At 44.6% G+C, this 72089-nt stretch overlaps 1 protein-coding gene across 1 annotated transcript; it reads right to left on the reverse strand.

Moving 5' to 3' along the window:
* Positions 1–18467: 18467 nt before the first annotated feature.
* LOC311327427 (lysosomal cholesterol signaling protein-like) lies at positions 18468–30851 on the reverse strand (the record flags this gene model as incomplete). Its single annotated transcript, XM_084460464.1, has 4 exons — positions 30746–30851; positions 29655–30138; positions 19601–19716; positions 18468–18648 (listed from the first exon to the last, which is right to left on the reverse strand). The coding sequence occupies exons 2-4, from the start codon at positions 30084–30086 to the stop codon at positions 18468–18470; spliced, it is 729 nt and encodes a 242-aa protein (XP_084316590.1). The 5' UTR covers positions 30087–30138; positions 30746–30851.
* Between the last annotated feature and the right edge of the window lie 41238 nt (positions 30852–72089).

The following is a 72089-nucleotide window of genomic DNA, read 5'->3' on the forward strand; positions in this document are numbered from 1 at the left end:
GGCGTGACTGCGTGGACTTTACAGAAGCAAAAGGATGGGTTTGCTACAGTAACGTTAGTGAAATGAAATTATAGCGAACGAGCAGACAACTAAACTATCACTAATACTAAAATTAAAAAAACTGTAGACCCACTAACGTGCAGTCGGACATTTAACTAGCTAATGACATCAAACTTCTTTCAGAACACATCTCACCTTCTGTACTTGACGGTCAGAAAAAAAAAACATAGCTAATACCCAAGGAATCACATTTTTGGGGACGCTTAGCCTACTTCTTCTTCGTTATCTTTTTCTTCTTCTGTGGTTCTTTTACGGCAGTTTGCCTTCTTCTTCGTTATCACAAACGGCTTACCTCAAAGCCAATCGGGACAGCGCCAGAAGCTCATAGACACCCACTTTGTGGCCAAAAATAGACAAGTGGATGCTATCTAATCACAGTTTGCATTGCAATGTCATTGAACAATGAAAATTGAATGTGAAGTGTTTGAATCTCTCAACTCTCTTAAGTTCAATGAATGTGATTTATCATTACTGGTGCTTCTTTCTCATTTTCCTGGTCTCCCTCTGCTGTTGACTTCATGTGATGTGTCACTGCGATGCTCTCAGCCACCAACAGTAGGAGCCTGGACACGATGGGACCTCTGGAGCACCTGGAGCTCCACGGCCTGTATGAAGTGTCTCTCCTCCTTTCATCTTCCCAGATGGTGTTTCTCTGGAGGTGGTACAGTCTTTGCTGAGCTCCTCTGCTTGGACCTACAGCATTTTCATCCTCCCACCCTCTACCCTCTCCTCTGCGCCCTGATGGAGCAACGGAACCCAGTCCCCTGGGTTTGGCCAGCTGACATCTCATGATCCGCGACCTGGCCAGTCACCTAAGGTGAGTCACACCGATATCAAGCCTTTTTATCTGGTCATGTACTGAAGGTGTAAACAATCTGATTATAGGTGCTACTTATACTTGTATTGCAAATCACATTATGATCAGTTAATATATGAGACTAAATGAATGATCAAGCACCTCTTATCTCTCTCAGACATAATACTGTAGAAGAGAACCTGAAGCTCACAGAAGGACCTCAACTGTATGGCCCCTGAACTTGAAATACAGGTGCGTGCACACACACACACACACACACACACACACACACACACACACACACACACACACAGAGAGAGTTTAACATGGCAATTTTTATTTATTTAATAAACAACAAAAACAATAACAATAACATTAACATTAACAAATGATTCTGCACCTTAAACCTGTTGCAGGACAACAATTTCCCCATCCTCTATCTGCACCTTAACAGGGTAGGGTGCCTCTGGCAGCTCCAGCCCCCCCACCACGCCCTCCCAGAGATCCCTCCTTATTTTCCTCATGCTGTCATCCAACAGGAGGATGGTCAGCATTTTTTCCTCTTCCTCATCTTCCATCACTCCAGCCACCTGGATGGTTTCTATGTTGCCCTCAGTGCTCTTCTGCACCTAGAAGAGGGCAATCAAACATAGGGCTCAGCGTACAGATTAAATTCATACTGTTTCATTTCAAGCACTTTTTCTCCATATTTATTTTTGTGTGCTATTTTCAAGGACAAATGAGCATATGTGACGGACTTCATTCTGCTCCGTTGTTTTTGTCACTAGTTCCTTTGACCCATGTCAAGGGTTTGTCCAGGGTGGGAACATGTGACATTGCGCTCGCAAGTCATATGTGCTAATAACTATACCAAGAGAGATATCTGACTCGGCAGGGTCGTTAGCATATCCTTTATAGTAGGGGAGTGAGTTTCACCAGCTGCTCGCTACCACCACCTCGGAGGACTACTCACTCCACGAGGGTTTACGAGGACTCACCTTTCACTCGGTTACACAGAAGCATTGGTTAGTCAAAGGTGTACAGTTAACTTCAGACTAAGATGTCCCTTGTGGACCAAGCTGATGGGTAATGTGAAATTTGTGCACATATCCCAAGACATTTTTGAAATCTCCATTTCACCACATTTACAATATAATAATTTACCTCAATTTCTGTCCAGGTTGTGCTCTGGGCCACATATCCATATGGCCCATTGCTCCCCTTCAGGTGGGACACCCTCACAATGGCGTTGAGGGGTGCCTCAAGGAGGATGGCCTCCCTCCAAAGGGAGACGACCACCCTTTCTCCGTCCTGAAAAAAGTTTTTTTTTTTTAAGTGTTGAGAAATTACTTAAGATTTTATGACAACATCACCAATGAGTAGGAAATTGGTCAAGGGTAAAAATAAAATCTAAAATATCTCAAACTCACCCTTTCACATGGTATTAATACATTTCAAAAAGGTTAAAAAATAAATGGCAAGATGCTTTGTTATTAAAAGAGTCAGATAAAATTGAAGTCAGATTTCTTTCTAAAAACATATATTTACCTTATGGAGAGTCAGCTTTCGTAGCGGGTATTCCTCCTGGCTCCCCCTGATTTTTAGAACCGAAGAGAGCTACAACAAACAGCAAGAAAATACATAAAGCATTAAGATTACATGTACTCAAGGCCTGTACTCAGCACACTGTTAAAACTATATAAAATGTATCTTTTTAGCATATACAGTACCATCTCCCTACACCTACAGGCCTATTACATATCTCAAATACATATGGAAATACTTCCAATTTAATAAAAAAAACGGCACTTTGGATCTTTTGGTTCTACTGAATTTTGCTGATAGGCACTGTGCGTCGCACATCGGGGGTCGCACGTCTCCAACCATTTGTTGATTGTCGTCTCACAGGCCCTCCAGCTCAGCTCAGAGTTCGTAACATACAGCCGCTCTATCCGTGAAGTTGTACACACATAGCAATGGGACCAGTTGGCCTGGCGCCCAGTGTACTTCACCCATTCGTACCAGCTGTTTGTCGTGGGAGCTCGTAGCTCTTCTCCAGGGAGGAGGAGGAGGCGGCGGTGGCCATCTCGTTCTCGAAGTCCAGAGCCACATAGCACAGCTTCTCCTTGATGTCACGCACGATCTCACGCTCAGCAGTTGTGACGAAAGAGTAGCCACGCTCAGTCAGGATCTTCATCAGGTAGTCAGTCAGGTCGCGACCGGCCAGATCCAGACGCATGATGGCGTGGGGCAGAGCATAACCCTCATAGATGGGAACGTTGTGGGTCACACCATCACCGGAGTCCAGCACAATACCAGTGGTACGACCAGAGGCGTACAGGGACAGTACAGCCTGGATGGCCACATACATAGCGGGGACGTCTGAGTCGGGGTCAGTTTTTTCTGGGGTCTGTGCGTTCCATTCACACCCGTCGTTATCTTGGTAGAAGGAGATGGAGACGGGGTGATCAGAGAGCTGTTTTGCGCGTGCTCTCGTTTGGGGGCCTTTATAGGTGCCTTGGTCTGACCGTCCCTGTCTTTGCTCAGCCTGGGGTCTGGGGTGGGTGTCGAGGGTGGCAGTGTCAGGGTCTCGGGCGGGTCTGGTGGCGTTGTCAGAGTCCCTGGCGGGTTCGTTGACATTGTCAGGGTCTCTGGAGCGTTTGTTGACATTGTCAGGGTCTCTGGCGCGTTTGTTGACGTTGTCAGGGTCTCTGGCGGGTTGGTTGGGCAGTTCGTCAGCCCCCGGCAGCAGTCTGATGGAGGATTTGGGGCCGACCTGACCGGAACTGTCTCGGTCTCGGCCCGATTCAGCAGCCACAGAAAGACCGCCATCAGATACAGTGCCTTCACAGGGAGGGGCGGAGTCATTTTTTGCTTGACTTTCAGGAGCCAGGCAGCAGTGATTGACATGGTACCAGGCCGGCGATCCCGCGACCTGGAGGGCATGGTCTGTGGATCGAACCACCGTATAGGGGCCTTCTCGTCTCGGGGTGTTCCACTTTCGCTTGAACACCTTGACGTAGACCTGGTCCCCCGGCTTGACCCTTGGCTCTGGCTCCGCCCTCTCGGCTCCCCTCTCCTCCTCTCTCCTTTTCTCCTGCAGAAAGATGACCTTGTGGATTTTAGACAATTGCTGAACATACTGTTTAAGGTCTTGTTCCAAAATGTCTAAGAGAGGACCCTTCTGCAGGAGCCGATGGGGAGGGGTTGGGAAAGCCCTGCCTGTCATCATTTCATGTGGGGTCAAATGGGTTATACGATTAGTTTGAGTTCTAGCCGCCATTAGGGCGAGTGGCAACGCGTCGACCCAATTTAATCCTGTTGTAGCACAAATCTTTTGTATTTTTGTTTTTAAAATCAAATTATAGTGTTCTGTTAAGCCCTGTCCTTTGGGATTGTAAAGACATCCCATTCTTTGTCGTATTCCCAATTTCTGGAACACCCCTCTGGCTACTTTGTCAATAAACGCCCGTCCGTTATCTGATCCAATTAGTGAGGGTATACCAAATCTAGGAATCACTTCTCTGCACAGGAATTTAATTACTATATCCGCAGTCTGCCTCCGGGCTGGAATTGCTTCCACCCAGCGGCTAAATTTGTCAGTTATGACTAACAGGTATCGTTTCCCATCTACTAGTTTTATCATGTCAGCATAATCCATCTCAAGGACTTTAAAAGGGCCCTGAGGAGTTGGCGCGAACCCAGCCGGTGTAGCTATGCCACGCCTCACATTGTTAGTTAAGCAGATAGCACACTGACTCAATAGAGCATCAATCTGTATTCTTAAGTTAGGAGCCCAAAAGCCCTCTTTTCTAATTTTTCTCTGGACTTCTTCTCGACTACAATGGTCTAGCCCATGGCTTTCCGATATTAGGAGGGAAAGGAAATTTGTGGAAGCGACTGCTAAACCCTCGTGATTTCTCCAAATTCCTTCTGCATCTCTGCAGGCTCCTCTCTGGGTCCACAATTCCTGCTCAGAGTACGCTGCAGCTGCCTGGAGTTCGGCCAAGTCCCTATCAGGAATAGAGGGTGTTAGATTAGGTGCAGTTATTAACACAGCTTGATTAGTTATTGCAGTGGCCGCTTTGGCGGCCTCATCAGCCGCGTTATTACCAACAGTTTCAAAAGAGTCGTCTTTGTTATGTGCTTTACATTTTACAATGGCAATCTGGCTAGGTAACATCATAGCTTTTATGAGAGCAATTACTTCAGTGTGATGTAATATAGGGGACCCATCGGTTTTCTTAAACCCTCTAGCTTTCCAAATTGATCCAAAAAGATGGCACACTCCCAAAGAATAAGCGCTATCTGTATAAATAGTGACTCTCTCCTTTTCTCCCAACATACATGCCCGTGTAAGCGCTATTAGTTCCGCCTTTTGGGCAGAGCAAGGTTGTTTACAGGCAGAAGATTCAAGTACTGTGAACTTGTCATTTTCCCACATTACAACCGCATACCCAGCGCGTAGCACCTCCCCCTCACGATAGCATGAGCCATCTACAAAGAGTATTTTGTCTGGTCTTTCTAACGGATTAGCTTGTAAATCGGTTCTTAGTTTTACAAATTGAGAAACCTGGAGTTCACAGTCATGGGGTTCCCCTTCCCATGGTAACGGAATGCTTTCCGCAGGATTATTCACCTGACACACACGGATGGTAACATCAGGATATTGCAACATATTATAATAGTTTTTTAACCGCGGGGCTGTTAACACAAACTTCCCTCTTTCTATTAAATTAGCAATCTTATGATGTGTGTGTATCTCAATATTGTATCCCATCGTAATTGCACTCGCTTTCTCATACATTAGGTAAACGGCTGCAAGCCCTTTATAACACGGGGGAAATCCCTGTTCGACAGAAGATAACATTACTGAATAATAAGCAATGGGTTGTTTAGGTTTTCCCACTCCCGAGCTCTGTGCAAGCACAGCTGTTGCGTGATCTGATCTGTTTGAGACAAATAAGTAAAATGGAAGCGTGTAATCAGGAAGGGCTAACGCCGGTGCCTGGCTCAGTTTCTGCTTGATTGTCTCGAATGCAAGTTCAGCTTCCGTTGTCCATTTTAGTGGCGCGCGGAGAAGAGTGGTGCCCGCTTCCTTGATCATTGTTCTTAAGGGAGTAACAATAGCAGTGAAGTCAGGGATCCAGTCTGCACTATAGCCTGCCATTCCTAAAAACGTCATCATATGTTTGACAGATTGGGGTTTTGGCGCCTTTAACACGGCCTCCACCTGAGAGGGAGAAATGCTTTTTGTTCCTTTTGCTAGTATTCTAGCCAAGTATTCGACCTGTGGGAGGCAGTACTGTAGTTTTTTCTGCGAGGCTTTGTGTCCCATCTGAGCCAATTCTCTCAACACCCTCACAGAGTCTTGATGGCATTGTTCCAAGGTTTCTGAACAAATCAGAATGTCATCCACATACATAATAATAGTACTGGTTACTTGATCTTTGACATTAGCCAGGCTCTCCTTTAATATTTGATTAAACAAATGGGGAGAATGCTTAAAACCTTGGGGGCAACGCTGATACGTTAATTAATCTTCCACCACATCATTAACTGCTCGAAGGTCATGTACCAAACGGTATCTCAAACGATCTGACTTTAATAGGGGACAGATGGGAGTATTTGCCGGTGACCTAGTTTCTTTTAACACCCCTGCAGCCAGTAAGCCGTCTATGGTTTTCTCAATCCATTTCTCTGCCTCCGGTTTTAGTGGATATTGTGCCAAACGAGGAGGCCTGCAACCCCTTTTTAATTTAATGTCTATCGGGGGAACATTTTTTATGAGGCCTACATCCGTATCGTGTTTTGACCACAGCTGGTCAGGCACCTGTTTCAACATTTCAAGTTTCAGGGCCTCTGAGTCCAGAGCACAGTTTGGTTGCATTGTAGCGGAGTCCAGTTTAATCACTTGAGGCTTGGCATCGACATTTAATGACACCATAATTTTGATGAAATTCTTGTCTTTGCTGTGCCATATCAGAGGATTGATGGTTGGCTCCCAGATAGCCGTTTGGGCTTCTTTGGTCATATATCCAACGTCTTTTGACTCATAGTCCCGGCCTATCATTAATGTGATGTGGGGGGCAGAATGTGGAACAAGAAATTGTTTAGTTAAAAAGTCACTGTTTTCCACCTTCAAGGCAGCTCCCTGTCTACCGATGAGGATTGAAGCAGCTACAAGATTAACTCGAGTCGGCTGAGCCGCCAGCCATTCTCAATCTTTTTCTTCCACACTGTGTTTTTGATATTGCAGAGTACAGTGATAATCCAGTTCTGGTTCTCTGGCATCCGGCAACTGTGCTTTTATAAACGGCGCCCAGGATGTTATTTCTTTATTGACTTCACAATTTATGTCTCCGAGCCAATATACTACTGGTTTAATATGTGAATACAATACTGGGCATTGTGTAGTTCCTTCATCTAAAAACACCCCGTCCGGAGTGCACCAGAGTCTACAGTTTAACTGACAGAGCGCGTCTCTCCCTAATAAGTTTACAGGGGACTCTTCGGAGATCAAAACAGGCAACTGTATCTTATTTTCATCAATTTTTAGGGATACGGGAATAGTAGATGGTATGAGCTGCGTTTTTCCAGATAATCCAATGGTCTTGACATATTGGCCCGACCTTGGGAGGTGAGAGGCATCTTTAAACCTTACGCATGTGAATGTTGCTCCGGAATCCACTAACATAGGTATATTTTTGCCTTCCAACTGAACCTGCAGCCTGGGTTCTTCGCCAGCTCCCTGTGAGACTAGGGGCAGCTGGCTTTGTCCCTCTGGACTCTCTGGACTCCTTCAGTATCCTCTTTGGGGGCCGCGCCACGGATTTGCGGGCCCGGATGTGTTTTTGTATTGCAGTGGTGGCATGTTGTCAGTTTCTCCTTCCTGCGGACAGTCTCGTTTAAAATGGGGGCCTCCACAGTTCCAGCAGGTCCAGGAGCCGGAAGGCTGTGTCCTTCTTTGGAATCCACTCTGTGTTCCAAGTCCTCTTTGCATTCCCCCCCTCCACCCCCCTCTCCGGGCCCAATCGGGCCGAGCTTGCAACCGGAGAGGTTGAGGGGGAGGGGGCTCGTGCGCGATGTTCTGAACGGGTGTCACAACTCCCTGCATATGTTTTTTGCTGGCAATTAATTGCTGTTGTGTCAGTTTTCTCATCTCATTTTTGTCCTGGTCTAACACCCGTTTTGTCTCTGTGCGATATTTTTCCACGGCATGGACCACGTGATCGCAGAATTGGGGAAAAGGCATTGAGCTTAATCCCACCACGTCTTGTAGGCGGGACTTTGCTGGGCTTGGCATTCCTTTACATACAGCATCTCTGAACAAGGCTTGTTTGAGCGGGTCGCAGTCTGGGTCCTGACCTAACTCACGTTTCCATTGTCTGAGCATTTTGTAAACGTATGTGGTTGGATTTTCAAGGTCTCCAATTGTCTCTCCGGCCAGCACCCCTGGCCGAATTCGAACCGGATATTCTTCCCTCAGTCGTGCCCACACCGACGGACGATGCGCACTAAATAAATCGCCATCGTGAGCCTGCGTGAGTGTGAAGTTTTGCAGTGTAGTATCTTGGAGCAGATTTTGCATTGAAGGAACTCCGAGTATTTTTCCCAGAATCGCTTTTATGTCTCCTACGGCCAAAAGGTGTCCTACTGTCTCTTCTTCAAACGCGAGAACCCAATTATTTGCACCCTCTTGAACTGCTGGCATACGATTAATTAAACCTTCAAGATCTAAGGTGGACCAGGGAATATAGTTCAGGTTCTGACCTCGCACCAGGACAGGGTACATACGGGCTTCTTGTTCGCCCCCGTGTGCCCCGCCCTGGTACTCGTCGGGGGGGTGAGGATGGAGTGAGTCTGGAGGTATCTCTCTAGTGACTGTTTTTCGTCTCGCTCCCCCCCCCCATCAGATCATAAGTCCGGGTTTTCGCGTAGCCTGGGTGAGCCTCAGGATACGGAGTAAATCTCATTTGGCCGGTCATTATTCCCTCAACACAGGAGCTTGTTATTAAGTTTACAGAGTCGTCTAAGACCATTTTTTGCATTTCGTAATCCATGTCACGGTCCAAGGAGTCGGTGTCAATTTCATTAGCCTGCCTTCGTCTTTCTCGGGGAGCCGTGCGTCCTCCGAGGGGCGTCCGATATTGGGCCTCGATTGAAGCCCTGGCCTCGATTTTGCGCAGCTGCTCTCTCACCCCTGCGTAAGCTCACGCCTCCGCCTCCTCTTCTCTGATGCTTCCCGGGCGGCTCGCCTCCTCCGCTCCTACAATGTTAGTTTCGGAAGATTCGCTTGCACGCCCTGTGAATGAGAATTGTTCAGTATCCAGATTTTTCATGGGCATTTGATACGGAGAGGGAACCGTTATTTTATGTGTAGGCGCCTTGGGAGCTATCTTTTTTGCAGCACTTCTACTTTCTACGGCTTCATGAAACTCGAGTCTGCGCCGTGCCTCTTTTTTATAAAGATTAATCACCGCTATCTCTTCGTCTCGTTTAGCCTGTCGGGCTGCAGACTTCTGTCCTAATTTATGAAGTTTTAATGCAGTTTCCATATTTATACATGTGGTTATATCGAACGTTCCTTTTATTGGCCACTCGTTTGGGGTCCCTTTCGTCCTTCGATTCCATCTCTGGTTCACTCGTTCGATTATTGGTTTCAAGAGCGGGTGGCGCAGAGCCAGGATTTTATCAGCTGAGGCTTGCATCCTTGAACCTGGACGGTGTTAGGCTTGAATTGGGTGTAGGGTCAGTAACACAGTGTAACAGATTCATAGGCGTAGCATTTCGATATCTTGATAAAAGACAGAAAAAAGGAAAAAGAGGGAGAGGGAGAGAGAGAACTTACAGAGTAGTTTTTGCCCTCTGGGTAGGCTTATCTGAGGCCGGGCGGCTGGGGAGACAAAAACCCATTGCTTATTGTTTAATCAGGTTTACAGTGATTTCCTTATTCTGGTATTGTCATGCCATTATTTCTTGTAATTGTTTTTCAGATAATAAATGGCAGATTATTTTTCCAGTCCGATTATGTCTTTTATTATTATTTTTTAAGTCTATTACTGTTTTAAGGGCAGATTTCTTGTAGAGACATTGCCCTTTTGTATTTATTATTTATTTTTTAACAGGTACCTTTTTATTATTATTATATAAATACTTTTTTATTATTACTTAATTTAATTATACATATTAAAACATACATGCGTCGTTATTATGCAATTTTTCCATTTATTTTTAGTCATCACACGGTCACTCAGCATGCGATATTAGGGTTGTATTTACAATGTTTTTTCCTGGAATGTCTGGGCTCTAGTGAATATGTTTGTTCATGCGTAGACGCCCGTATGTGTGTGCGTTACATCTAGGTGTGTGTGCGTGCGTGTGTGTGTGACATTTAGGTGTGTGTGCGTGCGTGTATGTGTGTGTGTGTGTGCTCCATTGAGGGTAACATTCTTTTGCCATGCAACTTGTCACTTCTTCTTTTTTCTGACTTTTTTTCCTGACACTTTTCAACTACAACCATTCTCTGGAATCTGTCATAACCACAATTTCACTGTTGTTCTCGAATTCCGTGTCCTGGTGTTTTTATCCGTGAGATTGTGGTTAAATACTGTCAATTAGGTACGGTACCGGTACATTATTTACGACCGAATGACTGCTCATTGTTTTTCCCTGAAATCAGGTCCTCCTTCATACATTCCATTTACCCCGGAAATCGTATTGCCGCCTATTCTGCCAAGGAGATACGCATCGACCCTGCAGTTTGGTCGTTATCCGCTCATCCAACGAGTTAACAGTCACTCATCCTGAAACCTTTTAGAATTTTAACTTTGGCGCAGGGAACGAAACCGCCAATCATCACTAACTCCTGGGTCATCAATTCATTCCCTAATTCTCATCTGGCGCCTGTTATCACATTTACTCCTGAGGAACTAAGCTACATCCACACATTTCCAAATCTATCGAATTTCTGGGAAATAGCACTGACTGGCGGTGTGATGCTCAATCATACAACTTTAAGCATCATTTTCCTGTTAGGTTACAGTGACAAATTTTACACATTTAAAACTCATGCACATTTTCACACAGCTTAAATCTGGCATTTTTCTCGTTCAACATTCATTGACCCTTCAATTAATCAGTTCCATATATCAGGTTCTTTTGACTGAATAAGCATTCTTATACTTGACTCTTGATTCAGCACATTAAAGCAGATGGCCTATACATTGTTATTTGCGCGCTGTTTGCATAGGTAAAATACTTCTTCTGCGCCTCTATCAGAGTTTTCAGTTGTAATAATAGCTTATAATATTAACAATCCTTGTCGACAACGCCATTTTGATGTTGGAACATTCTTTACACAATTTACTTGATCAAATAGTTATTCAAAGAAAGGTTATCTTACTGTAATGTTTTTAGGGTCCTTAAATAACGAGGATGTCAGACGAGAAAAACGTTAATCCAGGTTTATTGCCTTTCATGCAAGGTGATACAGCAAGGTTTAGTTCACACAAAGCTGAAGCTTTATCACATAGATGTTTGGCTTATAAGCCCTGATTTACATTCTTTCAGTCTAAACAAGGTATGTCCAAACGGCCTGCAGTTGTCATTGGTCAGCCTTATCAGTACAGATTTCAATTGGCCATTCTACTTGTTGCCATTTACGGAAGACAGGAAATGATAAATGGTGTCCTCTGAAGCAATGAACAAGCTTGCCCAAACTGTTAACCACACTGTTAACCTAACCCGAATGACACCACCAAAATAGATCTTGACCTTTGGAGTCACGGCCTGTCCTGGAGGGGGCAAAACCCACCTCAATATGTTTTGAGTATATCTGTGGTGGTGATAGGATAACATTAATATACAGAGAGAGGACGAGTAGTTGTTTTGTTGTATATTATTTCAATCATCATTCTCTACAAAATAGATTACATCCTAATTCGTAGCATCATCATTCATTCATTCATTGATTCATTCATGTCCTAGTGATTTTGACGTTAGCTGGTTGGCTGGAGTAAGGGCCGACTGCTTCATGTTGAAACGCAAAATGTCGCAGCCCAGCAAACACCCCAAGGAGGTTGGTTTGGTGCAACCAGTAGCGCCAGTTGGGTGGAGTGCGCGGTTCACTGCACCCTGGTTACGCACCGTTCCTGTGGGTGGGTGTCTCTCTCAGTGGCACGGCGGCGGACCAGTATCCAGTGCGCATATTGAGAGATACGGGAGCCGCCCAGTCTTTTATACTCTCTGATATTCTGCCTTTCTCTGAAAAGTCTTCCACTGGTTCTAGTGTATTGGTGCAGGACATCGAAATGAGATATGTGTCGGTGCCTCTCCATCTGGTGCACTTCAGTTGTGATAGCCAGTGGAGTGTAAGGTGGCCGTGCGTCCGTCTTTTCCAATAGGTGTAAATGTTCTAGCTCGGTAACGATATTGCTGGTGGCAGGGTTATGCCTATGCTGGAGGTTTTGGAACATATCCCTCTGTTCTACAGCCTGATGTGTTGGCCCAGAGCTAGGTTTCCTGAAGTGTTCCCTGTGTGCGCATGTAGCCTACCCGTGCGCAGGACTGAGTGAGGTAGTTGACTTGGTTGATACCATGTTCGCGACTGAGTTGTCCGACTCGTCAACTCCCCCAGTTCCATCTATGCCCACTTCCATCTATGCCCACTTCGCCTACCGCTGACACAAGCATGCTCCACAGTAAAAACCTTGTGTCCGAGCCTACCCAGCTACCTATGACACGCAGTAACCTGATTTCCTTACAGAGGACAGATGTTGAGTTGGCCAAGTGTTGGCTGCTCGGGATTTAGACATGGATGATGCTACGAATTAGGATGTAATCTATTTTGTAGATGATCTCTGTTGTATATTGAAATAATATGTGACCGCCGCTGGTAATTTGGTCCTCAACTAGGCATTTTAATTTTTCAGTTTTTTACAGATTATGAAAGTGCAGATTGTAAGCTTTCAAATGAGGTCTCATACATTGAAATCTGAACATATTTGAAGAAGATATGCTTATTTGAATGCTAGTACTGCCAAATCAACTTAGCTGAGAAATCTCCCTCCAAAGTTCTCCAACATTTTCACACCTCTGACTGCCAGGTAATGGGCGTGAACAATGGCCTGGTAACCCCTCCCCCAGCCACTCCCCCACTGGATGATCTGTCATTATCTGTCAGAGTGGCTGTCAACTTGGGGTATTAACTGAGAGTGGCTGCCAAGTGAGGTGCTCTCTCACTGATGACCCCACACTCTGAGTCAGTATTAATCTTGTGTTGTGAATGCAGTTAAGAACAATATAAGATGAAGTTCAAATTTAACGTTCTTTATTGTCACATACATGATATAAAGTACAAGCATAAGTAGTTAAGTGTACAAAAAAAGGCAACTGTCTAAGTGTTAAAGTGTACAGTCAGTTGTCTGTTTTATAGACAAGGTGCATAGTGTTCATTGTGATCAAGTGTACAACAAAGTAATAACAGTCCCCAGCTCAATACTCAAGGTAATAACAACAGTACTCAGCTCAGTATTCAATATTCTAACAATGCAGTCTGTGCAAGTGTGGGCAAGTCTGTGCAAGAGAACAAGCAACGCTTCAGTATACAAACAGGAAAACAGGAAAGGCTGTGGCCTTTCTCCTGCAGTGCTGTCCGTCCTGATGATCTGCAGTGAATCTACAAGCGGACAGTCTTGTTCTGAGCTGCTGTGGAGTTTGGCGGGGGACATGTGACGTCTCGTCCCTCATCAGAACAGAACTCTCTGATCTTGTCAAAGAGATACGTCTGTCTGGCCATGTCCAGTCCGGGTGGGGCTTGCACAAGAAGACCTTCTCTGGGGGGCAGGACATCAGGCTTGCGCAGCAGCTGAAACTCGACTGCCGGTGCATCACGCTGTTCTCTGGCCACAACCATGCCAAGTCTCTCAGTATCAAAACTGCAATAGAATAGAAGGAAGAAAGTACATTAAACTATTGCCCACAGTACTGGCACTCCATATAGATAAAATAGTACCAGAATGTGTTGATTAAATAGACTAGCTAATGCATGATAGGATGAACGTATTCTCACCTGTTGTGCAAAATCAAAGCTGTAGTGCATAGTGATCTTCTTGCTGGCTGGTATGGAGGGGCCCATGGAGAGCTGCAAATCCTCACCTTTTTGCTCATCCTGTAACCAAAACAAAAAACAAAGGTGTCAGACTACCATAGCTCTCATATTCTGTTTCTCTCTATAATATAGCTACCTAGCTCGATATTAGCTGCCACGCTGGCTAGTTTAGGAACAAAGGGCTAGCTCAGCTAACTAGCATGTTAGCTAACGTTAGCTAGCTAGCCTTTGTTAGTTTGTTATGCTAGCTAGACTTAGTCACTTGTTTAGAAAGGAGCTACTGCTAAACGACTAACGTTAATGTAATGTAAACAGCACAGATAGTATAAAGATCAGCTTACCCCAAAGCAAAGCAGAATGCTTGGCGGTGGTGTGAATCTGGTACGTCGTTCGCGTTCGCTTGGTAGCAACTTGCTTTGCTGAAACAGTCATCTCTGTATCACAGGTCATCAAGAATAAACTCCGTGTACGAACGAGTCCTGCTCTGCTGGAGTTTTAGCTGCTCTTAAAACTCTTTCCATGTCCTGGATGCCATCCCCGTCTTCTCTTTAGCAAAAGCTGTAGCATCCTTGGTAAACTTGGAACTGAATGTAAACAAAGCTGGCGTGTTGTTGGAGAAGGGTGGGGGGCGGAGAACCCGGAAGCAATAGCCAATGAAACCAAATCATGCTAATCGATCTGCCCGCCCCCAAACCCGGCTCAAAATCAGCTAAAAACGAGCTTAGTTTGCAGACTAATTAAACGTATTTCGTGAACCTAAAACTGTTGTCTGTTATAGTAAGTGGGTTCTTCACAACTTCAACTTTGGTAATACAAAATAAAACAAAAAACGAAAAAAAACGTTTTTTTATGTATTTTGCCCTCTAGCGCATTTCGGGGTTTGCCGAGTTGCGGACCAAATCACCAGCCGCTGTTACATTTGTTTGGTGCGGTATAGGACTTATAGTTGTGGGCTATCGACATACGGAATCATTACTATGATAAGCTATAGGCTCGTGTCGTGTTGTGTTATCAACGTAATGTGGCTTTTATTCATTGGCTACTGCCCGTGATGCTTCTCGGGATAGCCTATAAATGAATAGGCCTACAACATAACATTATATTATGACACAAATGGGTCAATTCACAGACACATCCAAAGCAATGCCAACATTATTTCGTGATTAGGCTACGGTGGCGATTGATTCCGTTTAAACTGTGTGACACATTGGAGGGTTTCTTGCAGCGACCGATGTATTTATTATTCAATATGTCATGTGTTTCGCAGACTTTCCCGAGTTTCATCCCCCTTTCTCCAGAAACGTGCTTATCGTAGTTAAAGGAGGGTCGAAGTGTGCGTAGAGTTACGCACACCTTCCGCCAACTTATCGCTCAGCTCGTTTTTTATGAATACCGAAAGTTGCGTAGAAAGTTGCTCAGCATGGGTTACGCACGCTTTTGTACTTACGCAACGTTTATAAATGAGGCCCCTGGTCTCTGTGTGCTGCTGCCAGGGGTCGGCTCACCATTCCGAAATACCGCCATTCCGAAGATTGACTTCATTCGGAGTGGCGGACCTTTTCACTGCTCAAAAAGGTGTCGCCATTCCGAAAGGATATGATGTCGCCATTCCGAAAGATTATGATGTAGGCCATTCCGAACGTCCCTTTCCAAAAGTATTTTTTTCAAGTCCATTATCTCTGCGATGCCTGCACCAAATTCCAACTTCCTATATAGCCTACCAAATTAACGGCAAGAACATGCTCTAAAACATGGGATAATCCATTATTTTCTAAAGTAAAACCTTGGAAGTGGTCTCATACAAATCCTGTGTTGAACTGAATGTTCATTCTAACTTGCTGATTGTTAGTTGCAGAATCACTAACCATTTTCAACTCCATATCAGTAATAATAATAATAATAATAATAGTAATAATAATAATATTACTGATACAGGCAAATAATATTAGTATCAGATTAACGCTTCCCTTTTTTTTTTTTTTTTACAGATTTTACTTAAGAAAATAATGGATGATTCCAAGTTGTAGAGCATGTTCTTGCATGTTAATTTGGTATAGGATGTTGAGATTTCGGAATGGCGACTTTTGGAGCTTTTCGGAATAGCGAACCGTCGGAATGGCCAGGTGTCCCTGCTGCCAAGCTAAGGTCCTAGCTGGACTCCACTCCCCTGAGGGATGTCACAACTATTAGAAACATTTTATTTTAAAGAAGTACAGTACTTGATCTCCGAAGCCGGGGTTCAGCCTGGCAGTTCGGGGGTGGAGTGGTTGCCTGTAGGGTCACCAATGAGTGGTACAAGTCTGCCTGAAAGCACAGCAGGGCCGGGAGGCCTGTCAGAAGGGAATTCAGGGAGACATTTTTGGCGTCCCTGGGTGGGTTTGTGGTGGAAGAGAGAGAAAGTAGCCTGCGATCACTTTGATTATAAGTTTTTATTAGTTTAATATCTTCCCTACAACCACAGGATTGATACAAACATAAATAATGTTTGTGTTTAACGTCGTAAAGTATTCCCGCTGACATCCGAGCTTGGGTGAATGTGTAACTGTCGCACAAATGGAAATGGTGCCCAGCGAAGAGAACCAGCTCGTACCCAAAGAGATAGAGAATGCAGCGGAGGAGCCCCGGGTGCTGTGTATAGTCCAGGACACCACCAACGCTAAGACGGTCAACGAGAGGCTCACCCTCAACCTGCCGGCCTCCACCTCCCTCTCCAAACTGTTCCAGGACGTGGCCCACAAGGCGGGCTACGTGAGCGGCACCTTCCACCTGGCATGGGGCGACGCAGCAAACCTGGCACCGCTGGACCACACCAGTGAGATGTCCCTCTCTGACTCCGGGTTCGAGGCTGGGAAGAGGAACTTTCTCCAGCTCACAGACAAGGATGGAGAGCAGCCTCAGATCGCATCGGATGAGTCCGGTACAGCAGATAGCAGCGGGCTGGATGACAGCTCCCAGGAGCGTCTGATCGGCCCCCTGCCCAGAGACGGTGCGGTGGGCTACAGCAGTGACTACAGCAGCCCCTCCTACTCCTACTCCTCCATACTCAACAAGTCTGAGACAGGATATGTGGGTTTGGTTAACCAGGCCATGACCTGCTATCTGAACAGCCTTCTGCAAACACTGTACATGACCCCGGAGTTCAGGAACGCGCTCTACAACTGGGAGTTCGAGGAGCCCGAGGAGGACCCGGTCACCAGCATCCCCTACCAGCTGCAGAGGCTGTTTGTGCTGCTGCAGACCAGTAAGAAGAGGGCCATCGAGACCACCGACGTGACGCGCAGCTTGCTTTTTGGATCGGAGCCGGTCATTCCAGCTGTTGTTGGGAGAAAGAAAGCCATCGAAGGCAAGCCACCAAAAAGATCAAGATCATAAGGCATTCAGGAGAGGGGAAACTTCCTGGAGTTAATTGTGGTCAGCGTGCAGCAGCTAATTTTGGTCTTTGTCATGCCGACAAACTGTCTAATGAAGATGTGGCCTTCAACTTCGCCACACTCTACAAAAGCGAGACAAAAGTGGAGCAGGACAAAATACTCCTTCGTCTGACTACTGTAAATAAGGTCAGTAGGCAACGAGTCTCCGACGAGGACAGGCAGAAGCCCAGGGATGTCTTAGATTTATTTAGTCTCTATAGCCTGTAGACTCAGTTAACATCCGTGCGCAACTTTACGCACAGGCAGCTGGCGAATTCACCGAGTCTGAGGAGATTCTCTGGGACAAATAACGTCTTTGAAACAAAATAGTATACATTGTTATCTATTTAGTTTTTTTTATTCTGAATTAATTATTTTTGCTGTCAAAAGTGTGTCCTTGGCTAGAGTGTAGACAAAATCCTACAATAGAATATTTTATAGGGGCAGAGGGGGCCGGTTGACCGCTGTCAATGTAGGCCTAGGCCCAGGATAGACGTATAGCCTAGAATGCCGATTTTCAGATAACAGAAAAAAAAACAACAACACAGAAACACTCATAAATATAGGAATAATAAAAAAAAAGTGTGTTTAAAATCATGCCAATCAGCTGTCAGTCTTTTCCCAGCTGCACAACACACTGTCCCACAATTTAGGCATATGCCAAATGGCATTATTGGTGCTGCGTAAAAACTTCACTCAGACAAAAGACAAAGCCTACAATGATTTTCATATGCTAATTTGGTTATGTTGGTTCTTTATTTAGAATGTAGCGTTTGGGTTATCAGATGGTTACCACAGTGTGTAGCCCTGTACCAATATGATAAACTGGTAGAGAATACCAGACTGAATACTGACTACTAGCTTGTAGTGACTACTAGCTTGCTATTGACAGATTGTTAACTGAATAAACCACCTTTTTCTTAAATACTGCATAGGTGTTAGTAAAGACAGAGTTGACGCCATGGGGGTGGAAAAGGCGCTAGTGGGGCTATCTGCTCTACTGGTCCTTCTCATGGAGAGTGGTGTTCTGACAGATGGACAGCTGACAGACAGGTCTGTGTCAGATGGACTGCTGACAGACGGTGGTGTGTCAGATTCGCCATTTGAACTTCGTGTGTCGGGAAGGGCTCGGCGACGCCGCCAGGTGGCACGGGGGCGGAGCCTCTACTCGTCTCAGACGCCGGGTCTTGTCCACAGCCCCCCGGATCATAGGAGTCAGAATGTGAATCCTCTTGTCCTGAACAGTCACAATGGCTCGCATGTGCATGTATCTTCATCAGTGCTTCCAAACGGGAAAGGAAGCTTTCGCACTGGGCTATCAGCTTGGCCCTTTGGAGGTACAATAAAATACAAAAAACTAAAATGACTTTTGATGATTTCAGTACACTTGTACAATCAAAATGCATCATACCACACATTTTACACATAAACACACACATCTCACACAAACACACACACACACACACTGTTGGATACACTGAAAAAACATTCTGAACTTACCGATGAATGTCTTTACGGTTTCCATCCTAATTCATAAAGGAAATACAAGATGGATGTTGAGGTCATTAAGGTTTCACAAAGACAGAGCAGCTTCTGTATTTGTTTGAATTGTAAATGGTTAAAGTTTATGACACGCAGGTCGCAGTACTTCAGAGTGTGTGTGTATAGGTGTGTGTGTGTGTATGTGTAGGTGTGTGTGTGTGTGTGTGTGTGTGTAGGTGTGTGTGTTTGTGTGTTAGGGCTGCACGATTATGACAAAAGATAATAATTGCGATTATTTGCTTCAAAATGCTAATTGCAATTAATAATTGCGATTAATAATTGTGATTAATATTTCATATATAATATTAATATATAATAACCAAAATGCTCCCAAATCACGGACGTTGATCCCTTTCTTGCTACTAACTCACTGACCTCGTTTTCGCTCATTTTCTCACTACTCACGGCTGCAGGTACTCTTGTGACACTTGTCTTGACCTACTGCTATCTGTCTTCTCAGTGAAATTGCTGCGCACAGCGCACTCAGCGGGAACGCATGTGATTGGTCAGACAGCATAAGCGCCTGTGATTCGTCCGTGTAGTCCTAGCACGCTCAATTCAAAGCAAAATTATTAATCACATTAATTGCGGCCTTTTGCGATTAGTTAATCATGGACGTCGATTTCGATTAATTGTGCAGCCCTAGTGTGTGTGTGTGTAGGTGTGTGTGTGTGTGTGTACCTGGGCAGGGACTCTCCCAGGGGGTCGGGTCCAGAGAGGATGAGGATGCAGGGAAGGGCCTCCAGCTCCAGGTAGGTACGAGGAACCCAGTCTACATCCTGGACCTTCAGCCACCCCTGGACACACACACACACACACACACACACACACACACACACACACACACACACACACACACACACACACACACACACACAACACAGTAGGGATGTTAATAGTTATTCGACTATTGATTAATTGCCTATAAGAATTTACTCGAGTAAGATTTACTCGATTAATTGCTTGTTAATGGACCAGAACTTTTTTGGGGGGAAGTAAACGTTATCAACGGGAGTTGAGTGAAATGTAATCCTGATTTAAGGTCTGACTGCACATGAGGGCCACGCCATGTAGTGAAGGATAATTGGGATGCTGGGAAATTCAACGACACAGCGGAGGAAGACACAAAAACGAAGCGAGCAAAGTGCAGTCCGGCGCGGGACGTTCTTATAAATTAATCCACTATCGTTCGTTAAGGTTAACAGTTATCAATTATTGAAATCCCTTGAAATTTGCAACCCTACAACACAACATATGACTCATTGTCTACATATACAACAAGCGTGTTCCGAATCGCATACTTCTACTTCTTACTACCAGTACCTACTACAGCTGCCCTTAGAAAGTACGTACTTTGCAAGCAGTAGGCATCCAATCGGGACATACTACCTTATCATAACATTGCGCCAACAAATTTGCCCATCCGTCGCTGTCCATAACGCGACATTCGTCTACAAGCCGTCACGACTCGCACATGTGACGCACGAGGAAGAGGGAATTTAACGCCTTTAAATACAACTGTTTACTTCAACTCGCCGGTCACTGGCTCCCTGGAGGAATTTAGCCTGGCTGCAATAACGTTATCGCGAACGGAATGAATACCATCTACTAGCAAACAAAACATGTTCAGTTATATTTACCTGTTAAAACTAAGATGCCAGGATCAAAAAATAATTTCTCCAATGGATATATTTGACAAAAACAGGTTAATATGCACGCCGGCTTTCATTGCTAAATCAAAGCGGGGAGAGCCGAGAGAGCCGGGAACGTGCGTCTACATTTCACATAAAGGTGAACTTTTTCGTGGACGCGCGTCGGACAGAGAAGCTCAACTGCGCAAGTACAAAAGTCACCGGAAGTCCAGAAAAGCACAACTGCGCAAGTACAAAAGTCAACGGAAATAGTCAAATGACTACAAATTTGCCAAGATGGCGCGGTTCAATAGGGCTTCATTTTTGATTGCGGTCAGTGAATGGAGTGACTGTATCCAGTTCTATTAATACATCCATGAGCTACACACATGACGATTGGGCAAATTAATAATCTAACTTGCTCCCTTGTGTTCTTACAACTTGGAGACGCATCACCTCCATGCGCTGTTTTGCGCACAGCTAATTCTACCAAAGCGGCATGTGAGCATTGGGATGACATGCGTTTTTAGGCCCACATTCCTCGCATGCCTGCTACATGACAATCATAAGACAATATGAGGATATATGATGATGTACAATATAGCCTAATGTAGCCTACAGTTGCCTCAAGTAGGACATTCCCATTCACCGCTCAACATCATTGTAATTGCGGCTTGCCTCAGTGGTCATTCGGGTTTACATAAAAGCCTAATCAAATATAGGCTATAAATACATAAATACATTAACGAATGAATAGGTGGATAATTAAACATACGAATAACTAAATAAATGATTAACTGAATAAATATACTTCAACGCCGTATCAACAATTTGTTTGGTGCGGTATAGGCCTTATAGTTGTGGGCTATCGACATACGGAATCATTACTATGATAAGCTATAGGCTTGTGTCGTATTGTGTTATCAACGTAATGTGGCTTTTATTCATTGGCTACTGCCCGTGATGCTCCTCGGGATAGCCTATAAATGAATAGGCCTACAACATAACATTATATTATGACACAAATGGGTCAATTCACAGACACATCCAAAGCAATGCCAACATTATTTCGTGATTAGGCTACGGTGGCGATTGATTCCGTTTAAACTGTGTGACACATTGGAGGGTTTCTTGCAGCGACCGATGTATTTATTATTCAATATGTCATGTGTTTCGCAGACTTTCCCGAGTTTCATCCCTCTGCCATCGGAGTCGCGTTTTCCCCTTTCTCCAGTTATCGTAGTTAAAGGAGGGTCGAAGTGTGCGTAGAGTAACGCACACCTTCCGCCAACTTATCGCTCAGCTCGTTTTTTATGAATACCGAAAGTTGCGTAGAAAGTTGCTCAGCATGGGTTACGCACGCTTTTGTACTTGCGCAACGTTTATAAATGAGGCCCCTGGTCTCTGTGTGCTGCTGCCAGGGGTCGGCTCACCATTCCGAAATACCGCCATTCCGAAGATTGACTTCATTCGGAGTGGCGGACCTTTTCACTGCTCAAAAAGGTGTCGCCATTCCGAAAGGATATGATGTCGCCATTCCGAAAGATTATGATGTAGGCCATTCCGAACGTCCCTTTCCAAAAGTATTTTTTTTTTCAAGTCCATTATCTCTGCGATGCCTGCACCAAATTCCAACTTCCTATATAGCCTACCAAATTAACGGCAAGAACATGCTCTAAAACATGGGATAATCCATTATTTTCTAAAGTAAAACCTGGGAAGTGGTCTCATACAAATCCTGTGTTGAACTGAATGTTCATTCTAACTTGCTGATTGTTAGTTGCAGAATCACTAACCATTTTCAACTCCATATCAGTAATAATAATAATAATAGTAATAATAATAATAATATTACTGATACAGGCAAATAATATTAGTATCAGATTACCGCTTCCCTTTTTTTTTTTTTTTTACAGATTTTTCTTAAGAAAATAATGGGTGATTCCAAGTTGTAGAGCATGTTCTTGCATGTTAATTTGGTATAGGATGTTGAGATTTCGGAATGGCGACTTTTGGAGCTTTTCGGAATAGCGAACCGTCGGAATGGCCAGGTGTCCCTGCTGCCAAGCTAAGGTCCTAGCTGGACTCCACTCCCCTGAGGGATGTCACAACTATTAGAAACATTTTATTTTAAAGAAGTAGTAAAGGGAAAATGCATGTTTAGCCCTGTTTCAAGGTTAGTTATGATCATACTTTATACAATGGTTCAGATCAAAACGTTGAGAAAGCTAGCATTTTCGAGGAAGTTAATATTCCTCTACCACCGTTTTGGTCAAACAATGGGCTGGGCATCTTGAAAAATCATTCAAAAACATGTTAAACTCTCGATTTCAAAGACAAGAAGCTAACCGAGGGGGTAATTGGTGTCCGTTGGTGTTCTGACATCAAATTCGCCGCAAAGTATGAATCCTGTAGGGTTTTATTGATCATTTTATGAAATCCATTGACTTGTATTGAAGCGACTGTTGTAGATGTGTAGATCAGTCCGCAGAGGGGATTCAGGAAGCGGAACTACTTCAAGGCATTGCGGAATCAGTTCAAGCGGAAGTTTACACACGTATGTGCTGCGACTAAATAGTTCTATGCTATTTTTTTATTTTTTTTTTTAAATAGCCTTTCCAGATTAACTAGAATCTTACTTTATGGCGAATTATATGTCATAACGCCAAATAACACTTAGGTGAGTTTCTTGTCTTTGAAATCTAGAGTTTTCAAACTCCATGTATCACAGGTTTGCCTGTATCAGTAATAATAATAATAACATCATTATTATTAACCATACAGGCAAACAATATTCCTATCATTATTATAAACATAATAAGGGCAATGTCCAAAATGCCCCCCAAAAAGCCTGAAAGAGAGCTCTGGGGGTCTCTCTGGATGTGCTGAATAGAGCTGGTGACACTATGGTGGGTGTGATTCCGGTCAGAGAATCAGCGGAGAGGAGTTTCAGGTTACAGGGTTTATTTTCCAGTAGAACAGGACATTGTTGCGTTGTGTCTTTGTGTGTGTGTGGTCTAAAGAGAGAAAAGGAAATAACAGAAATAATATGAATAATAATTACTAAATAATATGGCTAGGCCTAACATAGGTTACTAATACACCTACACTCACTCAAAGGATTCAAAGTAGGCTAATATCAGTGCAGTACAATATCATTCCACAGAATGGCACTCTCACCAAGTTGAACTATAGGCCAGCATTACGGCACAACAGGACAGATGCTATTATGGTAGCTAAAGATAGCATACATGAAACTGGCATTCTCTGCGCTACGATCGTTGTTGGTGCCGAGAATATTGTCGTCGTCGTCATTCGTCAGCAACAATCCGATCGTAGCGCAGAGAATGTGAGCCAGAGAATAGCCAGTCTGCGCGCTGGCCTGTGCGCATGCGTGCTGGAGCAAGTGGGGAAAGGCGTGTAAAGATCATATTACAGAGGCTAAAGACCCCGTATTTGAAAACCGAAACAATGCCTCGCGTTGAGGAATCTCAACTGTCGATTCATCCAATCTGATTGATGAAAACAACCGTTTAGCGGCCGAAAATAGATTTTGAGAAACTGCATTCCCGTTGCCCCGATCACCGTCATTACATGGATATACTGGCTCGCGCTGGATTTTAAATTTCTTCTACAGGCCTCCGAACTACACAAAAGTGATCTCGGTGAGTCAAACTTCTCATAATATGTCGTAAATAAGGTCCAGGTTGTCAAAAACGAGCATTGCCCTTTAACACTATGCAAAACCACGGTGTAGTTTGATCCGAAAATGCTTAACAGTATGGAAAACCGAACCATGGACAGCTAGCATTAGCAAGCCCATGGGCTAATTATTGCTAGTTTTCGTGACCACTTAACTTTGCACCCAAGAACTGTGTCCAAGTAAATAAATATAGCTTTTAAAACGTAACCAGTTAGCTGGCTAGACAGTAATCAACTAGTAATCAGTCATCACTGCCCCTGACAGCTGGCTGCATTTATTATTTTTACGATCGGTGCACTTTCAGATATTCAGTTTAATAGCCAGGCAGGGGTTCCCCCAGGATCCCCAGACAACTGACGAGTCATGCCCTATCTAATATCTGACGAGTCATGCGCTATCTAATATCTGATGAGTCATGCCCTATCTAATATCTGACGAGTCATGCCCTATCTAATATCTGACGAGTCATGCCCTATCTAATATCTGATCATCGGTTGCCTGAAAGAGCCGCAGTGATGTTGGCAGCGCCTTTCTGAAAAGTTGAGATGGCAATGTTTTCAAAACGCCGGAGAGCTCGAAAAAAAGACTCCATATACAGCGCTTTTCTCCAGGCGCGCTTTCACGGCCAAACATGCCATATTATATAGCCTTTAGATTAACCGAGTAGTGTTTATTTTCCGACTAGCAGATTGCCTACTCGAGTACTCGGTTAACCGTGCACATCCCTAGTAATAACAGAATGCAACGGTACTTCCCTTTGTCTGGCTGTCAAGAATGTGGAGCACGAGCTCCGCCCAGCGGCCAGACCCGCGAACTGCAGTTCATAGCAGGAAGTTAGAACGTGCTTCGTCATAAAGCGGGAGAAGGGATTTTTTTGGGCAGTTGACCATCTGTTTGAGTTGAATTAACTAAAGTGTTTTCCTCCCTTTTTAGTTTAACCATCGATGATGAAATCACCGCACTCGTTGTCGATAACGGCTCCGGCATGTGCAAAGTGTTTACATAGCTAGCTAAATATTTACTAATTCTAGCAGTATTTGGATGCTTTTAAAAATGCTAATTTAACAGAACAATCAAAAGCATACGTTATCATAAGCTAGCTGCTATATTGAACCGAGGGGGTGAACACCATGCTGTTTTTATTTGCCCTTATGTGACCCTAACCAATGTTGACCTACCGTTCTGTTGCCTGTCTCTCCAGGGATGGATGGTGGGTATGGGCCAGAAGGACAGCTACATAGGTGATGAGGCTCAAAGCAAGAGGGGTATCCTGACCCTGAAGTACCCTGAAGTAAAGATAGCATACATGAAACTGGCTTAACTAAATATCAAGCTACACATTCAAGGAATAATAAACAGCGATGTCTAATCTAAAGCAGCAAACAACCATGCAAGGCTACATTTCTGAGGAACTACGTTAGCATGAGACTGATAACTAGCATTAGCTTTAGGCTACATCGTCATATTAGGTTAGTAGTTAACATAGGTCTAACGTCTAGCATACAGACAGTAAAGTAAATAAACAATAGATTAACTTACGTTCTGGCAATAACGCACACTGGTTATTAAAGGCAATTGTGAGACTTTAACTCCTCAAACTCCGAAGTGTAACTGTCATCAGCTACAATAGTAGAACTATTATAACTACTATAGCAACAGAACAACAATGACGAAAACGGTAAATCACTGTCAGTAGGCTACAGCTACCAATAACGGAGAATGCTAGAAGCAAATAATAATAATCTGTCCAAATGATAATGATAATAAGGGCTTTCCTACAAAGCCCATTGACTTCCATTTAAAATGTGTATAATTTTATTTTAATCATAGCCTTCTATTTCAGGTAATTTGCTTATTGGTAGGAAATCCACTCGAACAATTGCATCACTGCATGTTGCAAATACATGTTGTTGCACGCCAGTTTGGCAAAACACAATTAATGTATTTTTTATTCACATAAGATTTTATTTGAGATTTTGCTGAGATTTGTTATTTTAATGTAAATTGGTTCTGATATGTGTCATTAAAATGTGTATCTTTTTGTATGTGTCATTAAAATGTGCATCTTTGTGTTTGACTGAGTTGTGATTTCATAGATGCTTTGTATGAAGGGAGACTGGTTGGCGATACAGTAAATATCTAGTCATCATTACTAATTAAACTAAGTAAAAACTAAAAAGGTATCTGCCCCTTGAGATCAGCACTACTGAAGCGGACCGCTCCAACCACCAACTGTAGCCTCAATACTGTTAGCTCTATAAGATTATTATCTTTGTGTTATTATTATTATTATCATCATTAATATTACTGATACAGGCAAACCTGTGATACATGATGTGTACACATTTGTATACTGTATACAAATGTGGTTAGTGATTCTGCAACTAACATTCAGTATGTTAGAATGAGGTAAAACATTCAGTTCAACACAGGATTTGTATGAGATTATACAACCGCTTCCCATGTGAACAGGTTTTACTTTAGAAAAGAATGGATGATTCCATAGAGCATGTTCTTGTTGTTAATTTGGTATAGGATGTTGAGATTTCGGAAAGGCGACGTTTGGAGCTTTTTCGGAATGGCGAACCTTCGGAATAACGACCTTTCAGAGCTTTTCAGAATAGCGAACCTTCGGAATGGCAAGGTATATCCAGTCCGACGATTTTGTCGGAATGGCAGTATTTCATACTGGAGACAATCTGTACTGCTAATATTAGCTAACTTGCGAGTTAATAGAGATAAGTTAACATATATATAAATAAAATCTAAAATAGTAATATACCAGTAAGTAACCAAATAATCAACAAGTTCTTTTTTAATCTTCAATTCAGACTGGTCACATCAACTGACTTTACTTTACTAAATATCATTAAACAATAAGCACAAACATAACACGGCTCCTGTAGAACATGGACATACAACATGTAAAGGCGTGTGTGCACATGTGTTACGACCCAGCTCGCTTTAGAGTCATAACAATAAGGGACACACCCAAAGCAAGTTTTAGAGAATTTATTAATAATTTAACTATGAATGGAAAAAATGAACAAAAATAAAGATGAAGTGTGGTAGTCAGTATTTCAGAGGTATAGTGTAGTGCATGGATGAAATGAGAGCAGTGAGTGTGGGCCTGTCTTGTCAAGAAAAGCAGTGGAATTCATACCAGAACACAGAACCCCACAAGGAGGATCTGGGAGTCATCACAAGGGACTGCAGACTGTATGACCAACCAGAAAAGGATGTCCATCCAAAAGAGGGCCAGATTCTGTAAAAGAAAACGGACAAAGAGATTAGATTGCAATGTGTTGTAACTTACAAAGCCGGCACGGCACTAAGAACATTCACAACATATTTCAAATTACTTACAGTCGAATTCTGCTTCATATATGATCTGATGGATTTTCAGCTTGGTCATGGCCCTCTTCTGGATGGATATCCTTTTTAGAGCAGGAAGCATCCAGGAAGGCCATGAGTGGGTGCGTTAAGTAGCTGAGCGCTCACTCTAAGAATGCTCACTTTGAGCGCTTTTTAAAACCACGGAGCGCTGAGTTGCTAGGAGACAAGAACTTTTCACCTGTTGTCAATCATGTGTGATTAGCGAGCAGCGTCGTACAGATTCCCAAGCCAAAACGCGCCCCTAGTTAGTGTGAATGCTTTAGATCATTCACACTATAGTTATCCAGTTCTTTATAGTTTTTTATTATTATTATTACTTCTTCTTCCGTACGTTTTTTGGCTCTGTAGCTCCTTCATACTTTGAGCTATTTAAACCATTCAAGTATCAACATGTTCAGCTTGTTAAGGACATTATCGGAATCTTTTCAGATTTTTTATACCTTTTATACTTTTTAAAATATTTAACTTTTTCAACAGTTTTTTTTAATGGAAGTCAATGGGGGAGTTTTGAAACCTTCTTCAGCCTTCAACTCCTTCATACTTTGAGCTACAGAAACCATTCAACTATCAAAATGTTCAGCTTGTTAAGGTCTTTATGGGATATCTTTCAGATTTTTAATAACTTTCATACTTTTTAAAATATTCAGCTTTTTTCAACAATTTTTTACAATGGAAGTCTATGGGCAGACCTTGAAACCCCTCATCAGCTTTGAAACCTATCTCCTCCTTCATTTTTTGTGCTAGAAACCTCCTTCAAAGTTTAAAATGTTCAGGAACTTTAGCACATTTAACACATTCAACAGATTTGTAAAATTCCTTATAGTTTTTATGTAATTTAAGTTTGTTTTGGACCTTTTTTAACATTGAAGCGGACTAGAGGATGCTCAGTGTCAGTTGAGATTTGAATTTGATGCTCAGTGTCAGTTGAGATTTGAATTTGGGGACACGCGCAGGCTCTCTGTACAGGCATCCTTTTATGACTACTGTGGTAGCATTCATATTCCTTCCATCCTTCCTTCCTTCCTTCCTTCCATCCTTCCTTCCTTCCTTCCTTTCATCCATCCTTCCTTCTTTCCTTCCTTCCTTATATTCAAAGAAATATTCAGAATGACACTTTTTCAGGCTGTAAACTCATATTAATATATTTTCTCCTCTTTCAGATATTGAACTCAATAAAACTATGAGTTATGATGAGTGGTCTAATTTATTTTTGAGTGTAGTACTAGCAGTACTTATAACAAACACGTACTGCTTTTCCCTGCTACTGCTTCTAACCTCAACTTCCATACAACACCTCCACAGCTACTGCTCGGCCCCGGAGTGGGCTATAGACACATGGTCTCCAATGAGGGGTGCATGGGGATGGCCTGGCAATCACTGACCTGCCCCCCACAACCTCTGACCTGAGGGGGCGGAGTCTCGCCACTATCCACGCCACCGTCCCCACATCTCAGACCCTGACTTGACTAAAGATGCAGTTTTCACGGTTGGGTGCATGTGGGTGGCCCGGGGAGCAGTACACTGTCCTCGACCGGCTCTGACCCGAGGGGGCGGACTCTCGTCACCACGCCACTATCCACGCCACTGTTCCCACATCTCAGCCCCTGAGTGAGCTACAGACACACGGTCTTCACTGTTGGGTGCATGAAGACTGCCCGGATGTCAGTGCACTGCCCTCGACCTGCTCTGACTGGAGGGGGCGGAGTCTCGCCATCACGCCACTATCCACGCCACTAACCTCACAACACAGCCTCTGAGGTGGCTAGAGACACACGGTCTTCACTGGTGAAGGCAGGTGGGTAGCCCGGTGCGGCCTACACTGTCCACAACCGGCTCTGACCCGAGGGGGCGGAGTCTCGCCTCCACGCCACTATCCACGCCACAGACACCACAATTAAGACCCTGAGTGAGATACACCTATGGGGGTGTCTAGGGGTATTGACCTCACCTATGGGGGTATCTAGGGGTATTCACCTCACCTATGGGGGTATCTAGGGGTATTGACCTCACCTATGGGGTACCCCAGGGCAAAATCGTTGCTCTGCGTGGCGAAGATGGCGTAGAGCCCCGCCTTGCTGTAGCGTCTCTCCGGCCCGGCCGCCACGAGGGTGAGGACGCACACCAGCGCGAACACCGCCACCTTGGCCACCAGCACGCTCCAGAGGAACGGCCATATCACGTCCCCGAAGTCCAGCAGCACCATGTTCTTGAAGAGCATCGCGGGCAGCGCGAAACGGGACACGAAGCCGCCCAGTCCCATGGCCTGTCCCTCGGTGATGATGTCAGCGCGCCCGGCCACGTAGCCGCACAGGACGATGCCAAAGCACTCGAGCAGCGCCGGGAAGAGCTTGTCGATGGACATGGCGGGCGGCGCAGAGGAGAGGGCGGCGTGGGAGATGTTCCGGTCGTGGATGAGGACGAAGCCGCTGTCCTCCATGGTGGGTCAGGCCAGGAGCAGCGCTAGCTAGCAAGCAAGCCCGGGTCAGATACTGTTGGACAGTACTAGGGTCAAGTTTCACACACTTGGGGTGCACGTGATTTATATTACCCGCTGCCTTTTAGACAAATAGGCCGGTCCCATAAGTGCCGACCTGTGAGTCAAATCAAAGACACCTTGAGCAGCTGATTGGCAGCTGAGTGAAGGAGGAGGGTACTAGACGTTATGGGGGCGGAGTCTAGAGCACAGGTGACAGCAGAACGGGCTAACGTCACCACATCTGTACCTGTGTGTGTGTGTGTACCTGTGTGTGTGTGTGTGTGTGTGTGTACCTGTGTGTGTGTGTGTGTGTGTGTGTGTGTGTGTGTGTGTGTGTGTGTGTGGTAAAATCACTACAGTTTAGCTGGTTGGCGGGTCTGACATGAAGAAATGTCTCCCTCCCTCACAAGCGACCTGCCAAGTATTCACTATGACATTCCCATGATATGATCTGACTCCGTGTGACATGAAAATAGTTACTGCAATGTACAGCTGGCAATTACTGTGACCACGGCAACAGTAAAGACAGTTTAACTAGATAGCATCGATAGCTAACGGTTGCATAGTCAAATGGTATTTGGGCTGTTATGCCAATATGGTGATGAAATATAGACATTCACCTGCAACTGTGTCGCTTCAAGTCAAGATGTATACGCAAAATTATTATTTAAGTCCTGTATTTTAGTAGCCAGACGACTCACCTCCGCCTAATATAACGGTGTTTTTGTGCGCCAGCTGTTTCGCTACGTTAAGATATCTCATCTGTGATTGGTGAGATGGAGATGGAGGACGCTTTCTGATTGGCGTGTGACGCTCACGTGGTGTCCTGGGGTGAGCAGAGAGCATGGAATGCCAAGAGGGGACCCGCCTTTGAGCTGCCGCCATTTTGGACTGTCACGTTGATTGCGCAAACCTGTGCTGCACTGTTAGCTGTCAGGTTCATGCACTGACTTTTTCATGTTGACACTTGTGTTTACTAAATAATAAATCACCAGGAACTCCGACTATCAAGATCTCAGTCTTTTTATGTTATCTTTATGACGATTAAATCTGCACAAACACTATAGAAGTTACTCATTCAATAGGCCTATAGACTGATACAGCTCCATCCACACAGGTTTACAAAAGGTAGCCTACAATTGGACACCAGATTTTCAATTTTTCAATGAATTTAATTTCCACAGGAATTCTTGTTTCATATTCAAGTCTATGCTCATACACATATCTACATACATTCACTTCTATTTGATCAATGTTTATACCATATTTACATCCCAGTTACACTTCTACCTACCAACCCATCTACCTACCTACCTAGTCATCTACCTACCTACCTACCCATCTAAAGTATCTACCTACCTACCTACCTACCTATCCATCTACCTACCTACCTAGTCACCTATCTACCTACCTACCCATCTTCAGTACCTATCTACCTACCTAACCATCTACCTACCTACCCACCCCCCTACTTAGCTACCCACCCTCCTACCTACCCAACTATCTACCTAGCTACCTTTCTACCCACCTACCTACCTACCCATCTACCTACCTATTTTCCTACCCACCTACCTACCTACCCACCTAGCTACCCACCTAGCTACCTACCTACCCATCTACCTATCTACCTCTTTACCGACCTACCTATCCACCTAACTACCTCTCTAACTACCTACCAACCTATCCACCTAACTACCTCTCTAACTACCTACCTACCAACCTATCCACCTAACTACCTCTCTAACTACCTACCTACCTACCAACCTATCCACCTAACTACCTCTCTAACTACCTACCTACCTATCCACCTAACTACCTCTCTAACTACCTACCTACCAACCTATCCACCTAACTACCTCTCTAACTACCTACCTACCTATCCACCTAACTACCTCTCTAACTACCTACCAACCTATCCACCTAACTACCTACCAACCTATCCACCTAACTACCTCTCTAACTACCTACCTACCTATCCACCTAACTACCTCTCTAACTACCTACCTACCTATCCACCTAACTACCTACCTACCTATCCACCTAACTACCTCTCTAACTACCTACCTACCTACCTACCAACCTATCCACCTAACTACCTCTCTAACTACCTACCAACCTATTCACCTAACTACCTCTCTAACTACCTACCTACCTAGCCACCTAACTACCTACGGCGGCTTTAATTTGATTTTTATTACACATTTTATTCCACAAAGTCTCTTAGTCCAGGCAGCTCACTGAGCATAGCCGTGGGATGGGCACTGATTAACATGCATCAGTATACAGTGGAGATAGAACCCAAACACAGGCAGAAAATGTTCAGAGACTTTATTCACGAATGAAATCAATACAAGCACAAGACATAACAAGTAACCCCAATCGGGGTTGGTCGGGGTTCATCGTGGGGTTATTTGTTGTGTATTGTGTCTTGAACGTCATCATTCGATCCGATGTACTTTTTCCAACAACTCACGACAGAGTTGCTCACCCAGAGAGAGCTCCGGACCTTGCCTCAAATGGGGCTTGGGCGATCGTCCTTTTAGCGCCACACCACTAGATGCCACGGGGATGGATGGGCTAGTGGGGCTGTCTCTCAGAGAGTGCGAAGTGGAAGTGGTCGCCCCTTGAGTGACTTCTTCCCAACTCTTCCGAATGAGCCTCTTATAGCTCTTGGGTGGTGGTGGAGGTGGTGGAGGTGGTGTTGGTGGTCGTCGTGGTGGAGGTGGTGGTGGTGGTGGAGGTGGTGGTGGTGGTGGTGATTGTGGAACGTCCGGCTCGGATTGTCCCTTTACCAGCACATCACTAGACGCCATGGGGGTGGAAAAGGCGCTAGTGGGGCTATCTGCTCTACTGGTCCTGGTCACGGAGAGTGGTGTTCTGACAGATGGGAAAGTGGAAGTCGCCCCTTGAGTGACTTCTTCCCAACTCTTACGAATGAGCCTCCGACGCTGAGAGAGCTCCAGATCTCGTCTCCAGTGGGGCTCGGGTGATCGTGGAACGTCCGGGTGAGATTGTCCCTTAACCACCACACAACTTGACGCCATTGGGGTGGAAAAGGCGCTAGTGGGGCTATCTGCTCTACTGGTCCTTCTCATGGAGAGTGGTGTTCTGACAGATGGACAGCTGACAGACAGGTCTGTGTCAGATGGACTGGTGACAGACGGTGGTGTGTCAGATTCGCCATTTGAACTTTCGCCCTCGTGTGTCGGGAAGGGCTCGGCGACGCGGCCAGGTGGCACGGGGGCGGAGCCTCTACTCGTCTCAGACGCCGGGTCTTGTCCACAGCCCCCCGGATCATAGGAGTCAGAATGTGAATCGTCTTGTCCTGAACAGTCACAATGGCTCGCATGTGCACGTATCTTCATATGTGCATCCAAACGAGAAAGGAAGCTTTCGCACTGGGCTATCAGCTTGGCCCTTTTGAGGTACAATAAAATACAAAAAACTAAAATGACTTTTGATGATTTCAGTACACTTGTACAATTAAAATGCATCATACCACACATTTTACACATAAACACACACATCTCACACAAACAAACACACACACACACTGTTGGATACACTGAAAAAACATTCTGAACTTACAGATGAATGTCTTTACGGTTTCCATCCTAATTCATAAAGGAAATACAAGATGGATGTTGAGGTCATTAAGGTTTCACAAAGACAGAGCAGCTTCTGTAATTGTTTGAATTGTAAATGATTAAAGTACAATGAAACTTTGATTACCAACCTTAATGTTTCCACGGCGATCTCTCCATTGATCGAATAGCCAAGGCACGATCACGCTCGAGAGAGCGATTAAAAGTCCACAGCAGAGGAGTGTGTTGTCAATCAACAGGAACGGGATCTGATCGGGCGTGGGCTCAGGACGTGGGTATCCATATCCACCACATGGCACTATGACTCTAAACACTTCGTTTACTCCACTAACAAACATATTGTCAAAGCCACATTTTTAACAACATGCTCTTCTCATCGCAAACATCGCACTGAGGCTTGTCCACTCGTTACAGCAAGATATATACCTTGCCGCTGTGACGTGTGCGTGATGTGACGCAGTAGTGCCCGTGATGTCACGGATAGAACACTGTGACGTGACGGCTATAGTCCAGGCGGCCAGCTAATTGAAATAAATGCAGGGCTAGATTTAAATAGATTTAAGCTTCTTTTTGCTTAAGACCCAACGATACCCCTTATAATTAATACACTCCCACATTCAGAATTAAATAGGAGCGCTTAAAAGGCTGATCGGATAATCAGTCCGTTAAATCCAGTCGTGTATTGTCCACGTTTTCGATAGAGATGGATAGGCATTATTGGTGATATTAAATAAGGGTCATCGCTCTCTATGAATCATTCATATTCAAGGGCGTTTTGTTATTTTGAAGGCTACTCGTAGGCAGGGCTGGACTGGGACAAAAAATAGGCCCTGGCATTTTTGGCCCAGACCGGCCCACCACAATCGGCCGGACACCACCCACCAGTACGAAATCCTTGCGGCCCTTTTAAATATGCAATACCACCGTACTATTTCCCCAAACCACTACAAAGATGAGTAAGTTCCGTGGACAAGTGTACCAGTGCAAATGGACGAGTGCACTCACTCACTCTTGACTCCCTGGTGGTCAGACGTGGCCGTGGAGTACACAATCTCCATACTCAAGTAACAGTTACAGTACAAGTACAAGAAATTGTCAAAGAAAAAGCTCTGATAGAAGTCAAAGTATAATTTCAAATTATTTATTAAATTATTATTATTATTATTCAAATGTAAGTATAGAAATATATGTACAAAGTATACAAGTAACTCAAAATGTTGCCTGTGAACTCCACTGGGCTGAAAAGATCTCCTCAAACAAGGCAACCTTTAAAAGAGTGAGAGGGAGAGACAAAGAGAGAAAGGTGAGAATGATAATTGATGGAGTTAAATTATCACAGTACTGGTCCAGTATCTTCAATTGAGAACAATGTAGAGAGATAGTTGCATGTATTTGATACTTACTTAGTAATAAAGGCTGCATGGCCCTCTGGATACCCTCAACAATAATGGCATCTCCTGAGAGAGAGAGAGAGAGAGAGAGAAAGAGAGAGATAGAGAGAGAGGGGGGGGGGGGGGGAGAGAGAGAGAGGGGAGATGAGACATGATCAATGATAAGTCATACATGATTAAATGACAGATTCAGATGATCAGAGTTGCATGAATTGTATACTTATTTACTGGAAAAAGGCTGCATGGACCTCTGAATACCCTCATCAACAATTGCATCCTGAGTGAGAAAGAGGGAGGAAGAGAGATGAGGCACGATAAGTGAGATAAACTATAGATTCAGATAGTAACAATATCTTCTAGAAAATGTAAGCAGTTGCTTAGATTGTAAACTCACTACTTACATAAAAAAGGATGCCTGTGAAGTCCACTCCAGTTAAAAGCAAAGTGCTTCTTTTCAAACAAATGAGGGCAACCTTTGATAGAGAGAGAGGGAGAAAAGGGGAGACAGAGAGAAAGGTGAGACTGAGACATTATAATTGATTGAGTTGATCACAGTACTGGTAATTACATGATCATAATACCTTTATCTTTACTGGAAAAGGCTGCATGACCCTCTAGATACCCTCAACAATAATATCCTGACAGAGAGAGAGAGGGGGGGGGGAGTGAGAGAGAGATGAGACATGATCAATGATCATTTTTAAATTATAAATGATTAAATGACAGATTCTAGAAAATATAAAAACATAGTTGCATGTATTGTATACTTACTTAGTGGAAAAGGCTGCATGGCCCTCTGAATACCCTCATCAACAATGGACAATGAACCACACAAGTTAGGGCCGGGCATCGTTTGAGAGACAGGGGAGGGGGGGTAATAATGAGTCACATGATCACACCATCTTCAGTCTAAAAAGCTGCTACATTATTATGAATAATTTTATAATAATAACAACAATTTCATATCAACTTACTATGAGTTTCCTCAGTAGCTCACTCTTCTCTGACACTTTGTCAATGACAGTGTCTGTGTCCAAAGCAACAAGAACGTCTTTTTCAGTGGCCATCAACATGAAGGCTTCCAATTTGCTGGCAGACAGCTGCTCCTCAGTCTGCTTTTGATATATTTCAGTGTTGAGAATGACTTTTTTAACCTAGCCCCTTAGTAACAGTCCTGAAAGGAGCTAGGCTTACCAGTCAACTGGCTGGTAAATTATCCATTACCAATAGATTTTTAGCAGCTAGCCATTGGCTAGTAAATGGCTAGGGTTAATTGTGGACCATGGCCACACACAGCGTTAGCCTGCTCCTCTTTTTCTTCGAAGATATAACGTGAAGTAGCCCAGCAGCAGCAACACTGCTAGGCTAGGCCAGAATAGATAACGTTAGTAATAGCGCTAGTGCTAATTGCCAAGCTTACGTGCTAACGTTAGCACTACTAGTACTGACGTTATCTGGCTGGCCTAGACAAACAGTGTTAACGCTAGCTAGCTCAAACGTAGCTAGCTACGACCCGATTTGCTTGGCAGGGAGGTGGGTAGCTAGATAATGCTAGCTAGCTGTACCTAGCTAATGCTAGCTGGCGCTAGCCAGCAGATAGCCGTCACCCATATTCATATTTAGCTATAGCTTTTTTAGCTTTCAGCTATATTTCCTTACCGTTTCAACTGCACACTCCTCCTGCTCACTCTGTCCCTCCTCGGCCCTGTCATGTCTCTGTCCCTCCTTGGCCCTGTCATGTCTCTGTCCCTCCAGGGCCCTGTCATGTCTCTGTCCCTCCTCGGCCCTGTCATGTCTCTGTCCCTCCTCGGCTTCCCTGTCCTGCTCTCGGCCACCATGGCCACCAGCCACCTCTCCTTCAAGTTCGTGTTCAACATGGTGTTGCTGCACAACGTCGGCTGAGGCTGTAGACGTTGAAGCAGCCCCTGGCGCAAACATATCAGTAATTTTTGCACATGTTGCAGCATCCGCCTCAATACTTTTAATCTTTTTAGCTCGTAATTTCTCTGCGCCCCCCTTGCGCTTTGGTTTACTATACTTGTCCTTATCCATCTTTCTCCATCCACTGACTTTTGGCTCTCTAACGGCCCACGCAAATGACACCTGAAACTAACAGAGGGAGGGGTGGGGCCTACATATGATTGGGCCAGCCCAGTGTCAGTATAGAAAATGGACCAATGGGCCGCTGTCCCTGCTCTATGGGCCGTTCGTTAGCCCCCAAAGAAAAAACTTTTTTTTTGTTTTTTGTTTTTTAGATCGGCCCACAAGTAGGTCCCGCCCACCGGGCATTTGCCCGGTACGCCACATGGCCAGTCCAGCCTTGGTCGAGGATGACGTTCTTCGTCGTGGTCAGAGCAAGAGCGCTCGACCAATGATGGCTCTCTCCACACCTAAGATCAGCCAGGCCCACCTTGACACTACAACAAAGGAGGTCATCAGGGAGATAATTGTGTTACACAGGGAAATGCAGGTGTCACAAGAGGAGGGGTTGCCTGTTGTTGGAGACGGACCCAGTTTTGTGGAGAACATCATGGGATGCTTAGACAACATCTCATCCGCTCGATCATCAACATTACCACTTAGCGCTTCCCCTGAGGAGATTATCCAGCACCTGTCCTGTGGGAACTTTCAGGCCAAAGCCACCCAACAGTTGAAGGGTGTTCTCCTGAGATCTATTTGTGGCTTGACCCCAGCCAGCTCTAAGTCGTTTAGCCAAACGGGGTCATATCTGTTAAGAAGCTCCACCACAAAGTCCGACAGCAGTCTGGATTCTGCTGTGGTGGAGATCTATGGGACCGTTGTGGACGGTGTAAAGGCCCTGCTGCATACCAGCGAGTCGATCAGGGCGACTGAAATCCCATGGCCCACGGACTCCCTGGATGGGATCACGCTTGATGATCAGCCACAGAGAACCACCTCTGCTACATCCTCCTCCTCCAAAAAGAAGACCCCGGAAGACATGTCCCTATCCCTCCCTGGCACCCCCATCCCCAGTGAGGTTCCAGTCGTTACACCAGTCATCAGGAGCACCACTGTTGACACGGCTGAGGACAGAGAGCTAGAAGTGACACCTAAAGATATGGTCAGCATGATCCTGGAGCACGTGGATCCAGCGGCTCTTCGGCAAGCCACATCTCCAGGAGAGAATGCCGCGGCCCACAGGAGGCTGGAGCAGCTGATCCCACGGGGGGTGATCAAGAACCTCTCACGAGACCTGGTTGATAGGCTTCAAGTTCTGATGTTGCGCGAGAGAGACATCTACCTCAAGGAGACAGTGGGGGCGGGGAGGAGTGTCTCTGACACCCTGCTGTCCAGATGTTGGAAGATAGGATGCAGACACAGAGGTGGTTCCCCTCCGAGCTGATCTACAGCTTCGCCGAGATGTCGGTGAAACGTCTGCTACTCCCGCTCCTCCTCCCGGCGACGACCTCCCAGAATGTCGCACCGCCATTCCAAGTGTCCAGCCACAGATTCCTGCGCCCCTCCTCCTCCGGGAGCTCCGCGGAGTCAAACTGCTCACATCTGTACAGCGACACTGAGTCTTTTCACCCGAGTTGTACAAAAGGCCCCTAAGTTTGTAGCCTTTATTTGTTTATTTCAATACTCTTAGTTTGAAAGATGGGTTTCGTTATCTGGCCGCTGATTGGCTACAGCCTGGGCACCTGTATGATGAGCGGTAGCGGTCCCGCTTCTACGATGAGTGACCTAGTTTCGCCGACCAAACAGATCTTTTCTGCCTTTTTTCCTTATACTTTCCCCTTGTATGTACATGAAGAAACGTGAGTATGCTGCCGTATGTTACTAGATTATATTTCTGTTTAGTTCGTTGCTCTGTGATAGAGATAACGTACTGAGATTTATGAATGATGTTGACTAGCGTTTATGCTAGTTAGCTACAGTTAGCCGGTGTGTTTGGATTAGCCTCCGGTTTCTCTACATGTCTAGCTAAGTGCATCTCATGTGATTGTGTAACTTAACCATGTAATTGTTACTTATGTCGTGTGTGTTTGCAGTCGGCAAGCTGAGTTATGCTAGCTATCGTGGTTAGCCTATGTAGGTATATTCAGTTAGTCTAGTTACCCGGAGACGTGCAGGAGACGTTCATGTGTACAGCCAGTAGATGGCGACATGCGCCATAATTGTGTTGTCACCAGTGTGATTTAATTTGTCATGAGACTGTATTGTTTAGTCATTGTATTGCTGATACTGCAATGTTTGATTGTTTATTTTAGAACATACAACATCTGGATTAAAGACAACTAAAAAGAAAAGAGCCAAGTGCCAACAATAAAACCAGGGATCTTGGACCCAAATCGTCATCATTGGATACCCCTGTTCTAATAGACAGCCAAGGGCGAATGCAACCATCCACATCCTGAACTAGCCTACACACAAATTCCCATTCTACACCTGTCTCAGGACTCGGAGCCCAAGAGGGAGCTGGACCTGGCCACTGTGTTGGACACTGATACTACGGACTTGGTAAAAAGTCCACTCGGTGTGGAGGACACGACGCAGAAGAAGGCGAAGCGGAGATTCAGATTTTGGCGCACGTTTTGCTTCAGCTTCAAGGTATGGCCCATATATTGTAGTTCAAATGTTCAAATAATTTTATACACATTGCGCAACTTGCCATATATGAAAAGTAGCGCTTAGTCCATCTGCTAATTTCAATGTTATTCCAAAATTCTTCACTAACTAGCGCTCCAAGACTGGCCTGACAGCAGAGCATCAAACCAAAGAGTCAGGGTCTTTTGAGGAGAGACACTGCGTCCGTAAGTCAATAAACCATGATGTGGCCCCACTAACAAGTGGCACAAAAGTGTTCATATGAAACTAAATATATATATTTGTTCTTCCTGTTCTTTCTCTCTTTGGTGGCCTCCAGCGGCCCGTTTAGGTGCAACCACCGTGATGACATCCTGCCATGCATGGTCCGCTGCCTGGTGAACCGCTACTGCCAAGTCCACCGTGGGCCAGTGCCCTTTTAACTACTACTACGATCAACATCAAATAAAGAGCTGTATTTAACTTGTATAAAGTGGGTGTTTTGTACTCGTTATGCCGACGGACACTGAATACTAGGACCAAATCCACGTAGCTTTGCCAAGACATATTTGATGGACAATAAAGCTCCCTATGAACTGAGAAATGTAGGTTCAGTGATTAGCCAGGAACAGCCAATGTTAAATTGCTGACAGGTCAATTTAGTGTCTCCAATTTTACCCACACTTCGACGTTCGCTAACGTCTCAAGATTTCTTCTTCCAGATTGATCAGTCATTCTGTAGCAACAGACTTAACTAGATAATTAATTTTTTTCATCTGCATTATTGTAAATATGTAGTTTTGGAAGGAATTTAGATACTTTTTAAATGTATTCAGTTCCCATGGTAACATTGTAGACAAGACTGAAGACGGGCTGAGATCAGAGCGAGATGACAGACAACACAGTGTGTGAGTGACATGTTGCTGTGTTTCAGGTGGTGGGTCGCTGTCTGTGGCCCATGTTAGCGGAGGCAGCGTGGAGCTTGTGCCGCCGCTCAGGGTGACCGACTCTCACGTGGTGGTGGACGTTACTGGCCTGTCCCAGTGTGGCCTGGTGAGATGTTTCACCCCCTCCCTCACCATTCATGATTCTATACTTTACTTACATCAGTGATAACTAATACAACATGAAGCTCTATTCAGCTCCTGATGGGTTTATGATCTATGATCTAGATATGTGATCTATATGGATGGAAAACATATGTCTGTCTGCCGGCCAGGTCCACTCTCCGACTTTGTGAAAGGGGGATTTTAACAACACACACACGTTTGTTAAATCGACTGACATCTCGTGAGATGAGATTAGGAGTGTTGGGGTTTCATTAGATGAGCACCACACTACCCCCCACCTTAGACTCCCCCGTTTAGTTGCTACCTTTTGTTTGTTCCCTGTAGTTTTAATAAATAGCCTTTGGTCCTAGTATTCAGTGTCCGTCGGCATAACGAGTACAAAACACCCACTTTATACAAGTTAAATACAGCGAGAAATAGAAATAGAAATAAAGAGCTGTATTTAACTTGTATAAAGTGGGTGTTTTGTACTCGTTATGCCGACGGACACTGAATACTAGGACCAAAGGCTGAGGTGCCCACCCACATCCATTGTATGACCAAAACGGTGGTAAAGCAATTATCAGACTTTCTCAAAAGTGCTAGTTTTGTCAACGTTTTGATCTGAACCATTGTATATGATCATAAGTAACCTTAAAACAGGGCTAAACATGCATTTTCCCTTTACTACTCCTTTAACATTTGTGATATTTGAATGTTCCTGACGAAGCTTGTAACCTACCGTGCGTTTCACGTTTTAACATTTTTTTACTTTTGTGATATTTGAATGAATTGAAGAATATTTTTGACTTGACCACTTGGAAATATTGTAATAAAAGCTTTGTTCAGTTTTCATTTGTCTGAACTGTATTGTGTAGCCTACATTTTAAATAGACTTTTAACTACCTGCGGTTTTCTCATCATTTGGGGTGACCATCTGTCATGTGGGGTAACCAGCGTTTGGCAATATCTGTACTAAATTCAAAATAGAATATCCATCAGTTTAAACTCAAATATTAATCAATGGTATACTATGCTTAAAGGACAATGCTCGTATTTGACAACCTGGACCTTATTTACGACATATTATAAGACGTTTGACTCACCGAGATCACTTTGGTGTAGTTCGGAGGCCGGTAGAAGAAATTTAAAATCCAGCGCGAGCCAGTATATCCATGTAACGGCGGTGGTCTGGGCAACGAGAATGCAGCTTCTAAAATTCTATTTTCTGCCGCGAAACGGTTGTTTTCATCAATCCGTCTTGATGAATCGCTAGTTCATCAAGTGGCCTGCCATTTTCCAGACAGTTTCCAACAGATATCGCGAAGCGATCTGCCGTGTCAGGTTAAAAGTATACACACCCAGGGATAGATTTGATTATCACATGCATCATGTCAAAATCAAAACTATTGAGCCTCCATGGATGGCTGTCTTAATATAGTTTTGCGTTTTTTACCTCCAGGCAGAAGCAGTTGATGCTTGCGGCTGATCTGACAGATGAGCATGACGAACTCTAGCGAGTCAGAGCTGAGCAGGACATAACTATCAGCCAGCAGAGCAACAGGATCAGACAGCTGGTGGGAAACTAGGTGTTACAGCCAGTGGTCTGGCTGTGGCTTGTGTGTCGTATGTGTCTGTTTTGTCTCCCCCTGCTGTCTCCCACTCCCCTTTCAATCATCCAGGTGCTGTGGGCGTGGCCCGGTTGCCTGGTCATCAGTCACTAACTCCCTGCAGCTGCGGCCGTCCAATCAACCCACTATATAAACCCTACTCAAACTCATTCATTTGCCTTTGTGCCACTTTGCTGTGTGTGCTACTGGTTTGTATGTTCAGTTGACTTTGTGTTACATGTTTTGTTAACCTTAGTTATGTTGCCTCTTTGTTGTCCTCGGTTGTAGCCATACTAGTTTTGTTTATTGTATTTTCTTAGTTGTCTTTATACACTGTATAGCTTTTGTTTGTTTAGCACAATGTTTGTAGCTGTTATGGCCACAGGGGTGACCATAGTAATGTTCTGTGTTTGTGGCATTGTGTGTGTTGCTGTCCCTTTTGTGTTGTGTTTTGGTTGTCCCTTCTGTTCTCCCATTCATTCATTCAGGTGTCCTGCTTGCAGATTCCCTCCTTCCATTCGTCCCGCCTCCTTGCTGGTTCCCTCCTCCCCTTCGTCATCTCTCCATTCTGTGCAGCTGTGTCCAATTACCTGGTGTCCCTGGCGTCCAATCATCTGTGTCCTCTCTGTTATATATACCCCAACCTGTCCTTTGTTCTGGAGCTGACTCCTTTTCGCTATGTTGTGAAGTGTGGTTTTGTTTGTCAGCTGTGTTTGTTTGCTTAGTCTTGTGTTTGTTTTGGCCTGGTCAGTTAGTGTTGTGTTAAGTATCCTATGTTGTTCAGTATCGCATTTTGTTGTAGTTCTATTACGTTATCATTTGACATACTTTATTGTACGTTGTTCATTCATATGTTATTTCAGTTATCAACGCACAGGGGAAAGGGGACAGGTAAGCCGCCCATGGGCATATATCTCATCACGCAGGCGGTCCTATTGTTATGCACACTAGGTTAGGGGCAGGTGCCACCCATGTACTTTTTGTTAGATAGTTTAGTTGTCATGGGATAGGTAGACTAGTAAGGAGTTTTACTGAGTTCTTTCCTTTGGCACTGCTCATTGTTCCCTTGTCTCCTGTGTTGTTGCATTATAGGAATAAATCCTGAATTCCTATTTTATCCTTGGTTTCAGTGTCACTTTGTGTTCCTCCTTCACCACTGCCAACACACCTAGTTATAGGTCCCGTTGCCTAGACCAACGGGGTCATAACAGTAGCATAGCCAAAGTTTCAGTTAATGACCCAGGTGAGTGGGGAGGAATAGGCTAGCCACCCCGGGGTTTACACTTCTCAGCCCGTAGGTGACTCCCCTGTTTAATACACCAGTTTAGGAGTGTGTGTCAACACCTTGTCCTTTTATAGTCATGCTGGTCTTCACTCAGCTGGCTATTAGGTAGGGAAGGTATAGGGAAGTATTTTTGTTTGGGTCAGGTAGGTAAGCTAGTTAGGTTTAGGTAGGGATGTTTTCTTTTTATTTGACACCGCTCTTAGTTCCCTCTGCTCCCTGTGGTCTATTTTGGCTTTGTTAAATAAATACCTATTTTTGTTATTCCTTAAACTGGTCTCCTCCTCCACTTTGTGCCCACTCCACCTCCACTGGTACACCACGCCCTCCAGGGGGCGTAACAAATGGGGGCTCGTCCGGGATCCTAAGCTATTGGCCTGCTGTGGTCTCTAGCTGGGTTCCCAAGCCGGTGTCCCATCTGGTTGGTGGGTGACACTTTGTGGTAGAGAGTGGTAGTTGCTCCTATTCGGTAGTGCGATATGGCCACCTTTAATTTGTCTGTGTTTTTGGAGGCTCCCACCCCGGAGGGGTTGGGCAACTGTAAGGTGGCAGACCTCAAAGAAATCGCACAGTGTTTTGGTTTCACATTTCCCAAGACTTTGGTTAAGGAGCAACTTCGTCAGTTTGTGTTTGATCAGTTAACAGAGGCAAGTGTTTGAGTCGGTAAATCCTGGGCCATCACTACCAGAGACTGATATTGCTGATCGTCCAGATTTGGTGCTTGACGAGCACAAGGTAGATGATGATGTGGATATGGATCAGGACGATGATGAGGTGTTGGCTGGCGCAGATAGCAAGGGTGCGGTTATGCCGCCATTTGTCCCGTTCTCCCCTACCCGTCTCAATGAGTCTCAGATGAGTGAGGATCACAGTCTTAAACTGTGCCAGACTCTTTCCCGTAACCTCGCTTAGATGACTGTGTGGACACTGTTGGGTCTGCACGTTACGTCACTAAGCTAGATTTATTGAAGGGGTACTGGCAGGTCCCGCTCACTTCCCGTGCCTCTGAATTGTCTGCGTTCGTTACGCCTGATATGTTTCTGCAATACACCGTCATGGCATTCGGCATGCGTAACGCGCCGGCTACCTTTCAGAGACTGGTGAATGCCCTGGTGGGGGATATTCCCAAGTGCACCGCCTATTTAGATGACCTGGTGGTCTACTCGTCATCCTGGGAGGAACATCTATGTACCCTCCGATCTGTGTTCCAACGTTTAGCGGCTGCATCTCTAACGCTAAACCTAGCAAAATGTGAGTTTGGCAAAGCCACTGTGACATACCTGGGTAAGCAGGTTGGCGGCGGACAGGTGCGTCCCGTGGAGGAGAAAGTAACTGCGGTGGCTGCTTTTCCTGTTCCCACCACCCGCCGTCAGCTGAGAAGATTCCTGGGTATGGCCGGTTACTATCGTGGGTTCTGCAGGAACTTCTCCTCAGTGGTTGCGCCCCTCACATCTCTCGTTAGCCCGTCGGTCCGCTTTGTGTGGTCCGCTGACTGTCAGCTGGCTTTTGATTCAGTAAAAGCCATGCTTTGCAGTTCACCTGTGCTTGCTGCCCCTGACTTTTCAAAGGCTTTTAAGTTGGAGGTTGATGCTTGCGCTGTGGGGGCCGGTGCCGTCCTGCTCCAGGAGGATGCGTCTGGTTTTGACCATCCAGTGTGCTACTTCTCTAAGAAGTTTAGCCCGGCGCAGACTCGATACTCCACTATTGAACAGGAGGCACTTGCCCTTTTATTAGCCCTGCAGTTTTTTGAGGTTTATCTTGGTTCTAGTTCGTCCCCTGTGATTGTGTATACAGATCACAATCCTCTTGTGTTTTTGGGGAGAATGTACAACCATAACCAACGTTTAATGAGATGGTCTCTTATTCTGCAGGATCATAATCTGGAAATCCGCCACAAGAAGGGCGCGGATAATGTCCTGGCTGATGCGCTCTCCCGCGTACATTGCGGTTTGTGAGTGGATGGTGGTGTTAGCTGTGTAAGCTGTTGTTTTTTTGGGGGGTTAGGCCTGTGTGTGGGGGTTGGTGGAAGGGAGGTTTGCTTCCAGCGGTCACAAGCTTGTGGGCTTGTGCCTTTATGGGTGGGGGTGTTACAGCCAGTGGTCTGGCTGTGGCTTGTGTGTCGTATGTGTCTGTTTTGTCTCCCCCTGCTGTCTCCCACTCCCCTTTCAATCATCCAGGTGCTGTGGGCGTGGCCCGGTTGCCTGGTCATCAGTCACTAACTCCCTGCAGCTGCGGCCGTCCAATCAACCCACTATATAAACCCTACTCAAACTCATTCATTTGCCTTTGTGCCACTTTGCTGTGTGTGCTACTGGTTTGTATGTTCAGTTGACTTTGTGTTACATGTTTTGTTAACCTTAGTTATGTTGCCTCTTTGTTGTCCTCGGTTGTAGCCATACTAGTTTTGTTTATTGTATTTTCTTAGTTGTCTTTATACACTGTATAGCTTTTGTTTGTTTAGCACAATGTTTGTAGCATAGCCAAAGTTTCAGTTAATGACCCAGGTGAGTGGGGAGGAATAGGCTAGCCACCCCGGGGTTTACACTTCTCAGCCCGTAGGTGACTCCCCTGTTTAATACACCAGTTTAGGAGTGTGTGTCAACACCTTGTCCTTTTATAGTCATGCTGGTCTTCACTCAGCTGGCTATTAGGTAGGGAAGGTATAGGGAAGTCTTTTTGTTTGGGTCAGGTAGGTAAGCTAGGTAGGTTTAGGTAGGGATGTTTTCTTTTTATTTGACACCGCTCTTAGTTCCCTCTGCTCCCTGGTCTATTTTGGCTTTGTTAAATAAATACCTATTTTTGTTATTCCTTAAACTGGTCTCCTCCTCCATGACAATCTTTAGTTATGGTGAGAAGCGATGATGGCACAGAACCAGTTCAAGATTAGACCTGCTAGGGGACTGGACATTCCTATGTCCGATTAAGCAACTTAACAGCTGTTATTGCTCCTTAGTGCTGACTAAGTCAACCGAGACCATTCTCTGACCTTCTATGCCCTTAGACTGACTTTACTGTAGTCAAACCTGACTTTATATAAACAGCAATGAAACTGGTGAAGTTCTGCACCAATAAACCACTTCACTATCACATGATGTTTCATTCATTTTGTCAGGCCTTAGACTGTGTGCAAACTGCAGATATTTTATGTAGTGGATAAGTTACCCAGAGCGGATTTTGTGTAGAAGAAGAGATGCTGCTCTCGCAAAGTGTATTTCGTTTCCATAACAACAATCTAGACTCTACCCAAGTACGATAGGCTACATTGTCCCTTAAGTTTTATCTTGTAACCAACCCTTACATTATTTACTTGCACTTAGCAACTTTTTGGCTTTTACTGTCATGTCAAAAAGTACAAAGATTGCTCTGGCTGTAGCCTATTTAGAGGCTGAAGAGGAGAGAGTTGGTCGGACTTGATTATGGGTTCACGATATCCTCCGTGCCTGCTATCCCACCTCCGTCATGATTGGTCGTCTGATAAAAATATGCTCCACGTCAACTATTTTCAACTTCAGGAATCCGCTCTGGCCAGCGCACAGCGCAAATGCGCAGCGCATTTCAATATCCGCCCACATTTTGATCTTTTACCATAGCTTTGAATGGAACATAAGCTGCCGAAATCCGCAGCGCATTTTAAAAATACCCATAGTGTGTACTAGGGATGGGAATTTCGACTAATTTTAAAACCGAGTAACCTAACCTGATCCTACTCGAGTAAACCGATTACTCAAAAAAAAAGATTACTCAAAAAAAGATACCGTCCAGACAGAGCGCATTGAACCCCGGCCCCCTCGGAGGGGAATACGTTTTTTTCCGCCGTTATTACCGTGGCGGTGCTTTCATGTCTCGTCCATGTCCTTGCAAATAAACATACTTAAAAGCTGATGTGTGGTTGGATGCATTACTTATCATCAGATTGAATAACCCACAGGTTTTCATGAAGCTATCGGAATCTAAAAACACAGCCTTTTAATGTGGATGCACTGCCCAGCTCATAGCCTATTAAGCCTATCGTTAGGCTACACTGAAAACTCTAAGCCTACAATATGCAACCAGACCTCTAATTTACTAATCAAAATTAAGTATTAAACCAAGCCTTTACTGCCGATGCCGGATAACAAGTGAATAAATTGTTAGCGTTATATAAAAAGCACCGCGGCACTCACGCCTATTTCCAATTTATTGGACAATAATGGATGTTTCGGCGTCAAGCCTTCATTAGAGAAATGTCCATGCAAAACTAAATAGATTTATTGAACAACAGGCCTATTCATTCAATATTTATTCATAGCAGGCTGGTAAACTATAGGAGTAGGCTATACGCGCATGGGCCTGTGCTGGTACTCGCTGTCTTTTTCAGCACCACCTCCGGGCTCATTACCAACATGATCATCCTACCGCTAAATGATGGGAGTGCTGCTTGGAGCCAGAGTACAAAGTCCACTCACACCACTGCCTACTATGCACAGTATGCAGATAAACAACATCAGAGACCCGGTACCAGCGTTTAATTGTCAAAACAAAACAAATGAAGTGGCATATATACTCACTAGTTCTCTCATAGGCTACCTACGCTGTGAAAGTCCGAGGCTCGATCCATAAAATGCTTTAACACTATGCAAAACCACGGTGTAGTTTGATCCGAAAATGCTTAACAGTATGGAAAACCGAACCATGGACAGCTAGCATTAGCAAGCCCATGGGCTAATTATTGCTAGTTTTCGTGACCACTTAACTTTGCACCCAAGAACTGTGTCCAAGTAAATAAATATAGCTTTTAAAACGTAACCAGTTAGCTGGCTAGACAGTAATCAACTAGTAATCAGTCATCACTGCCCCTGACAGCTGGCTGCATTTATTATTTTTACGATCGGTGCACTTTCAGATATTCAGTTTAATAGCCAGGCAGGGGTTCCCCCGGGATCCCCAGACAGCTGACGAGTCATGCCCTATCTAATATCTGACGAGTCATGCCCTATCTAATATCTGATGAGTCATGCCCTATCTAATATCTGACGAGTCATGCCCTATCTAATATCTGACGAGTCATGCCCTATCTAATATCTGATGAGTCATGCCCTATCTAATATCTGATGAGTCATGCCCTATCTAATATCTGACGAGTCATGCCCTATCTAATATCTGATCATCGGTTGCCTGAAAGAGCCGCAGTGATGTTGGCAGCGCCTTTCTGAAAAGTTGAGATGGCAATGTTTTCAAAACGCCGGAGAGCTCGAAAAAAAGACTCCATATACAGCGCTTTTCTCCAGGCGCGCTTTCACGGCCAAACATGCCATATTATATAGCCTTTAGATTAACCGAGTAGTGTTTATTTTCCGACTAGCAGATTGCCTACTCGGGTACTCGGTTAACCGTGCACATCCCTAGTAATAACAGAATGCAACGGTACTTCCCTTTGTCTGGCTGTCAAGAATGTGGAGCACGAGCTCCGCCCAGCGGCCAGACCCGCGAACTGCAGTTCATAGCAGGAAGTTAGAACGTGCTTCGTCATAAAGCGGGAGAAGGGATTTTTTTTGGCAGTTGACCATCTGTTTGAGTTGAATTAACTAAAGTGTTTTCCTCCCTTTTTAGTTTAACCATGGATGATGAAATCACCGCACTCGTTGTCGATAACGGCTCCGGCATGTGCAAAGTGTTTACGTAGCTAGCTAAATATTTACTAATTCTAGCAGTATTTGGATGCTTTTAAAAATGCTAATTTAACAGAACAATCAAAAGCATACGTTATCATAAGCTAGCTGCTATATTGAACCGAGGGGGTGAACACCATGCTGTTTTTATTTGCCCTTATGTGACCCTAACCAATGTTGACCTACCGTTCTGTTGCCTGTCTCTCCAGGGATGGATGGTGGGTATGGGCCAGAAGGACAGCTACATAGGTGATGAGGCTCAAAGCAAGAGGGGTATCCTGACCCTGAAGTACCCCATCGAGCACGGTATTGACCGAAAAAACTGGACAGAGCGAGGGCTGCCAGCAACACTGCACGAGCCTTATGTTTAAATTGTTTTGGTCATTAAAGTACAGAGAAAAGATAATTGACAGAGCGACTTAGTTACATATCTCTCTTTCACAGAAACGTGTTTGTGGGTGTGTGTTCATGGCACACTGTCTATGCAGTCCTCAGTCTAGTCCTAAATCTAATCCTTGTAGTCTGCGATAATACAGTCTGACACTGCACTGCAGTATTGTGATAGTATTTGACCTCCCCTCAGGTCATGGTGACAATGTCAGGTGCTTCTACTGTGACGGAGGGCTGAGGAACTGGGAGCCAGCGGATGACCCCTGGCAGGAGCACACCAAGTGGTTCCCACGGTAATCTACAACAACCCGCCATTATGGGTGATATCAGAGAGGAGTGCGATCGTACGGTTCTTCTCATATGGCTCGTCTTTCTCAGATGTGAGTTTCTGATCGGGACGAGAGGGCAGGAGTACGTCAGTAACATCCAGGATATCCACTTCAACGTGGGCGACACCAGGGGAAGTCCTCTCATCCCTCCCTGTTATCCTTGGGTTGAGCTGGCGACCTACCTCTGCCCCAAGGGCTCGTAGGCTTCGTAAGTCAACTGGTAGACGTGCTCACATTGTCAATGTGGGTGAAAGAGAGCTCTGGGGGTCTCTCTGGATGTGCTGAATAGAGCTGGTGACACTATGGTGGGTGTGATTCCGGAGAATCAGCGGAGAGGAGTTTCAGGTTACAGGGTTTATTTTCCAGTAGAACAGGACATTGTTGCGTTGTGTCTATGTGTGTGTGTGGTCTAAAGAGAGAAAAGGAAATAACAGAAATAATATGAATAATAATTACTAAATAATATGGCTAGGCCTAACATAGGTTACTAATACACCTACACTCACTCAAAAGGGTTCAAAGTAGGCTAATATCAGTGCAGTACAATATCATTCCACAGAATGGCACTCTAACCAAGTTGAACTATAGGCCAGCATTACGGCACAACAGGACAGATGCTATTATGGTAGCTAAAGATAGCATACATGAAACTGGCTTAACTAAATATCAAGCTACACATTCAAGGAATAATAAACAGCGATTTCTAATCTAAAGCAGCAAACAACCATGCAAGGCTACATTTCTGAGGAACTACGTTAGCATGAGACTGATAACTAGCATTAGCTTTAGGCTACATCGTCATATTAGGTTAGTAGTTAACATAGGTCTAACGTCTAGCTTACAGACAGTAAAGTAAATAAACAATAGATTAACTTACGTTCTGGCAATAACGCACACTGGTTATTAAAGGCAATTGTGAGACTAACTCCTCAAACTCCGAAGTTACCAGCTACCAATAACGGAGAATGCTAGAAGCAAATAATAATCTGTCCAAATGATAATGATAATAAGGGCTTTCCTACAAAGCCCATTGACTTCCATTTAAAATTTGTATAATTTTATTTTAATCATAGCCTTCTATTTCAGGTAATTTGCTTATTGGTAGGAAATCCACTCGAACAATTGCATCACTGCATGTTGCAAATACATGTTGTTGCACGCCAGTTTTGCAAAACACAATTAATTTATTTTTTATTCACATAAGATTTTATTTGAGATTTTGCTGAGATTTGTTATTTTAATGTAAATTGGTTCTGATATGTGTCATTAAAATGTGTATATTTTTGTATGTGTCATTAAAATGTGTATCTTTGTGTTTGACCGAGTTGTGATTTCATAGATGCTTTGTATGAAGGGGGACTGGTTGGCGATACAGTAAATATCTAGTCATCATTACTAATTAAACTAAGTAAAAACTAAAAAGGTATCTGCCCCTTGAGATCAGCACTACTGAAGCGGACCGCTCCAACCACCAACTGTAGCCTCAATACTGTTAGCTCTATAAGATTATTATCTTTGTGTTATTATTTTTATCATCATTAATATTACTGATACAGGCAAACCTGTGATACATGATGTGTACAATACACATTTGTATACTGTATACAAATGTGGTTAGTGATTCTGCAACTAACATTCAGTATGTTAGAATGAGGTAAAACATTCAGTTCAACACAGGATTTGTATGAGATTATACAACCGCAGCATGTTCTTGTTGTTAATTTGGTATAGGATGTTGAGATTTCGGAAAGGCGACGTTTGGAGCTTTTTCGGAACGGCGAACCTTCGGAATAACGACCTTTCAGCAAGGCTCCGAACCGGTTCAAGGAACGGAAACGAAAACCGAAAACGAACGGTATTTTACGAGGAACAGAAACAGGAACGAAAACGAAAACGAAATGGTCTTTAATTGTTCCAGAACAGAAACGTTAATTTGAAATCTTTAAAACCGGTTAATAACGTTATTTTTTCGTTCTTTGCAGTAGGCCTATATAACTTAAAAATAATTGTAAAAAAGAAGAAAGCTGAGCCTTTTATGGCCGAATAGGCTAAATTAAATTAATTAAATTTGTAGCCTACATCTTGTCCTGTTTTTGTAATGTAGCCTAGGCCCCTAAATCTGTTATTTCACAGTCAGGATCTTAAATGCTTGCTTAGCGAAATGAAGAGATTTAGATATTACAACAACACCATAGCCTAGTTCCGACTAGGGATGTGCGCAGCGACTATTTTCACTGACGACTAGACGGTGGTTTTGTAACCGATTACATGACTAGTCTAAAAACAGGATTCCCAAGTTTCTACAACAAGTGCTATTTAGAAAAATTGAGGATGTTTCTCAAACTCTGCAAGCTAAGATGCATGACTATTCTTGATGTTTCCAACTACTCAGCAGCAGCCAATTAGCACGCGTTGCGCAGGGCTGTCGCACTCCTTTGTTTACCAGTGCAAAACAGTATTTCAGCCTGTCCTTACAGCTTATTACTTAGCAAAGATATCAATGTGATTTATTTTGTTTAATTGAAGAAGAGTAGGCTAGCCTATAGCCTGTAATGTTTCAGTAGAAGAGTAGGCTAGCCTATAGCCTGTAATGTTTCAGTAGGCTAAAACTAGATTCCACATAAAGACCGCGGATGTCAGAGAGGGCAATAACGCTCGAAGGCAAATTTATTCCAACATTGGTCCACAAAGAATGATGCAAATAATAAAGTGAAAGAAATAATAGCCTACTGTGCAAATATGTTTTATATGGACCTGCGTGTCTGCAATAAAGTTCCTCTATCTTTATAACCAACATTCAGCGGAAGCCAATTTTCACTCGTTGCGCATCTCGCTCCAATTATGGTTTGGCTATTTAAAATACGGAGTACAGTTGCTTGGATGTATACTAGTATGCATAAACCTATGTTTTGCGAATTTAATGGTCTGCCTCCTTCAGAGTTCAACTCGACAATTAGGCTGTGAAAGCGAGCGCGCCTCTTGGAATCTAGTCATAGCCTATTCTTGCACAGATTTCTGTCACGTCTTGACTTTCACAAATCAAATGATTAGGCTACATTAATTAATATGAGCACACTTTAGTGACAATGTGCCGTGCAACCCTGATCATTGAACAGCATAAGTTAAATGACTATAATATTAAAGACCGCGGATGTCAGACGATAGGCTACGTATTACGCGTATAGGCGCCAAATCCGGAGCTCCCATACAAAAGGAACGCAGCATAAACAATAGGGATTGTGCAGATGAATGAATGAGGTGACTAATTATTTATAAATAACATAAAACATTACAAAACGAAATAAAAACAAACAATAGGCCTACAGGCGCAGAATAAAATAGCTTGCAGCAACAGTACAAGAAAATATTTGTACAAGAAATACTGTAGGCCTATAGAGTCTTAATAGGCTAACACCCCCGGAACGGTGAACGGAACGTTATTTTTCGTTCTTAACCGGTTCAGGAACGCTATGTTGGTGGCGGAACACGAGAACGGAAACGTTAAATATGCTGGTTCTGCTCGGAGCGAACCGATTGAAAAATAATTTCGTTTTTAAGCCCCGCCTTTCAGAGCTTTTCGGAATAGCGAACCTTCGGAATGGCAAGGTATATCCAGTCCGACGATTTTGTCGGAATGGCAGTATTTCATACTGGAGACAATCTGTACTGCTAATATTAGCTAACTTGCGAGTTAATAGAGATAAGTAAAAAAAAAAAAAATATAAATAAAATAAAATCTAAAATAGTAATATACCAGTAAGTAACCAAATAATCAACAAGTTCTTTTTTAATCTTCAATTCAGACTGGTCACATCAACCGACTTTACTTTACTAAATATCATTAAACAATAAGCACAAACATAACATAACACGGCTCCTGTAGAACATGGACATACAACATGTAAAGGCGTGTGCACATGTGTTACGACCCAGCTCGCTTTAGAGTCATAACAATGAGGGACACACCCAAAGCAAGTTTTAGAGAATTTATTAATAATTAAACTATGAATGGAAAAAATGAACAAAAATAAAGATGAAGTGTGGTAGTCAGTATTTCAGAGGTATAGTGTAGTGCATGGATGAAATGAGAGCAGTGAGTGTGGGCCTGTCTTGTCAAGAAAAGCAGTGGAATTCATACCAGAACACAGAACCCCACAAGGAGGATCTGGGAGTCATCACAAGGGACTGCAGACTGTATGACCAACCAGAAAAGGATGTCCATCCAAAAGAGGGCCAGATTCTGTAAAAGAAAACGGAATAAAACACACAAAGAGATTAGATTGCAATATGTTGTAACTTACAAAGCCGGCACGGCACGAAGAACATTCACAACATATTTCAAATTACTTACAGTCGAATTCTGCTTCATATATGATCTGATGGATTTTCAGCTTGGTCATGGCCCTCTTCTGGATGGATATCCTTTTTAGAGCAGGAAGCATCCAGGAAGGCCATGAGTGGGTGCGTTAGTAGCTGAGCGCTCACTCTTAGAATGCTCACTTTGAGCGCTTTTTAAAACCACGGAGCGCTGAGTTGCTGGGAGACAAGAACTTTTCACCTGTTGTCAATCATGTGTGATTAGCGAGCAGCGTCGTACAGATTCCCAAGCCAAAACGCGCCCCTAGTTAGTGTGAATGCTTTAGAGCAGGGGTGTCAAACTCATTTCGCATCGTGGGCCACATACGGCCTAGGGAGATGTCAAGTGGGCCGGACCATTAAAATTATACCATACTCTGCTATAAATAACCAAAATATCATGTCTTTCCTTTGTTTTGGTGTAAAGAAGCACAAGAACATTAGGAAAATATTGAAATTTAATGAACTATCCTTTTACAAAACATTTCATGAAACACCTCATATTTCCTTAGACAAATGTGCAATTTACTTTTATCATTCACAAATATGCATTGCAACTGATCCCACTGATTGTACAAAGGCACAAAACTTTAATTGGTACTGAAAAATATAGTAATGCACTTTAAGATTAAATGAGACTTTTAAAGAAAGGAATTTTTAAACCACTTACACATACGCATATAAAATCTAAATGTAATCCCTGCGTACACCTTACAAACTAAGGAGAGTGATTTTAAATGTGTAATGAAGAAAGTGTTCGCCTGTCCTGTAAATCTGTAAACTTCATACATGAAACATACATACACATACAATACATACTGAAAATTTATGGAGTTGTATGAACAGTAGAATTCCATCACACAACTTTTGTTTTGAAGCTGCTGACTAACATTAAAGTGCACATTTTTTAAATCACCACAGTAAGGATTCATCTTCACAGAGCTGTATTCTTTCAATGCAAACAGTATCTAAGGCAGCATTTTAAAGGTGTTAGTCTAGTCTGGACTTGTATTTGTTCCTGAAACTTGGCATCTTTTGGCCTGTACAAGTGCATCAACACCAGGTGTCATGTCCTGACTAGCTGTCACTTTCAGAATGTCATTTAAGTGCTTGTTTGTGAGCCTTGAACGCATTTTTGTTTTATTGATATTCATCACTGAGAAAATTTGTTCACAAAGGTAGGTTGTCCCAAACATGCACAAAATTTTAGCAGCCAGGGCTGTTAATTTGGGGTACCCTGGTAGTAGATACTGATAAAATCTGTCCAGACCTACAGAGGCAAATTTGCCCTTCAAATCTGCATCACACTGCAAATCAATTATCTCTAGCTGAATTTCGACCGGCAGATCAGAAGCTTTAACTGTGAAAGGTGAGCGAAAAACTGAAAATTCTGTCTCAAGTTCACCAAATACCTGAAAACGTTTCTCAAACTCCCGCAGTAGTCCTGCAATTTTGTCTTTGTACCGTTTCATGTCCGCATCAGGTCTGGTCACACACACATCTCTCAGACAGGGGAAATGAGCAGGGTTGCCATTTGCCAGTTGCATCTCCCACAAAGTCAGCTTCAACTTAAATGCATGTATGTTGTCAGAAAACTGTGTGACAACTTTTTTGCGGCCTTGCAACATTTTGTTCAGATTGTTCAAGTGTTCAGTAATATCAACCAAGAATGCAAGGTCCCGTAGCCATTCCTGAGATTGTAATTCCAACACCGGTTTTCCTTTTTTCTCCATGAACTGTCCGATTTCCTCTCGTAGATCAAAGAAATGCCTCAGCACAGCGCCTCGGCTTAACCATCTCACTTCAGTGTGGTATGGCAGGCTGTGGGTAATGTTGCTGTCGCTGAGAAGTTTGTCAAACTGACGATGGTTCAGACCTCTGGACCGGATGAAATTTACAGTGCGAACAACCACCTCCATGACGTGGTCCATTTTCAGCGACTTGCAACACAATGCCTCCTGGTGCAAAATACAGTGAAATGTCCAGAAACGATGTCCTCCATTAAGGGCTTGTACTTTGTCTTTGAACTTTGTCGCGACACCTGCTTTCTTTCCGACCATGGATGGCGCGCCGTCTGTAGCCAGGCTGACAGCGCGGGACCAGTCCACTCCAACTCTGTCCAATGCAGCAACGACAGAGCCGAAAATGTCCTCGGCTGTTGTGGTGTCCATCATTGGCACCAACTCAAGAAACTCTTCAGTAACAGTCAATGTCTCATCAACTCCTCGAATAAATATGGCCAGTTGGGCCACGTCTGTGATGTCAGTGCTCTCGTCAATTGCCACGGAAAATGCAATAAATGACTTGACTCTGTTTCAATTGACTGTCTAAATCTGCCGATAGTTCCGAAATCCTCTCTGCTATAGTATTCCTCGTCAGGCTAATATTGGCAAAAGCTTGTCGCTTCTCGGGACATACAAGTTCAGCCGCCTTCATCATGCATCGTTTAACAAAGTCACCGTCGGAATACGGCTTCGATGCTAATGCTATTTCGCTAGCAATTAGGTAGCTGGCTTTTACCGCTGCTTCACTGACTTCTCGGCTCTGGATGAAAGTTGACTGCTGTTTCCTCAGACCCGCCAGCAATTCGTTAATCTTATCTCTTCTCAGTTGTCCTTGCAAGCCGTCATATTTTTCGCTGTGATGAGTCTCGTAGTGGCGTCGAATATTATATTCCTTCAATACCGAAACTTGTTGCAAACACACCAAGCACGAAGGTTTTCCGTGCATCTCTGTAAATAAATAGGACGTGGTCCATTTTTCTTTGAAAATTCTACACTCCTTATCTACTTTTCTCCGTTTGGATAACGACATTTTGGCTAATGAGGGTGTAGCGGAGAGGTAGAGACCAAGGTATTAACAACGTCGTAACAAGCAGCAGATGGCGCATTGATACCGTCTGCTGTTTTCAGTCTGTCTCAGTGATGCGGCTTGTCTTCTACTCTGATGGAAAGAGTGCGCCCCTTAGCGGATAATCCATGAATTGCAGCGAATTAAAAATATTAATTCCATGTCTTTTATGCATTTTTTCCACTTTCAAATTATCCTGCGGGCCTGATCGAACCTCCTTGGGGGCCGGTTCCGGCCCGCGGGCCGTATGTTTGACACCCCTGCTTTAGAGCATTCACACTATAGTTATCCAGTTCTTTATAGTTTTTTATTATTATTATTATTATTACTTCTTCTTCAGTACGTTTTTTGGCTCTGTAGCTCCTTCATACTTTGAGCTATTTAAACCATTCAAGTATCAACATGTTCAGCTTGTTAAGGACATTATCGGAATCTTTTCAGAGATTCAATGGGGGAGTTTTGAAACCTTCAGCCTTCAACCCCTTCATACTTTGAGCTACTGTAACCATTCAACTATCAAAATGTTCAGCTCTTTAATGTCTTTGTGGGATATCTTTCAGATTTTGAATATCTTTTATACTTTTTTAAAATATTCAGCTTTTTCAATATTTTTTTTGCAATGGAAGTCTATGGCTGGACCTTGAAATTCTCTTCAGCTTTGAAACCTATCTCCTCCTTCATTTTTTGTGCTAGAAACCTCCTTCAAAGTTTAAAATGTTCAGGACCTTTAGCACATTTAACGCATTCAACAGATTTTTAAAATTCCTTATAGTTTTTATGTAATTTAAGTTTGTTTTGGACCTTTTTTAACATTGAAGCGGATGAGAGGATGCTCGGTGTCAGTTGAGATTTGAATTTGATGCTCAGTGTCAGTTGAGATTTGAATTTGGGGACACGAGCAGGCTCTCTGTACAGGCACCCTTTTATGACTACTGTGGCATTCATATTCCTTCCTTCCATCCTTCCTTCCATCCTTCCTTCCTTTCATCCATCCTTCCTTCTTTCCTTCCTTCCTTCCTTCCTTATATTCAAAGAAATATTTAGAATGACACTCTTTTTCAGGCTGCAAACTCATATTAATATATTTTCTCCTCTTTCAGCTATTGAACTCAATAAAACTATGAGTTATGATGAGTGGTCTAATATATTTTTGAGTGTAGTACTAGCAGTACTTATAACAAACACCTACTGCTTTTCACTGCTACTTCTTCTAACCTCAACTTCCATACAACACCTCTACAGCTACTGCTCCGCCCCGGATTGGGCTATAGACACATGGTCTCCAATGAGGGGTGCATGGGGATGGCCTGGCAATCACTGACCTGCCCCCAACAACCTCTGATCTGAGGGGGTGGAGTCTCGCCACCACGCCACTATCCACGCCACCGTCCCCACGTCTCAGACCCTGAGTTGGCTAAAGATGCAGTTTTCACGGTTGGGTGCATGTGTGTGGCCCGGGGAGCAGTACACTGACCTCGACCGGCTCTGACCTGAGGGGGCGGAGTCTCGTCACCACGCCACTATCCACGCCACTGTCCCCACATCTCAGCCCCTGAGTGAGCTACAGACACGGCTTCACTGTTGGGTGCATGGCAATTCCCCGGATATCAGTGCATTGCCCCTGACCTGCTCTGACCAGAGGGGGCGGAGTCTCGCCATCACGCCACTATCCACGCCACGGACCTCACAAAACAGCCTCTGAGGTGGATAGAGACAAACGGTCCTCACTGGTGAAGGCAGGTGGGTAGCCCGGCACGGCCTACACTGTCCACGACCAGCTCTGACCCAAGGGGGCGGAGTCTCACCACCTCGCCACTATCCACGCCACTGACCCCACATCTCAGCCCATGAGTGAGCTACAGACACACGGTCTTCACTGTTGGGTGCATGAAGATTGCCCGGATGTCAATGCACTGCCCTCGACCTGCTCCGACTGGAGGGGGCGGAGTCTCGCCATCACGCCACTATCCACGCCACTGACCTCACAACACAGCCTCTGAGGTGGCTAGAGACACACGGTCTTCACTGGTAAAAGCAGGTGGGTAGCCCGGCGCGGCCTACACTGTCCAAGACCGGCTATGACCCAAGGGGGCGGAGTCTCGCCACCACGCCACTATCCACGCCACAGACACCACAACACAGCCTCTGAGGTGGCTAGAGACACACGGTCTTCACTGGTGGGTGCATGGAGATTGCCCGGATGTCAGTGCACTGCCCCCCACTGGCTCTGACCCCAGGGGGCGGAGTCTCACCAACACGCCACTAACACGCCACGGACCTCACAACACAGCTTCTGAGTTGGCTAGAGACACACGGTCTTCACTCTTTGTAGATGGCTCATGCTATCGTGAGGGGGAGGGGCTACGCGCTGGGTATGCGGTTGTAATGTGGGAAAATGACAATTCACAAAACACACAAATGACAGTTCACAGTACTTGAATCTTCTGCCTGTAAACAACCTTGCTCTGCCCAAAAGGCGGAACTAATAGCGCTTACACGGGCATGTATGTTGGGAGAAAAGGAGAGAGTCACTATTTATACAGATAGCGCTTATTCTTTGGGAGTGTGCCATCTTTTTGGATCAATTTGGAAAGCTAGAGGGTTTAAGAAAACAGATGGGTCCCCTATATTACATCACACTGAAGTAATTGCTCTCATAAAAGCTATGATGTTACCTAGCCAGATTGCCATTGTAAAATGTAAAGCACATAACAAAGACGACTCTTTTGAAACTTTTGGTAATAACGCGGCTGATGAGGCCGCCAAAGCGGCCACTGCAATAACTAATCAAGCTGTGTTAATAACTGCACCTAATCTAACACCCTCTATTCCTGATAGGGACTTGGCCGAACTCCAGGCAGCTGCAGCGTACTCTGAGCAGGAATTGTGGACCCAGAGAGGAGCCTGCAGAGATGCAGAAGGAATTTGGAGAAATCACGAGGGTTTAGCAGTCGCTTCCACAAATTTCCTTTCCCTCCTAATATCGGAAAGCCATGGGCTAGACCATTGTAGTCGAGAAGAAAAATTAGAAAAGAGGGCTTTTGGGCTCCTAACTTAAGAATACAGATTGATGCTCTATTGAGTCAGTGTGCTATCTGCTTAACTAACAATGTGAGGCGTGGCATAGCTACACCGGCTGGGTTCGCGCCAACTCCTCAGGGCCCTTTTAAAGTCCTTGAGATGGATTATGCTGACATGATAAAACTAGTAGATGGGAAACGATACCTGTTAGTCATAACTGACAAATTTAGCCGCTGGGTGGAAGCAATTCCAGCCCGGAGGCAGACTGCGGATATAGTAATTAAATTCCTGTGCAGAGAAGTGATTCCTAGATTTGGTATACCCTCACTAATTGGATCAGATAACGGACGGGCGTTTATTGACAAAGTAGCCAGAGGGGTGTTCCAGAAATTGGGAATACGACAAAAAATGGGATGTCTTTACAATCCCAAAGGACAGGGCTTAAAAGAACACTATAATTTGATTTTAAAAACAAAAATACAAAAGATTTGTGCTACAACAGGATTAAATTGGGTCGACGCGTTGCCACTCGCCCTAATGGCGGCTAGAACTCAAACTAATCGTATAACCCATTTGACCCCACATGAAATGATGACAGGCAGGGCTTTCCCAACCCCTCCCCATCGGCTCCTGCAGAAGGGTCCTCTCTTAGACATTTAGACAGGAGAGGAGAGCCGAGAGGGCGGAGCCAGAGCCAAGGGTCAAGCCGGGGGACCAGGTCTACGTCAAGGTGTTCAAGCGAAAGTGGAACACCCCGAGACGAGAAGGCCCCTATACGGTGGTTCGATCCACAGACCATGCCCTCCAGGTCGCGGGATCGCCGGCCTGGTACCATGTCAATCACTGCTGCCTGGCTTCTGAAAGTCAAGCAAAAAATGACTCCGCCCCTCCCTGTGAAGGCACTGTTTCTGATGGCGGTCTTTCTGTGGCTGCTGAATCGGGCCGAGACCGAGACAGTTCCGGTCAGGTCGGCCCCAAATCCTCCATCAGACTGCTGCCGGGGGCTGACGAACTGCCCAACCAACCCGCCAGAGACCCTGACAACGTCAACAAACGCGCCAGAGACCCTGACAATGTCAACAAACGCGCCAGAGACCCTGACAATGTCAACGAACCCGCCAGGGACTCTGACAACGCCACCAGACCCGCCCGAGACCCTGACACTGCCACCCTCGACACCCACCCCAGACCCCAGGCTGAGCAAAGACAGGGACGGTCAGACCAAGGCACCTATAAAGGCCCCCAAACGAGAGCACGCGCAAAACAGCTCTCTGATCACCCCGTCTCCATCTCCTTCTACCAAGATAACGACGGGTGTGAATGGAACGCACAGACCCCAGAAAAAACTGACCCCGACTCAGACGTCCCCGCTATGTATGTGGCCATCCAGGCTGTACTGTCCCTGTACGCCTCTGGTCGTACCACTGGTATTGTGCTGGACTCCGGTGATGGTGTGACCCACAACGTTCCCATCTATGAGGGTTATGCTCTGCCCCACGCCATCATGCGTCTGGATCTGGCCGGTCGCGACCTGACTGACTACCTGATGAAGATCCTGACTGAGCGTGGCTACTCTTTCGTCACAACTGCTGAGCGTGAGATCGTGCGTGACATCAAGGAGAAGCTGTGCTATGTGGCTCTGGACTTCGAGAACGAGATGGCCACCGCCGCCTCCTCCTCCTCCCTGGAGAAGAGCTACGAGCTCCCACGACAAACAGCTGGTACGAATGGGTGAAGTACACTGAGCGCCAGGCCAACTGGTCCCATTGCTATGTGTGTACAACTTCACGGATAGAGCGGCTGTATGTTACGAACTCTGAGCTGAGCTGGAGGGCCTGTGAGACGACAATCAACAAATGGTTTTTGAAAAATAATTTCGTTTTTAAGCCCCGCCTTTCAGAGGTTTTCGGAATAGCGAACCTTCGGAATGGCAAGGTATATCCAGTCCGACGATTTTGTCGGAATGGCAGTATTTCATACTGGAGACAATCTGTACTGCTAATATTAGCTAACTTGCGAGTTAATAGAGATAAGTAAAAAAAATATATATATATATATAAATAAAATAAAATCTAAAATAGTAATATACCAGTAAGTAACCAAATAATCAATCAAATAAATCAAATAAAATCAAGTTCTTTTTTAATCTTCAATTCAGACTGGTCACATCAACCGACTTTACTTTACTAAATATCATTAAACAATAAGCACAAACATAACATAACACGGCTCCTGTAGAACATGGACATACAACATGTAAAGGCGTGTGCACATGTGTTACGACCCAGCTCGCTTTAGAGTCATAACAATGAGGGACACACCCAAAGCAAGTTTTAGAGAATTTATTAATAATTAAACTATGAATGGAAAAAATGAACAAAAATAAAGATGAAGTGTGGTAGTCAGTATTTCAGAGGTATAGTGTAGTGCATGGATGAAATGAGAGCAGTGAGTGTGGGCCTGTCTTGTCAAGAAAAGCAGTGGAATTCATACCAGAACACAGAACCCCACAAGGAGGATCTGGGAGTCATCACAAGGGACTGCAGACTGTATGACCAACCAGAAAAGGATGTCCATCCAAAAGAGGGCCAGATTCTGTAAAAGAAAACGGAATAAAACACACAAAGAGATTAGATTGCAATATGTTGTAACTTACAAAGCCGGCACGGCACGAAGAACATTCACAACATATTTCAAATTACTTACAGTCGAATTCTGCTTCATATATGATCTGATGGATTTTCAGCTTGGTCATGGCCCTCTTCTGGATGGATATCCTTTTTAGAACAGGAAGCATCCAGGAAGGCCATGAGTGGGTGCGTTAAGTAGCTGAGCGCTCACTCTTAGAATGCTCACTTTGAGCGCTTTTTAAAACCACGGAGCGCTGAGTTGCTGGGAGACAAGAACTTTTCACCTGTTGTCAATCATGTGTGATTAGCGAGCAGCGTCGTACAGATTCCCAAGCCAAAACGCGCCCCTAGTTAGTGTGAATGCTTTAGAGCATTCACACTATAGTTATCCAGTTCTATATAGTTTTTTATTATTATTATTATTACTTCTTCTTCAGTACGTTTTTTGGCTCTGTAGCTCCTTCATACTTTGAGCTATTTAAACCATTCAAGTATCAACATGTTCAGCTTGTTAAGGACATTATCGGAATCTTTTCAGAGATTCAATGGGGGAGTTTTGAAACCTTCAGCCTTCAACCCCTTCATACTTTGAGCTACTGTAACCATTCAACTATCAAAATGTTCAGCTCTTTAAGGTCTTTGTGGGATATCTTTCAGATTTTGAATATCTTTTATACTTTTTTAAAATATTCAGCTTTTTCAATATTTTTTTTGCAATGGAAGTCTGGCTGGACCTTGAAATTCTCTTCAGCTTTGAAACCTATCTCCTCCTTCATTTTTTGTGCTAGAAACCTCCTTCAAAGTTTAAAATGTTCAGGACCTTTAGCACATTTAACGCATTCAACAGATTTTTAAAATTCCTTATAGTTTTTATGTAATTTAAGTTTGTTTTGGACCTTTTTTAACATTGAAGCGGATGAGAGGATGCTCGGTGTCAGTTGAGATTTGAATTTGATGCTCAGTGTCAGTTGAGATTTGAATTTGGGGACACGCGCAGGCTCTCTGTACAGGCATCCTTTTATGACTACTGTGGCATTCATATTCCTTCCATCCTTCCTTCCTTTCATCCATCCTTCCTTCTTTCCTTCCTTCCTTCCTTCCTTATATTCAAAGAAATATTCAGAATGACACTTTTTCAGGCTGTAAACTCATATTAATATATTTTCTCCTCTTTTAGCTATTGAACTCAATAAAACTATGAGTTATGATGAGTGGTCTAATTTATTTTTGAGTGTAGTACTAGCAGTACTTATAACAAACACCTACTGCTTTTCCCTGCTACTTCTTCTAACCTCGACTTCCATACAACACCTCCACAGCTACTGCTCGGCCCCGGAGTGGGCTATAGACACATGGTCTCAAATGAGGGGTGCATGGGGATGGCCTGGCAATCACTGTGACCTGAGGGGGCGGAGTCTCGCCACCACGCCACTATCCACGCCACCGTCCCCACATCTCAGACCCTGAGTTGGTTTAAGATGCAGTTTTCACGGTTGGGTGCATGTGTGTGGCCCGGGGAGCAGTAGACTGTCCTCGACCGGCTCTAACCCGATGGGGCGGAGTCTCGTCACCACGCCACTATTCACGCCACTGTCCCCACATCTCAACCCCTGAGTGAGCTACAGACACACGGTCTTCACTGTAGGGTGCATGGAGATTGCCCGGATGTCAGTGCACTGCCCCCGACCTGCTCTGTCCGGAGGGGGCGGAGTCTCGCCATCACGCCACAATCCACGCCACGGACCTCACAACACAGCCTCTGAGGTGGCTAGAGACACACGGTCTTCACTGCTGAAGGCAGGTGGGTAGCCCGGCACGGCCTATACTGTCCAAGACCGGCTATCACCCAAGTGGGCGGAGTCTCGCCACCACGCCACTATCCACGCCACAGACACCACAACTAAGACCCTGAGTGAGCTACAGACACACAGTCTACACTGGTGGGTGCAGGGAGATTGCCCGGATTTCAGTGCACTGCCCCCGACCGGCTCTGATCCGAGGGGGCGGAGTCTCGCCACCACGCCACTACCACGCCTCGGACCTCACAACACAGCCTCTGAGGTGGCTAGAGACACACGGTCTTCACTGGTGAAGGCAGGTGGGTAGCCTGGTGCGGCCTACACTGTCCACAACTGGCTGTGACCCGAGGGGGCGTACTCCCATCACCACGTCACTATCCACAACACAGACACACAACTAAGACCCTGAGTGAGCTACAGACACACGGTCTTCACTGTTGGGTGTATGGAGATTGCCCGGATGTCATTGCACTGCCCCCGACCTGCTCTGACTGGAGGGGCCGGAGTCTCGCTATCACGCCACTATCCACGCCACGGACCTCACAACACAGCCTCTGAGGTGGCTATAGACACACGGTCTTCACTGGAGGTTGCATGGAGATTGCCAAGAGGTCACTGTACTGTCCCCGACGGGTTGTGACCCAAGGAGGTGGAGTCTTGCGACCACGCCACTATCCACGCCATGGGCCACAGAACTCAGCCCATGTGGGCTAGAAACACACGGTCTTCACCATCTGGTACATAGAGATTGCCCAGTGGTCACTGTACTGTCCCCGACAGGCTTCCAAGCTTTTAAGCTATACATTCCATCATTTATTCCATCTTTCAGCTTTGACAGTATTACTCTATTGCTCATCTTTCAAGCTAAAAGCTCAGTTCAAGGCTTAAACTACTCAGGTTGAAAAGTTTAAAAGTATTTCAGTTCTTAGCTTCTTTAGGTAATGCAGTTCCAATTCTGCCAGTTTCACATTTCGGCTAAGCTTCCAGGTTTTCCAGCCTACAAGCTTTTTTAGCAATATATTCCATCATTTATTCCATGTTCCAGCTTTGACAGTATTACAGTTTATCTTCCAGCTTTTGTAGCAATGTATTTAAGTTTTTAGCTCCTTTAGGCAATGCAATTCAGCGTCCAATTTTGCCAGTTTCACATTTCAGCTTCCAGGTTTTTCAGCTTCCAATCTTTTTAGCAATACATTCCATCATTACAGTGTAACAGTTTATTTTCCAGCTTTTGTAGACATGTATTTAAGTTCTTAGCTTCTTCATGTAATGCACTTCAGCTTCCAATTCTGCCAGTTTCACAGTTCAGCTGAAACTGAAACTTCAAGGTTTTTCAGCTTCCAGGCTTTTCAGCTTCCAGGATTTTCAACCATTCAGGTGTGATGCATTTGACATTTCAGATTTTTCACATTCATGCATTTTCAGCAATGCTTGTGCTATTCCGTTCAGCTGCTCAGCATTCACATGCATTTTCTGCAGGAAATGCAATTTTCTAGTTAGTGTGAATGCTGCAAGCATTCACACTATTGTTATCCAGTTCTTTATTATTATTATTATTCCACTTCCGTACGTTTTTTGGCTCTCTGTAGCTCCTTCATACTTTGAGCTACAGAAACCATTCAACTATCAAAATGTTCAGCTTGTTAAGGACACGATGGGACCTCTTTCAGATTTTTAATACCTTTTATACTTTTTAAAATATTCAGCTTTTTCAACTTTTTTTTTGAATGGAAGTCAATGGGGGAGTTTTGAAACCTTCTTCAGCCTTCAACTCCTTCATACTTTGAGCTACAGAAACCATTCAACTATCAAAATGTTCAGCTTGTTAAGGTCTTTATGGGATATCTTTCAGATTTTTAATAACTTTCATACTTTTTAAAATATTCAGCTTTTTTCAACAATTTTTTACAATGGAAGTCTATGGGCAGACCTTGAAACCCCTCATCAGCTTTGAAACCTATCTCCTCCTTCAATTTTTGTGCTAGCAACCTCCTTCAAAGTTTATAATGTTCAGGACCTTTAGCTGAGTAAAACTCTTATTCAGATTTTTAAAATTCCTTATACTTTTTATGTAATTTAAGTTTGTTTTGGACCTTTTTTAACATTGAAGTGGATGTGTGGAATGTTCAGTTTTTAGAGTGTGGCAGCCTGTGTTTTGAAAACATCTACATGTTTTGTAAACTGCTGTTGCACCTACAGTTTTAACAGCTAATACACATGTTATACATCAAAACGTTCACACAACTGTGCTGATTCGTACAATGTAAGTATCTAAGCCGTCTGACTCATAGTTTTCGCTGTATGACAATTTGTTCAGCAACTGCGCTCTCCATTGAAACGTATGGCAACGCACTCTAGCTTTTGAGCTGCTAGTTTTCAATTTTTACCCTTTTTTCCAACTTGTCGCCATGCCTACAGTTCTTAAGCTATACGGACATATTATAGATACAAATGTTCAGCAAGTTCTCAGGATTCCTCAGGTGTCAATATTGTTTTGTATGTCATTAATAGTGTTCGCGACAGAGCTCTCTGAAATCGGCATGCTTTCCCATTGAAGTGAACGAGGGAGTTGATAGCTATAGCTAAAACGTCCACTGTAGCTACGTAGCTAGACTAGCTTTTTTGCTAGAGAGTTAAAAGTCGGAGTTGAATGCTATCAACTAGCTAACTATCTAGCTAACGTTGTGAAAAGCTGTTAATTCAGGATACCTGGAAATTGATATATTTGCATTAATAGCAGCCTCATATGTTTGTAAACGTGAACTTTGGGAATCGGGAGGTTTGTAGGCTTAGGCTACCACAGAAGAAGAAGCGCCACTTCCGGTCACAGGTCGACACAACAACGCAAAAGTGCTTTCCAGATTGATAGTAGCTAGAAATGTTTGGTGATCAAAACAAAAATGGGACGCGGATGAATCCAAGCATCTCCGGCTCTGTTGACAGTACAAGTCACTGGATGTAATGTGATGTATAAAACCGCATGATGGATAAAAGACGCATAAATTACTTTGTGGAGTTTTGTCAGAACATCAACGGACACCAGTGACCACACGGTGAGTTTCCTGTTAGCTTAGGTAGCTAGCTAACGTTAGCGAGCTATGCTACGCCTGTTAGCTATTGCTTAAATCACTGGCTAGCTACCTAATATAACTTAGCTAATGTGCTCATCCTGAAGCTTGGTTGCTAACTAGCCAGCGAATGATAGCTTGCAAGTATGTTGAGCCAATGTCAAGTAGCTATGGACCAGGCCAGTAGTAGCGGAGAAAAGATGCAGCAATCTGAATTACCCCAATGCGTTGCACGGCGTCTCAAAAGATAGATCTGGTCAAATCGCAGTTGGACAGTTTCAGGCTGCATTCTCCGCAAGTTCGCAACGTTCTCAACTGTTTAGTTGCGTTGCTTTGCCGATCTTTGATCTGAACTGGGCTTCAAGCCAAGTCAGATGTGTTTGTGGGATATACCCTGCTATGTCATGATTCTTACTGATCATGTAGCCTAACACTTCTGGCTCACACAACAGTCAGAATATTGGTTTCTCTTTCCCTCCATCTCACACTCTTACCCCCACCCTCCCCCCCCCCCCTCTCCTCCTCCCCCCCCCCCCCCCCTCTCCTCCTCCCCCCTCTCCCCCCCCCCCTCTCCTCCTCCCCCCTCTCCCCCCTCCCCCCTCTCCCCCCCCCCTCTTCCCTCCCTCCCCTTCCCTCCCTCCCTCCCTCCCCCCCTCTTCCCTCCCTCTTCCCTCCCTCCCCCCCCTCTTCCCTCCCCTTCTCCCCCTCCTCAGGGTCTTTCCTGTCAGTCCCGTGCTATGCTGGGTTTAAACTGCTGCAATGTCAAAGCCCATTGTGTTACTAATGCTCTTCCTGTTTCCTTCTCCTTCTGTTCTTCTACTTCGTCTCCTCTTCTTCTCCTCTATTTTCTCTCTGTATTACTCTACATCTCCAGCAGTGTTTTTCACCTGCTGCCTTCCAACGTGACTCTGAGTCATCTCTCAAACACAAGCTGTCTCCCAGAGTGAAACCCCACTGTGATCCAGACGTCAGGTTTCAGTGCGTTACGATGGGCTCTACTCACACTCAACTTTCAATTCTAATTTGGAATTTGATTCTCTTATTCCGATTCTCACCTGGTAACAATTGAAGAGAGGCACTTGAATTACCAACAACCAGAGGATGTGTTGAATTGGTAATCTAACTCTTCAAGCATTAATACCGTCCATATTGAATTACTAGCTTTTCAATGGTGTATCTGGTCTAAAACGGTGTTAGTGGTGGTGGTCATGTGCGGTTGTAGGAGGTCACAATTTTGTGTGTCTGCACAGGCTGTCGGACTGTTTGGATAAGGAAGCGGAGACCAGTGAGCTCAGTGAGAAGGAGATGAAGCTGACATTATCCGCCTTGAGGCGCTCAGCTCCGCCAACAGCTGGACAGACTTAGTCTAAGAGCCGCATGCAGGTAACACCACACACACACTCTCAACTACACAGGTAACACGATCCCACACACACATCTTCTAAGCTATGGTGTTAACTAACAGCTGTGTGCCGTGTTCCGAGAGAGAGAGACTGAAGGCAGAGAACGACAGTCTGAAGCTGGACACTCAGGGCTTCAGCCGAGCCCAGCCCCAGGCCTCCATCATCTCCTCCCTCCTGACCACACACACAACTCTGGCCCATACTTACTCAGATCAAAATTTCGAAACCCACATCAAGAATATTGCCAAGACATCTTTTTACCTTTTAAGAAACATTGCCATGGTGCAACCGTTTCTCTCTCAGGCTGACACCGAAAGACTAATGCATGCTTTCATCACAAGCAGGCTGGACTACTTCAATGCTCTACTGTCTGTCCTACCAAAGAAACCAATCTCTAAACTACAAATGATACAGAATGCTGCAGCACGAGTTCTCACTAAGACTAGATGTAGGGAACATATCACACCAGTCTTAAAATCACTACACTGGTTACCTCTCAGTTCTAGAATTGACTTCAAATGCTATAAATCTCTTCACAGCGGCAGACCTGAATACATTTCAGACATGCTTGTCAGGTACATGCCCAACAGACCACTCAGGTCCTCAGGTACTGAACTGCTAACGGTTCCAAAAGCCAGGACAAAGAGACACAGAGAGTGGAGAGGCAGCTTTCAGCTTCTATGCCCCCAACCTCTGGAGCACCTTGCCAGAGTAATTAAGAAGGGCAGAAACAGACCCCGGGTGCAGCGCCTTTCTCCAGGCGGCCGCCAGCGCTCTCATCATTGAAAACATTCGACAAAAGGTGCAGGCGCTCAGGAAAAGGCGCTAATGTGAACATGGGCCCTAAGCCTTTTCTGCTCAAAACTCATCTCCTCAAGAAGTACTACAACAATCCTCCCGCCTAAGCACTTATTGTATTTTATTGTATAATATTATATTGCACTGTACTTTAGATTGCTATTCTTGCACTTTGCCTTCAGCACTAGATTATGCTCTTAGTCACTTGTTTTAGAGAGAAGATGCACTTGAGTTCTGGCAAGTAGTAGTACATTGGCTCTTCCTACGTTAAATGCAATTATTGTTAGTCGCTTTGGATAAAAGCGTCTGCTAAATGACTGTAATGTAATATATCTTGTGTGTGTTTGTGTGTGTTTCCTGTAGGAGGACATCAGCTATGTGGACCCAGTCCGTCAGCACAGCGTCGAGGATACAGTATCAGGGACTTGCATCACTATAGTGACCCCAGACTACCAGCAGGTGGGATAAATTGTATCCCCCAGGGATGAAAATAAATGACCAGAGGTGGGCATGAGTAGAGCAGAGGGTTGGAAATCCCAGCCCCCAAATTGCACACTGATGGTGATGATGACCAGCTCAGAGAGTCTGAGCTGCATGCAGGTAACGCCACACACACACTCAACTACACAGGTAACACGACCCCACACACACATCTTCTTACCAAAGAAACCAATCTCTAAGCTACAAATGATACAGAATGCTGCAGCACGAGTCCTCACTAAGACTAGACGAAGGGCACACATCACACCAGCCTTAAAATCACTACACTGGTTACCAGTCAACTCTAGAATAGACTTTAAAATACTATTACTAGTCTATAAATCTCTCCACAGTCACTCACCAGAATATAATTCAAACATGCTTGTTAAGTACATGCCCAACAGACCACTCAGATCCTCAGGTACTGAACTTTTAACAGTTCCAAAAGCCAGGACCAAGAAACACGGAGAGGCAGCTTTTAGTTTCTATGCCCCCAACCTCTGGAACACCCTACCGGAGTGCCTAAGAAGGGCTGAAACAACGGAGGTCTTCAAGCGAGACCTCAAGACGTACCTTTTTGACCTAGCCTACAATCACTAGCTAGGAACTTGAGACACAGAAAGGCAGCCTCAAACCTACCTGTGAATCCTCTGTATACATTGGTATTTATCCTGCTATGCAATGTATGTATATCAAGTAGTGTACAGAAGCTGGTTATCCTGAAACAGGCTTGTTCTGTTCTGACAGCTGTGTTGCTTAAATGGCTCAGTGTGCTACTAACCGTTTTCTGCCTCCCCAAGTGTCTCTCTCTCTCCCTCCTATCCTCTAACCAGGTCCAGTGTCAGCTGTGGAGCTGTGGATATCATAGTATTTAGTACACACACACACGTACACACAGACACACATCAGTACACACAAAGGTACAAGACGTACCTTTTCGGCCTAGCCTACAATCACTAGCTAGGACCTTGAGCCACAGAAAGGCAGCCTCAAACCTACCTGTGAATCCTCTGTATACATTGGTGTATATCCTGCCATGCACTGTATGTATATCAAGTTGTGTACAGAAGCTGGTTGCCCTGAAACAGGCTTGTAGTGCTCCGATATCTGTGTTGCTTAAATGGCTCAGCGTGCTACTAACCGTTTTCTGCCTCCCCTAGTGCCTCTCTCTCTCCCTCCTACCTTCTAACCAGGTCCAGTGGATGCCCCACTGTCGCCCGCAGACCACCCTGAGTCCGATAGATACACCCGTGTCAGCTGTGGATGTTGTAGTACTTAGTTAACACACACACGTACACACAGACACACACCAGTCCACATCCGGCTTAGGCCTGGACCTGGGCCCAGTCCCCCTTCCCCTCACCCTAACCCGGGTCCGTATCCTTTTCCCACCCCCACCCTACCCCCGACCCCTGCCTCTATCTGGACCCAGGCACACCTACACTCACGCTCACACACACACAGACATACACCAGTCCTGGGCTTAGATCCCCTTCCCCTCACCCTAACCCGGGTCCGTATCCTTTTCCTACCCCCACCCTACCCCAACCCCTGCCTCTATCTGGGCCCAGGTACGCACACACTCACAGACACACATCAGAGTTTGCCACACCTCTCCCATGATGCTCTTAGCCTTTCTTGCTCTGAAAATGTAGTTTGACGTAATGTATGGCTCTATATATGGCTCTGTGTGCTACTAACCCTGTT

This window comes from Borostomias antarcticus (genome assembly GCF_949987555.1).
Source record: "Borostomias antarcticus genome assembly, chromosome: 32".
NCBI lineage: Eukaryota > Metazoa > Chordata > Actinopteri > Stomiiformes > Stomiidae > Borostomias > Borostomias antarcticus.